The sequence below is a fragment of the Nicotiana tomentosiformis genome, chromosome 10 (assembly GCF_000390325.3).
Source record: "Nicotiana tomentosiformis chromosome 10, ASM39032v3, whole genome shotgun sequence".
In the NCBI taxonomy this organism is placed as follows: Eukaryota; Viridiplantae; Streptophyta; class Magnoliopsida; order Solanales; family Solanaceae; genus Nicotiana; species Nicotiana tomentosiformis.
Window position 1 is genome coordinate 76,471,427 of NC_090821.1, and position 61,714 is coordinate 76,533,140.

The following is a 61,714-nucleotide window of genomic DNA, read 5'->3' on the forward strand; positions in this document are numbered from 1 at the left end:
TCACGGTTGCGACGATGGGAATTCCGGGTCCTGACATAATTCCTTTGAAAGTACATGCTTTATTAGGCGTTATTTTCAGTGGAAAAAGAAGTAATTGATTAAGGTGCTTCGTAATGATAAAATTAAACAATTTAGTAGCTCCTTAATTTCTAGCCTAATGTTTTAGGGAAAAAATAACGTGTAGTTTGATAAGGACTACTTAAAATCTTTTGTTTTACTCGGATAACTCCTATTTTAATAGAACTCTTTATTCTATTGACAATTATGGCCTTTGCCAGTAGAAATAGACATTAATGAGTCAAGGATATTTTCGTATATTAACATTATTATTCGTGCTTTTATAATAACTAATCTCTATGTACGTGCCTCGCACTTAAATCTTTAGACAATTACCTTCATATGAAAAGGCAAAAATTAAAAAGTTTAGTTATATATGAAAGAACAAGGAATTAAATTTATTTAAAATTACATACAAGAAGGAAAAATTATTAAAAATCAATTGTCTTGGTAAAACTACAACAATCTTTTTAATGTTGAAAACCAACGATATTAGGAACATAATAGTTGAATTTAAAATGAACGGACATCCTAGCATGCTTTAAAAATCAATCATACCTTTTTTAGGAAAAAATGTATAAAAAACTATGCCAATCCCGACGATGCTCATTCGACTAAGGGTTTTATATATGAAAGGAAAAGAGTTTGGAATAGTTTTATCTTATATATTAATGTACTTACTAATTCACATATGATCGTAATCTGTAGTAATAGAATTTGTTGCTTTTTATTCTTTAATAAGTTCTCCCTATTTCTAAAGAAAGTCCAATTGCCGATAACACAAACTTTTTATTATTCACATTAATTATTTCTCCTTGTATATAATACGAATCCTATTTGAAGTTATCTTTAATAGAAGAATTTGAATCCTTGTGAGTATCCACCGTAAATTTTAAATATTACCTTTTTATCCAATATGGAATAATCTCTTTTAAAGAAATAATTAAATTTTAAGGGTGTAAAAGTCTATCAATATTTTAGGGATATTTTTGTTGTTCAATATTTAGCATGAAACATTCGTGTTTTTATAATAATATATATATATATATTTGATTTATATTTCATGTAATTAACAACTTATAATTGTAAGTTATACTTAACTAATATTATAAGCAGTCATAAATTCACCGTTTTTTCTCTGCCTTCTCTCTAAAACAGTAGAGAGAATAGCCGGAAGCTGCCCAATCAATCACAATACCCAATCAGTCAATCTCACATATCAACTCAAAGGAAAAGGAAACCACTCCGCTCACAAATGAGGAAATAGATCTCCTCACACGCAGCACGGATAAACCAAAAGAAGAGGATAAAGGCCATCTAGACCTACAGGTAAGTTACAGAGATACTGTCACACAAAACCAAACTTCTGCTTTTATGGATCTTGATTGTACACTGTTTGACAACATGACATTGGATGAGGAACAAGAAAATACAACAAACCACCCAAATTTTATACCCATTTCTGCCGCAGACAAAAATAGACTATACGAACCCCGGAAACAGTCAGTAATTATTAAATTATTGGGGAAATATATTGGCTATAACTTGTTACGCACCAAAATACAAAAAAAATATGAATGTAACGATTCGATCGATCGTTTTGCTTTTTAAATCCCTGTTTCTCTTATTAAGACTCCTCGTATGTGCTTTTACGGTTTTATGACTTGCGAGGATGGTTAGTTCGGGTTTGAAAGGGTTCGGGTTGAAATTGGAACACTTAGTTCCATAATAGTGGCTTAAAATGGTTAAGTTTGATTTGAGTCAACGTTTTGAGTAAACAACCTCGAAACCGAGATTTGATGGTCCCAATAGGTTCGTATGATGATTTTGGACTTGGGCGTATGTTCGGATCGAGTTTTGGATGACCCGGGAGCGTCTCGGCGCTTAATATTGAAAGTTGGCGCATCAAAGGTTTTCAAGTTCTTTAAGTTTGGTTTGGAGTAGGTTTTGGTGTTATCGAGTTCCGTTTGGGATTCCGAGCCTGGAAATATTTCCGTATGGTGATTTAAGACTTGCACGCAAAATTTGGTGTCATTCCGAGTAGTCTAAGTATGATTCGGCGTGTTCGGAGCAAGTTGAAAACTTGAAGTTCATAATTTGATTCAATTTGGTTTTGGGGTAGGGGTGCTTATCGGGCGGATAATTACGCTTAACGGTTCGGCTTATCGGTTATCGGATTATAAATGTAGTAATCCGCTAGCCATCCAATAAGACAACGGGTGGATTGGTATCGGATTAACGATTATCGGGCGGTTTATCGGCTGAGTCAAATAGAAATTTTTTGAACAATCATTCGATCAATACCAAACGGTTTCAAATCAATACCATCTGAGATCTACAAATTACTTCCAGTTCTGGCCATTATCATAGATCTCTTTCTCTAGTTCTATCTTGAGATGTTGTGTTGATGTCTTCTTTGGTTCTATCTTGGAATTGTGCTTGCACTGTCTCGATTTTCATGCATATTTTCTGGAAAATATTGATTAAACAATTGTATTATATAGCTGGTAAAATTCTGATATAAAAATAATAATTATATCACTACTGCACAGAATACAGATGCACTTCTAACTTCTTATTAGTTTCCACTTATTTTTAATTTGGTTATTACAAAGACATCTAAGTTACTTAGCCCAAATGCCATCTAAGGCAACATAGTCTGAATCTGCTGCAAGTACATAGTCTGAATCTGTTGGAACGTAACTTCTAAGGCATCTAAGTAGAACTAAGTAACTTAGATGACATTTTCGTTGCAGAAGGCATCTAAGTTACGTTGCAGAACTGCTGAAAGATTTTCTAAGCTCTGGTGACTGGCGACTTCTCAGTAGTACTTTATATACATAGGGGTAAAAATATAAATATAAAAAATTTTAACGGATTAACGGTTTACCCGATAAGAAAATTGAGTAATCCGCCCCCAAACCGTTAAGCCGTTAATTATAAAATCTCAATCCGTTCACCATCTATTACCCTGATAATCCGATACCAATAAGCCAATAAGCTATCGGTTCGGTTCGGTTAACAATTTCGGTTCGGTTTTGAACAGCCCTATTTTGGGGTGCGATTCTTAGTTTTGATATTGTTTTATGTATTTCGAGCATTCGAGCAGGTCCGTATTATGGTTATGAACTTATCGGTACATTTGGATGGGGTCCCGGGTGGCTCAGGTGAGTTTCGGACCGCCCGGAGCTAAGTCCTAAAAATCTGGTGTGATGGTTCTAGTTTACTTCTTTGCGATCGTGAGGGTTGTGTCGCGTTTGCGGAGAAGAAAATGTGAGAGGCTAAGATTTTTTGCCCTCGTTCGCGACCCCTTGCTCGCATTTGCGAAGGTCTGGGACTTGTGGCCTTCGTGTTCGCGTGAGGGGGCCCTCATTCGCATAGGGAGAAAGGCCTGGGGGAGAGGTGAGCTCGTTCCTCTTCGCGTTCGTGAGCTGGACCCCACGTTCGCATAGCTCAGTCTTGTCAGTGTGATGACCCAAAAGGTCATCTTATGTTTTAGAAATCGAAGCTGCGCTCTTAAGCCTTAAAAATCTCATTTTTACCCTTCTCAATTTGCGTGCGCAGTCCGGGCATGTTTCCGGAAAGTTTTAATGTTAAAAACTAATGAAAATAAGAATTTTTACCTTAAAAGTTAATTTTAGTTGATTTCAGTCAATATTTTTGGTAAACGGGCCCGGATCTGTGCTTTTACGGTCCCGGTAGGTCCGTATTGAATTATGGGACCGGACGTATGTCCGGAATCGAATTCGGAGGTCCCTAAAAATTATTTATTTTTAAGAATTGATTGATGTTTGGCATTGTTAGTACCGGATCCGTATTTTATTTTCGAAGCCCGGTACATATTCATTATGATATTTAAGACTTGTGTGTGAAATTTGATGAAAAACGAAGTTGATTTGACGTGATTCGGACCTTCGGTTGAGAAAATAGTAACTTTAAAGTGTTCTTGAGAATTTCATTTGATTTGGTACTAAATTTAGAGTTTTTGGTGTTATTTTGGCAATTTGATCGCGCGAACAGGTCCGTATGATATTTTTAGACTTGTGTGCATGGTTGGTTTGGAGTCCCGAGGGCTCGAATGAGTTTCGGACAGGCCACGGGATGTTTTGGACTTTGGAAATCTGGTTTTTTCTGCAAAGTCTGGGTTCTGCCATGTCCTTCTTCGCGTTCGCGAAGGTCCTCTCGCGAACGCGAAGAGTAAACTGATGAGGCAGGGATTTCTTCTTCACAAACGCGAAGGCTTGGTCGCGAACGCGAATCGATGGGTGTGTTACCCTTCGCGAACGCGACAAGCCCATCGCAAACGCGTAGTGTTAGGCACTAGGGAGGGGGAGTCAGCCAACACTGTCTCGTGAACGCGAAGACCAGGGAAGGGTAGCCTACTCGAACACGAGCAGTGCCTCGCGAACACGAAGGCTTGGCAGCCTATACTCTTCGCGAATGCAACAATGCTCTCGCGAACGCGATGAACACTGTCTCCCAGCACTTAACAGAATTCAAACACGGGATTTAGCCAAAAGTGTTGGTAAGTGATTCTAAACCATTTTCTTTCAATTACCCATTACATTTCTTGAATTTTCAACTTAAAATCTAGAGTTTTCATAGTAGAATTAAGGGTTAGAGTAGAAACTAGGGATTTCGGGAATTTGGTAAAAACCAATTATATATTCGGGCTCGGGGATGAATGGGTAAATGGATTTTGGTCTGAACCTCGGGTTTTGACCAAGCGGGCTCGGGGTCGATTTTTTGACTTTTTGGAGGAAAATTTGGAAAATTTAATTTATGTAATATAATTGATTTCTTTAGCAATATTTTATATTATTGAGTCATTTTTGAATAGATACGAGTAGTTTGGAGGTGAATTCCAAATGAAAAGTTGTGATTGAGAATTAAGTGGCCTTCGGAGCGAGGTACGTGTTGTGTCTAACTCTGACTTGAGGGAATTAGGAACCTTAGATTACTTGCTAAGTAAAATTTATGTGAGTGGCGTATATGTGAGGTGACGAGTACTTATGCATCGCCAATTTACATTGTCTCATTCCTATGCCTAATTGCTACGTGTTATACTAGTATTGTTTAATTTATCGTTCTTATCATGTTTACTGATTTTCTGGTGATAATTGAGTTTTTATTTCAAAGTTAAGATTGATATTATGGAACCAAATGTTGAAGTAAGATTTGTACTTGTTATTCTATCTCCCTGTTGTTATTTATGCATTGCATAATAGTAAGGGAGAGTGTTAATGCACGAAGGGTGATGCCGTGCCATATTGTGAGTGTTAATGCACGAAGGGTGATGCCGTGCCATATTTTGAGTGTTAATGCACGAAGGGTGATGTCGTGCCATATTGTGAGTGTTAATGCACGAAGGGTGAAGCCGTACCATGATATGAGAGTTAATGCACGAAGGGTGATGCTGTGCTGTTTCTATTAATTTTATGGTGAGATTGAGAGTAAAAGCACGAAGGGTGATGTCGTGCATTTTTCCTTACTGTATTCACTATTCCTGTTGATTCATGGTATATTGACTGCTCCGGCGATCATTCGGTTGTAGTTCTTTATCTTGTATTCCCCTCAGTATGTTTTCCCTCCCGACATTTCTTGTTTAGTTCTTCATTTCTGTTATTTGTATATACACTGTTAAATTGTACAGGTTGATTTGTAGGTGGCTTGCCTTAGCCTCGTCACTACTTCGTCGAGGTTAGGCTCGACACTTACCAATACATGGGGTCGGTTGTACTGATACTGCACTCTGCACTTTCTGTGCAGATTTTGATACCGGCTCGGGTTGATCGAGATTTTGCTATTAGTTCGATGTCCGAAGACTCAAGGTAGATCTGTCGGCGTTCACAGACCTTCAAGTCCCCGTCTATCTTTTCTGTTCTACTATTTCTTTCATTCAGACAGTTGTATTTCTTTCAGAATATTACTTGTAGTAAATTCTAGAATGCTCGTAAATTGTGACTCCAGATTCGGGTGATAGTAATTGATACAGTTTTTATATTATTTCACACTTATTATATTTCATCTTAGCTAATTATTGTTATTTACTGAATGAAAATAAGAATTTGGTTTAATGATTCTCTAACGGTGGCTTGCCTAGCAAGTGAAATGTTAGGCGCCATCACGATCCCGTCGGTGGAAAATTTCGGGTCGTGGCTGTCAGCCTTCGCGTTCGCGATGACCTCTTCCTGGGCTTGGGCAGCTTGCCTTCGCGATCGTGATGGCTTTTTCGCGATCGCGAATAAGAACTTTCGATCACCGTCCCGTGAGTTCTAACTAATAGGAAACCAATTTATCAACCTTCCTTGATATTTAAACAATTAAATACAGAAATTAGACGTTTCTTAACTATGAAGTACCTCCCAAAATTCGAACTACAAAGAAAAAAGAGAGGCGGTATAATGATACTTACATCGTAGGGATCGTTCTGATGTTATCGCTTCTCGATTTCGTACCCAGGATGCTAGTATTCTTTGAAAACCTATTAGAGAGCTTAAGGATAGTTTTTATGGTGTTCTATAGTCGGGTTCTATGTAAAGATGAAGAGAGAGATGAGTTAAGACCTATATATCAACATTTGAAAAGTCAAAGAGGTGCTAGCTTGGTACTTGTTGGTCGAATTTAGAGCTCTTTGAAGAGGGGTTTTAACCTAGCACTTTGATGTAAGTAATATCTATACAATATGAGTTTAAACCACGCATTATGGGTAGGTTTTAACATAGAAATTGTGAAAAATTTAGGAGATTATTGGAAAATCTAGGTTTTGATAAAAATGGGATTAAACCATGAAAATGATTTTAGAATTGGGTAGAAATTATATATTTGAGTTTGTGAGGTTATGGGTAATATTTATCTTCAAATATTTCCGGAATCCGGGCACGTGGGCCCGGGGGTAAATTTTAGAAATCTTCCAATTTGGGTTGGGTAATTACTATATTAGCTTAATTATGAACTTGTGAGTGTATATTGATTAATTTATATAATATTTGGCTAGCTTCGGATTGTTTGGCACCAAGTTGAGGATTTAGAGTGAATTTGTGGGCCGAAAAGTGAGCTTTGGAACGAGGTAAGTCTCTTTCCTAACCTTGTAAGAGAGAATTTACCCCATAGGTGTTTCAAATTACTATTTGCTTCTAATTGCGGGTGCTACGTGCGCACAAAGTGACGAGAGTCCGTGCGTAGCTACAAAGCATTCTTATGTCCGGGTATTTTTAGGACCCCATCATGAAATTACTTGTATTGTTTACACTCTACTTGTTAATTTAAGTAGGTGTTTCAAATTACTATTTGCTTCTAATTGCGGGTGCTACGTGCGCACAAAGTGACGAGAGTCCGTGCGTAGCTACAAAGCATTCTTATGTCCGGGTATTTTTAGGACCCCATCATGAAATTACTTGTATTGTTTACACTCTACTTGTTAATTTAAGTGCTTAAATTATAGTGAGATTTGATAAAGGATTCATAAAGACCGGACTTCACTTACTTTAAGCTTTGGCAAGTTACTTGACCATTGATAGAAATTGTGCCTCTTGTGTGTATTAGTCTTGTGATAACCGTTAAATCGAATGTTTGTAGAGTATTCTCTCTTCTTGTGGAGCAGGCCGAACGCCTCAGCAGTATAATAGATGCATCTATGGTTCGTGTCGGTCGACCCTCGACAGTGTACACATTATTCTGGATCGGGTCGTATGATCTCGACATAAATCATGCGTGATAATGCTCGGAGTCCGATTACACTTGATATTATTTTTATGACTTGAGAAATTATAATTTACTTGATGGCCCATGATTGTTGAAGTTAGTATGTGTCAGTAGAGATTTTAAATTAACTTTTAGTTAAAAGAATCACCCATTTACTCTTTGTTATTGTGTTATTATTATTACTGATGTATTCCATGCCTATTTAGACTTTTCGTATTTTATTTATTGGCTCATAGTAAGTGTCGATGTCGACCCCTCGTCACTGCTTTTTCGAGGTTAGACTGATACTTACTGGATACATGTTGTTTATGTACTCACGCTACACTTTCTGCACTAATAATGCAGGATCTGAGGCAGTGCATCTGGCAGTCATTCAAGCGCGCACCCCCGTTACCCCGAGACACAGTGGTGAGCTGCTCTCTGAGTCCGTTCTGTAGCACCCGCAGTCTCTCTTTAGTATTTACTTTCTATATATCTTATTTCAGACAGTAGCATAGGTGTTTTGTATATTCTACTAGTTGCTCATACACTTGTGACACCGGGTTTTGGGAACATTCTAGTAGACACCTTATGGTTTTGAGTATTTATTTCACTGTATTTTCTCTTTCATTAGTTTACGCTTTACTTTACCATAATTTTCCACTGCTCATCTACTTAATAAATAAAAATCAACTACTTTGAAATTATTAAAAAAAAAACAAATACATGTCTAGTTCACCGTTGTCTTGCCTAGCGGCAACGTTGGATCCCATCACGGCCTATAGGGAAATTTGGGTCATGACAACTTAGTATCAGAGCATTAGGTTCACGTAGGTCTCACAAGTCATGAGCATGCCCAATAGAGTCTTGCGTATCGGTGCAGAGATATCCGTGCTTATATTCGAGAGGCTATAGGGTATTAGGAAACTACTCTTTCTTCATCTCCTATCATGCAGTTGATGTTGTGATAAATATATTTCTCTTATTCTCTCAAAGATTGTGAGAACGCGTGCGGCAGATGTACCCGACTGTGGAGGAAATGCTCCTTCTGTTGATAGAGGTCGAGGTAGAGGCCGAGGGAGGGCTCCAGCTCGTTCTAGAGGACGAGAGCGTCCTAGAGTTGCTCCTGTTATTCCACCAGTGGATCCAGTGGAGGATCCTATTATTGAGGAGCAGGGCGAGGTGCCTACAGCGGAGCCGGCCCCAGCGGATTTCATGTTCGCACCAGAATTTTAGGAGGTCATGGGCCGTATGCTGCGGTTCATGGATTCTATGAGGCAAGCTGGTTTATTTCCAGCAGACCCAGCCACATCTTAGGCGGGAAGGGGAGCAAGACCCCTACCGCTCAGGCTCAGGGAATGCAGTTGTCGTATATCAGACCCCAGACGCACTACCCGTGGGCGAAGCTCAGCCAGTTACACCGGCTACACCAGAGCCCAGACCAGCCGCAGCCAACGATCCGCAAAAGTTATTGGATAGATAGACCAGGCTACATCCTCCTGCCTTCGGCGGTGAGCGACGTGATGACCCCCAGGACTTTATTGATCGTTGTGGGGACAGACTACACAACATGAGGATATTAGAGTCCCACGGGGTGGACTTTACCACCTTTCAGTTGGAGGGCAGGGCCTCTAGATGGTGGCAGTCCTATCTTCTCAGCATACCAGCAGGTTCTCCTCCCTTGACTTGGGACCAGTTCACACGTCTCTTTCTGGAGAGATATATCCCTCCCTCTTATAGAGAAGAATTACGGGGTCAGTTCGAGCGGCTCCAGCAGGGTCAAATGTCTGTGACCGACTATGAGGCGAGATTCTATGAGTTTTCTCGCCATGTACTTATGATACTCCCCACTGATGCAGAGAGAGTACGGAGGTTTATTGTGGGTTTGCACTATGGTATCCAGGTCACTATGGCCCGAGAGGTTGAGATGGGGACTCCTTACGAGCAGGTTGTGGAGATAGACCGGAGGATCGAGGGTATTCATCAGTAGGGCCGAGAGCACACGCCAACGGACAAGCAATTTTGATATTCTGGAGGGTTCAATGGCGCTCTGTCTAAGGGCAGCAGTCAGTTTGTGTGGGGTCAGTCTAGGAGGCCCACATATCCAGCATCGCCGCCTCCTCAGGGTGCTCCAGTGCAGCCCTATTTCAGCGCCATTCCAGAGAGCTCCTACCGTCCACCGGCTATTCAAGATTCCTCCAGTGGGAGTTTAGGTCCTCAGAGTCAGACTCAGGTTCAGTCATTTTCTGCACCGAGAGGTTCTTTCGAGTGCAGGGATCTTGGTCATGTGAGGAGATTCTGCCCCAGGCTTCGGGGCAAGGCAGTAAAGTAGGGTCATTAGCCTATGATTACCGCAGCAGGTGGGTAGGGTCCGTCCTAGAGGTGGAGGTCGGTCAGGTGGCGCTCTAGCTAGGTTCTATGCCTTTCCAGCCAGAGTAGATGCAATAGCCTCTGATGTCGTGATCACGGGTATTATTTCTGTCTGCGGTAGGGATGCTTCGATACTATTTGATCCAGGGTCTACATATTCATATGTTTTATCTTTGTTTGATCATTGTTTGGGTATTCCTCGCGAGTCCTTGGGTACTCTTGTATATGTGTCCACATCAGTGGGTGATTCTGTTATTATGGATCAGATTTACTGGTACTGTATCGTGACTTTCTGTGGTTTTGAGACTAGAGTGGATCTTCTGTTGCTCTATATGACCGACTATGAGGTCATTCTGGGCATGTATTGGTTGTCTCCATACCATGTCATCCTTGATTGCCATGCCAAGGTTCTTACCTTGGCGATACCAGAGTTGCCTAGATTGGAATAGAAGGGTTCATCTGTCAGTTCATCTAGTCGTGTTATCTCTTTCCTGAAGTCTTGACACATGGTCGAGAAGGGTTGTTTGGCTTATCTAGCTTATGTTCGGGATACTGCTGCAGAGACTCCGGCGATTGATTCAGTGCCTGTGGTCTGGGAGTTCTCCGATGTATTTCCTTCTGATCTACTAGGCATGCCACCAGATCGTGATATCATTGATTTGGCTCCAGGTACCCAGCTATCTCTATTCCATCGTACCGTATGGCTTCGAAAGAGTTGAAAGAACAGCTTGAGGAGTTGCTAGCAAAGGGGTTCGTCAGACCGAGTATGTCCCTTTGGGGGGAACCGGTGTTGTTCATGAAGAAGAAGGATGGGACTATGCTGATGTGTATTGATTACCACCAGTTGAACACAGTTACCATTAAGAACAAGTACCTATTGCATTGATGATTTGTTTGACCAGTTGCAAGGTGCTAGGGTGTTCTCTAAGATCGACTTGAGATCGGGGTATCATCAGTTGAAGATTCGTGATATAGATGTTCCAAAGACAACTTTCTGAACTAGATATGGCCATTATAAGTTTCTAGTGATGTCCTTCAGCTTGACCAACACCCCTATGGAATTTATGGATTTGATGAACAGGGTGTTCATGCCATATATTGACTCGTTTGTCATCGTCTTCATTGGTGACATATTGATCAACTCGTGCAGCATGGAGGAGTATGAGCATCATTTGAGAGTGGTGCTTCAGACAATGCGGGAACAGAAGCTATATGCTAAGTTCTCCAAAAGCGAGTTCTGGTTAGATTCTGTGGCATTCTTAGAGCATGTTGCATCGGGAGAGGGTATTAAGGTGGATCCCAGGAAGATAAAGGTACTTTAGAGTTGGCCTTGTCCTACCACAATGACCTAGATCAGGAGCTTCTTGGGGTTAGCATGTTATTATCGCCAGTTTGTGGAGGGCTTCTCATCTATTGAAGCACCTTTGACTAGATTGACCCAGAAGGGTGCTCCGTTCTGATGGTCCGATGATTGCGAGACGAGCTTTCAAAAGCTCAAGACCGCATGGACTATAACACCAGTGTTAGTGTTGCCTTCCGGTTCAGGGATGTATATTGTGTATTGTGACATTTCACGCTTTAGCCTGGGTTGTGTATTGATGCAGGAGGGGCGAGTTATTGCATATGCTTCACGTCAGCTGAAGCCCCACGAGAAGAATTACGCCGTACATGATTTGGATTTGGCCGCAATAGTTCATACTCTCAAGATCTGGAGGCATTATATTTATGGGGTGTCATGTGAGGTTTACATCGATTATCGCGACTTGCAGCATTTGTTCAAGCAGAGGGATCTCAATCTGAGGCAGCGCAGGTGGCTCGAGTTACTGAAGCACTATGATATTGCCATCCTTTATCATCCGAGCAAAGGGAATGTGGTTGCGGATGCCTTGAGATGAAAGGTTGAGAGTATATGTAGTTTGGCATTCATTTAAGCGGAGGAGAGGCAATTGGCTTTGGACATTCAGTCCTTGGCTAACAGACTTGTGAGGTTGGATATTTCAGAGCACAACCGAGTTCTTGCATGCATCGTCGCTCAGTCTTTATTATTCGAGCAGATTAAGGCTCGTCAGTTTGATGATCCGCACTTGCTGGTTCTTAGGGAGACGATACTACAGGGTGGTGCCAAGGAGGTTACTATCGGTGAGGATGGTGTTCTGCGAATCCAGGGTCATCTATTCATCCAGGTGCTACAAAGATGTATCGCGACCTGAGGCAGCATTATTGGTGGCAGAGGACGAAGAAGGACATAGTTGAGTTTGCCGTGAGGTGCCTAAATTTCCAGTAGGCCAGAGGCCAGTTTGCCTACTCCAGCAGATGGTTATACCTCAAAGGAAATAGGAGCGCATCACTATGGACTTCCTAGTTGGGTTGCCGCGGACCTTGAGGAAGTTTGATGCAATTTGGGTCGTTATAGATAGGTTGACCAAGTCGACACACTTTATTCCATTTGTGACTACGTATTCTTCAGAGAGATGGGCCCAGATTTATATTCACAAGATTGTTCGGTTGCATGGTGTGCCTGTTTTCATCATTTCAGATAGAGGCCCTCAATTCACTTTGCACTTTTGGAGAGCAGTTCAAAGCGAGTTGGGTACCCGAGTAGAGCTAAACACAGACTTTCATCGGTAGACCGACGGGCAGTCGAAGCGAACGGTTCAGATCTTGGAGGATATACTCAGGGCATGTGTGATTGACTTCGGAGGGCAGTGGGATCGATTCTTGCCTTTGGCCGAGTTTGCTTATAACAACAGTTATCAGTCAGCATTGAGATGGCTCCATTTGAGGCTTTGTATGGTCGGCGATGTCGTTCGCCTATCGGATAATAGCTTTGACCTAGTTCATCTCGGCCCGAAGCTGGTCAATCAAGTCTATCTTCTCTTGGACCTGCGAGGTTGCGTCGTTAGTCACTACGCATAACCTCTCATTTTTAACCTAAAAATCATAACCTTCTCGACCAGTTCGGCATGCTCCTGTTTCACGGACAAGGCCTCCTTCTGTGCTTTTTCCAGCTCGGCTCGGAGAATTAGAAGATCCTCGAGGGCCTCGTCTTTTTGTTCACTGAGAACCCTATACATGTCCTTCTATCGGACCTGCTCTTTGAGCTCAAACTCATGCTGGCTGACTTTCAGGGTTGAGCACCAAAGCCTTAAAAACAAAACGATAAGAACGTTAGAGCATGCTAAAGCTGAGCAAGATTCGCAAAGGGCACAAGGAATAGGAAACTTACTCGGTTCAGTGCCTGTTGTGCCTCGTTGAAAAAGCTCGATGTGCCTACCTCGTTCATCTTCGCCTGGTCATCTTCGATCACCAGGTAGCGAAGATAGTTGGCCACACCCACCGGAGCGGACAACATTCGGGTGTCCGCCGGGATATTGAGCATGACCGCTCTTTTATGGTCGGGATCCACACTCAGAGCAGGGAACGTCCTCACCAACTTCGGGATCGAGCTCGGCTCGCCTGCTCCCAATGGCACATCCTTTTTTGGAATCTCCAGGTGACCAAGCCCAGAAAATCCCTCCAACGCGCCCATGTTCATACCATCGAAAAATATGTTGAGGGCCTCATCTGCGCCCCATGTCATCTTATTTGATTTCTCTTTCTCGGCTTGAGCCTCGTCGAACATAGACTCTGTGTGAGACAGTGACTCTACAATGTTGATGATACTGGCTACTTCCTTCGGGGCAAGGGAGGTTTCTCGGGAGGTTGTGGCCTCTGATTCTCCTTATGGCTCCCGAGCTAAAGGGGGATCGGCCTCTCGGTCACCTTCCTTGGTTGTCGCATGTTCTCCTTAGTTGATGATTGACCCATGAGCGACAAACTCTAGATCATCATCCTCGGGGTATTCCCTGAGCCAGAAGAGGGAATCGGGGTCCGGTATCCTGGCTTTGGTACTCTTTTTCTTGCTTTTTCGGACCTGGAAAATTACCCTCTTCTTCTTGACCTCGGTGTCCAGGGAGCCAGAGGATTTCCTCTTTTTCCTTTTCTTCTCCTCCTGTGCAGCAGCCCCGGGCTGTCCCGAAGCGGAGGGTTCAGCAAGCGAGGACGGGGCCTCGTCCTCGTCCTCGTCCAATGGCTGGAGCTCAGTGATCATGGGCAAACCTTTAAAAGGAAAAACATTAGTAGAAACAAAGGTTAAGTATGAAAGTAGAATTGTTCGGGGGGAGGACTCACCATGGGAGCGGGCCTCCCACTGGCCCTTTGAAAGCTTGCACCATTCGCGATCAAAGTACGACATTTATTTGCAGATCGACTCGATCCACTCTTTGAAGTGGGAGACTGCATTGGGAACTTGGGCGACTGCTGCACAACGATAGGCACAAGCAATTAGAAAAAGAACAAAGAAAGTACCAAGTACTCAGAAAGGAACAAACACTTACGGGTTAAGTTCCACTTTTTAGGGAACGGTAAAAATTTGGGGGGAATGAGGTCTTTGAATTTCACTCGAACGAACCTCCCCTGCCAACCTCGATCTCGGTCTTCATTGATGCTCATGAACGGAGCTTTGCTTGCTGGATGGACGAGCTTGATCAGCCCCCCTCGAAAAACTCGGGAACTATAGAGACGAGCAGGTGGTCGAGGGTGAATCGAGGTACTTCGGTGTTGTTGACGAAGTGGCGGAGGAGGATTACTATCCTCCAAAAGGATGGATGAATCTGCCCAAGGCAGACCTTGTACCTTTTGCAGAAGTTAAGAATTATGGGTTCCATCGGGGCAAGCATGAAGGGGTAAGTGTAAACACTTAGATACCCCTCCACATAATGGTAATATCCTCATTGGGCCTAGGGACGACCACTTCCTTGCTCTCCCAGTGGCAGTCCTCCTGAACGGTAGGGAGTGTGTCCTCAGAGATGGAGCATATGTACCTCCATACCCCCTTGCCTCGGTCCTATTGACTAGAGGAGTTCTCAACTTTGAAGTCGTTTTTAATAGAGCAGCCCCCGGGAATGAAGCTCTTCAAGGGAGGTTCCGGGACCACCTCAGGAACGGCCACCTCGGCATCCGTGGCTGGATTAGAAGTTGAAGGAGTGGCCTATTAAGGCACAGATTTGGACGTTTTTGCCATCAAATTCTGGAAAATATGAAGGTCTGAAGGTAAGGATAAAAATTTGAAGATAATGATGAAATTATGAAGGTCAGATTCGAAGATTTGAAGATGAAAATATGAAGATCTAGAAAGTAATATATGAAGGTTGGAAGGAGTTAGGAATAAGTGAAGAATTCAAGGGTAAGTCAAGGAGCTCTGGAATCAGAAAGTAAAAAAGTGAAAAAGAGATCGAAGCTTTTATAGAGAAAGGATAATCAATGTGTGACGTTTCGCATTTGGGGACGGTCAACTGGCGGCTGACACATGTCCTTTGTCAGAATGACACGACTGATGGGACGTTTCGTTGACTCATCAACTAGGTTCTAGCGCACGGAAGAAGGAACCGAAGGTAATTCATCGCTTCATATCGCTTCAATAAATCTACTGTCCGAGAAATAAGGGGACTATCTGTGTGCGGGTAAAATTGGAAGCAGAGTCTTCTCCGATTCCCCAATGTGGAAATAGGGGGGAAGCATGGCTCGATGTAATTATGATCGAGGCCCCTCTTATCAAAACCCAGGGAAATGAACGATGTATCTGAGATCGGGCACGGTAAAATAACGGACTCAGACCAAGTATAGCTTCTGGACTTCGGAAAACGCGGAGAACAGTTACGCACGACGAGTAGGGGCATAATATTCGCTCTCAACCGGATATTACGGCGCGAATCCTGTTCAGTATCAACTATAGGTCGACATTTGCTGGAAAAATAAAATTTTTACCTTATTTAGACTTGTACTAGGGCTGAAATTCCCCTACTATATAAACGGGATGGTTTTCTTTATTCTGACACATTGTGATACGCAAATCAAAGCAATAAAAGTTTGTTTTTGTCTTCTAGCTATTGTTCAAAGCATTATTCGTTTGTTCTTTTCTTTATTCGCGACCGAGCTCGTATCGAAGGTCCAATGGAGGACGGATTTCACTGTTCAATCTTAGATCAAGCTTGGTCACCACATTGCGATTGGTTTGATCATTTATTTTATCTTTAACCCATTTACCTATTATTCTTAATTATTTGTATTGAATTAAATCACATATTCTTTAAAGTGTATAAATTTAATTGTTACTTATTTTTAGGGTAAACAGAAATAAATGTAATGGTTTTGGAATTGAACAAGTTCAAAGGTTCGAAACGCATTTGTTGAGTGATTTTATTAATACAATGATAAGACAAGTGATTTTATTACACAATTTCACTAAGCTGAATAACTTACTGACAAATTTATCCAAGATAAATATACATGGGAATTGAACCCCTAGCCTCATTTTTATAGGTTCATCCACTATCCATAGCACCAAAAGACTCTTTGAGTATGGGTGCGCATGCTCACACACATACACATACACATACAGACTTATGTATAGTATTGAGGGGGTTATTGGAAGACTCGCAAACTTCAGCAGAAATCTTGAGTTTGTGAGTGAGAATGAGGAAAAAAATAAAAATATCTGAGTCGATTTTCTAATATTTACCAGAAAAATAATAGAAATGTAAAAGTACGATATTTGTGGAATTTTCATAAACCATTATAGTTTAGAGCCTAGTAACTATAGTTTGCCAAATTACCATTCGTACCTACTATTCAATTGTATTTATTTGCGTGCCGAATACAACAAAGGCGAAATACAGAAACTAAAATGTTCTTGTTAAGAATCGAACTCAAGACCTCCACTAACTAAGCGGACGCTCTATTCAACTAAGCTATAAGAGCTTGTTGCTTTCTTGTTTTAGTTCAAAATAATTAATTTCTTATTTTACGAATTTGCTATAAAATTCAAACATAGCTACGAATAATAAATTTGCTAAATGTATAGCTACGAATGGTAAACACAGTATAAATGTTTGATGTGTCGCATAATTTTATCTATAATTATTGGGTCGGATGCTGATTTATATTGGGCCATTTATGTTTAACTCCAACAGGTTTGGGGGAAGTACATAAATAGCCATTTTCAGGGGTGCTATTAAGGGATTAGCCGGTACTTATTTTATCCTGAAAATTTAAACTAAAAATCTTAATTTCAAGACTTTGCGTCCTAAAAAATTAAACTGCAAAACTAAAATTCAGGACACATGCATTGGCTAATTCCTAATCTGGTGTCATTTCTAAAACGGGTTTAGATTTCAAGAAGATTCAACATCAATTTTCTTGAGAAAAACATTTTCCAAATTTCAAGATTATCAAATACTAAGAATTAACATTATTTTCCTTGAGGAGACCATTTTTCATGAAAATATTTTTCTTCGTACCAAAACACTGTCTTTTTTATTCTTGCTTAAAAAAATTTTCCTCTAATTTTATTTGTTTCAAGTCAACGTTTAAGGTTATGTGTTTAAGTATTAATAGTATAGAACCTTTTTTACTATAAGAAATTTAAAAAGACACTATAGGTGCCGTCTGAAATAAGTGTAAATTAATTAGTAATGAAAAGTAAAATAAATAACTTGCTACAATAAGTTAAAATATATTGATAATGTAATCAGATGCGGAGCCAAAATTTAAAGTTTATGGATTCGAGAATATAATTTATTTAAGTTATTGAGTTCTAAATTAATAAATTATACATATTCGATGAATTTCTTAAAACAAATACATTGTTTGGACAAAAACTACTCGGTTCGGCCGAACCCGTATATCGTGTTCTAGCTCCGCCCCTGAGTGTAACAATATTTTACAGAACCTCCTTCCGCCTCCCTAGCCACACCCCTAGTTTCAAGGTCGGGTTCTATGATCATCACTGAAAAATTTGGAGTATACTCGTCTTTCTTGGTAAGCTAATGTTCTCACACTTGAATTGTTGCAGTATTATCATTATCTGGTATTTATTTGTTAAATTTTTTCCCTTTAGTAAATGTTCAATTTGCCTATATCTCCAGTATAAATGATTGCCTAAGTCATGTGAATCCTGGAGAACGTACGTCTTGAAGCTTATTAATTATTGTAAGTACGATTATTGCTCTCTCCAATCCTCAAGCAGTCAAGCTTGTTATGATGATGTTGCATGGAAAATTTGTTTTGAGGGTGATGTTAGTTGAAGAAAGTGTTTAACAACAAAGAAATATTGGAATTAGACTGCAGATTACATCCTATCAAATGAATTAAGTTGCTCGTACTCGAGGGCGGGTTTTCGATACGAGTACGGATCGGGGTGTCGGATTCGGCAAAATTTAAATTTTGAGATTCGAAGGTGCGGATTCAAGTATGGATACGGGTACGGGGATTCGGCTAAAAACATTTCAAAATTATTCAAAAATAGAGCCATAAAGAGAAAAAGAAAACCATTCAAGGCCTTCCATCAATTCTCCATCTATATCGCTACTACTATCTACCAGAAGTCCGAACTCAGAACATGACCCCTTGAATTCTTGGTTTTTCTGATACACAAAATAATAAATATGAGACCAAAGTACTACAATATTAAAGGTATGCCATCTCCTATGTCTTAAATCCGTTTTATTTTTAATTTTGAGAAATCAAAATCTCAATTTCTCTCCAAATTTGTCGATGGACTCAGGTCAAAGTATCCGAAGTTAGTTGACCGAATCCGGGACGTATCCCGCTCCAGCACCGTGTCGAGACGGGTGCGGCACCAAAAACGAAGAGTCCGCACAACTTAGCAACTGGATCATTATGCAAATTTAGAGATACAGAAATCTTATTGTATATGGAATTTAATTTGAGTATAACTCCCGAAGAAAACTTTATAGTCATTGAAGTTTAGTTTTCAGCGATTAAAATGGTTCATCGTTTGGACGCTTCACTACAAAAAGTTAAGATCATTTTGCTAAAGGCGTTCAGTATAATAAAGAAGTGTGCGCGCTTACACCAGACATAAGCATCATTCTATTCAGAGTAAACATTACAACGAATAGAAAGCAGTATTAACTTGCTTGCTGTATCTCACACATATCACTATTGTCACGACCCGGAATTCTCACCTTCAGGATCGTGATTATGCCTAACATTTCACTTGCTAGACAAGCCAATGTTAGAGAACCGTTAAGTCAATTGTTATTTAGTTTAAACAAATAAAGTCAATTAAACCAAAATGAAACAAAACCGAGTGCGGAATAACATATATACCTATAATATCTACTACAATCCGGATTTGGAGTCACAACTCACGAGCTTCTAAGATTTTCTACAAACAGAGTCTAAAAGAAATACAACTATTTTGAACGAAAAGAAACAGTAAAATAGGAAAAATAGAAGGGGACTCCAAGGTCTGCAGATGCCAGCAGATCTACCTCAAGTCTCCAATGAGCAAATCCATGCTGCTACGCCTCACGAACAGCTAGGGTCGGTACCAAAGTCTGTACAAGAAATGCAGAGTGTAGTATGAGTACAACCGACCCCATGTACTCATAAGTGTCGAGCCTAACCTCGACAAAGTAGTGACGAGGCTATGACAAGACACCCACATAATAAACATATACAGATAACAGTATATGTATATGATAACAACAAATAAAAGCTAAACACGTACTATTGGGAGGGGGACATGCTAAAGGGACACAAGATATAAGAGATACAACAGAAATGATAACCAGAACAGTCAACATGCTTTTAACCAGTGAAAACAACTAAACACAATGAAGAAAATTGCACGGCATCACCCTTCATGCATTAACTCTCATAACATGGCAGGACATCACGCTTCGTGCATTAACACTCATAATATGGCACAGCATCACCCTTCGTGCAGTAACACTCACAATATGACACGGTATCACCCTTCGTGCATTAACACTCAGATACGGCACGACATCACCTTTCATGCATTAACACTCTCCCTTACCACATAACAATGAACAAGTAATAACAGGAAGATAGGATCAACAAGTACTAGCTTTACTTCAACAACGGTTCCACAATACCAATCTCAACTTGAAATCAATACTCAATTATCACAAAAGCCCATAAACACGATAAAAACGATCAATTTAACAAATAACTAGTCTAAGCATGGATAACATGATCAAAATAAGCAATAATTGCAAGGAACAAGTCCCACTTGTATGCTTTAACATGACAACAACACATAAGTACTTGTCACCTCACATATACGTTGTACCCAACATCTAACCATGTAGCAAATAGACAAATAAGTCCTAATCCCTCAAGTCAAGGTTAACCACGATACTTACCTCGCTCCAAAGGTCCATTCAAAGCTCAATCACAGCTTTGCCTTTCAAACCAGCCTCTGAACCAATAGAATCTAGCAAATTACCAACCAAACGACTCAAATTAAGCCTTAGGAACTACCCACGATTGCAAAGAATTCAATTTAGGTCATTATTGAAAAAGTCAACTCCCATGCCCGCTTGGTCCAAACCCGAAATTCAGACTAAAATTTGCTTACCCATTCACCCTCAAGCCCGGTTATATAATTTATTTCGAAATCTGACCTCAATTTGAGGTCTAAATTCCAATTTTACAAAAATCCTTAATTCTACCCAAACCCCCAATTTTTACCATAAAAATACTAGATTTTAGGTTGAAATCTTATGAAATGTAATGAAAGATTAAAGAAAATAGGTGAGAATCACTTACCAATGAATTGGGGAAGAAGGGTTCTTGGAAAAAACGCCTCTAGGTTTTTCTTGTTTTGAAAGTTTGAAGAATGAGAAAAAATCACGTCTAACTCATACGTGATCAGTCGCAATGCAAGCTTTTCTTCGCAAATGCGAAGTCTCATATTTTCTGCTATCATCGCAATTGCGATGATTTGTTCACAATTGTGAACAATGGCCATTCCGCAAATGCGACCATTTGATCGCAAATGCGATCACTGTCCCCCCCAGCCCCACTTCGCAATTATGAAGGATTGGTTGCAAATGTGAACCATGTGGTGCCCAACTACTCTTTGCAATTGCGAGGAAGCAGCTCGCAAATGCGAACCTGATAGAGTCGCAAATGCGAAGCCTGACCTCGCAATTGCGAGGTCTGAGGCCTGCACCAGGACTGAAGCACACGAGCACTTTCCTAAGTCAAAAACTCACTCCATAGCCTATCCGAAACTCACTCGAGCTCTCGGGGCTCAAAATCAAGCATGTACACAAATCTAAAAATATCATACGAACTTGCTCACATGATTAAATTGCTAAAATAATACCTAGAACTACGAATTGAGCATCAAATCAAAAGAAATTTTCAAGAAAACTCATGAACTTCTAATTTCACAACCGGACGTCCGAATCACGTCAAACCAACTCTGTTTCTTACCAATATTGACAGACAAGTCATAAATATAGTATTGGACCTATACTAGGTTTCGAAACCAAAATACGGACCTGATATCCAAAAAGTCAAACATTGGTCAAACATTTCAAAATCATTAAGTCTTTAACTTTCAAATTTCAACAAAGCGCGATAACTCGAGTTAGGGACTTCCGAATTCAATTCTAGGCATACGCCCAAGTCCCAAATCACGATACAGACCCACCGGGACTGTCAAAACACGAATCCGGGTCTGTTTGCTCAAAACGTTGACCGAAGTCAACTCAAATAGATTTTAAGGCAAAAATTTCATATTTTCTCAATTTTTATCATAAAAGCTTTCCGGAAAAATACCCAGACTGCGCACGCAAATCAAGTAAGGCTAGAATGAGGTATTTAAGGCTTCATAGCGCAGAATTAGGTTCTAAAATATAAGATGACCTATCGGGTCATCATATTCTCCACCTCTAAGCTGAAATCCTTGTCCAACCGGACAGAGCTAAAATCTAATACATGGGACGGATCACCGCGATACTTTCGGAGCATGGACACATAGAACACCGGATGAACTACTGATAAACCCGGTGGTAACGCAAGCCTGTTAGCCACCTCTCCCACTCTCTCAAGAATCTCAAAAGGCCCGATATACCTAGGGCTCAACTTGCCCTTCTTTACGAACCTCATCACACCCTTCATGGGTGAAACCCGGAGCAATACCCTCTCTCCGACCATGAATGCAACATCACGAACTCTACGGTCGGCATAATTCTTCTGCCTGGACTGAGCTGTGCGAAGTCGATCCTGAATAATCTTGACCTTATCCAAGGCATCCTGTACCAAATCCGTACCCAACAACCAAGCCTCCCCCGGCTCAAACCATCCAACTGGCGAACGATACCACCTATCGTATAATGCCTCATAAGGAGCTATCTGAATGCTCGACTGGTAGCTATTGTTGTAGGCAAACTCTGTAAGTGGCAAGAACTGATCCCAAGAACCTCCGAAGTCTATAACACAAGCGCGAAGCATATCCTCCAATATCTGAATAGTGCGCTCGGACTGTCCGTCCGTCTGAGGATGAAATGTTGTGCTCAACTCAACCTGCGTGCCCAACTCACGTTGTACTGCCCTCCAGAAGTGTAAGGTGAACTGCGTACCTCAATTAGAAATGATAGACACGGGCACACCGTGAAGACAAACAATCTGTCGAATGTAAATCTCAGCCAACCGCTTGGAAGAATAGGTAACTGCCACAGGAATGAAATGCGCTGACTTGGTTAGCCTGTCCACAATGACCCAAACTGCATCAAACTTCTTCTGAGTCTGTGGGAGTCCAACAACGAAATCCATAGTGATATGCTCCCACTTCCACTCAGGAATCTCTAACTTCTGAAGCAAATCATCAGGTTTATGATGCTCATACTTTACCTGCTGACAATGTAGACACTGAGCTACATATGCAATTATATCCTTCTTCATCCTCCTCCACCAATAATGCTGCCGCAAGTCCTGATACATCTTTGCAGCGCCCGGATGAATAGAATACTGAGAGTTGTGGGTCTTCTCAAGAATCAACTCACGAAGTCCATCCACATTAGGCACACAAATACAACCATGTATCCTCAAAACTCCATCATCTCCAACAGTAACCTGCTTGGCACCACCGTGTCGCACTGTGTCCCTAAGGACTAGCAAATGAGGGTCGTCATACTGTTGCACCCTGATGCGCTCAAACAAGGAAGACTGAGTGATTGTACAAGCTAGAACACGACTAGGCTCAGAAACATCCAATCTCACGAACTGATTGGCCAAGGTATGAACATCTAATGCAAGCGGTCTCTTACCGACTGGAATGTACGCAAGGCTACCCATACTCGCTGACTTTCTACTCAAGGCATCGGCCACCATATTGGTCTTCCCGGGATGATACAAGATGGTGATATCATAGTCTTTTAATAGCTCCATCCACCTCCCCTGCCTCAAATTGAGTTCCTTTTGTTTGAACAAATACTGCAAGCTTCGATGATCCGTGAATACCTCACACGACACGCCATAAAGATAGTGCCTCCAAATCTTCAGCGCATGAACAATGGCTACCAGATCTAAGTCATGAACAAGGTGCTTCTTCTCGTGAACCTTCAACTATCGAGATGCATATGCAATCACCCTGCCATCCTGCATCAATACCGCACCAAGTCCAATACGAGATGTATCACAATATACCATAGAAGATCCTGAACCTGTGGGCAACACTAACACTGGCGTCGTAGTTAAGGCAGTCTTGAGCTTCTGAAAGCTTACCTCACACTCATTTGACCATCTGAACAGGGTACCCTTCTGGGTCAACCTAGTCAATGGGGCTGCTATAGATGAGAACCCCTTCACAAACCGACGTTAATAGCCCACCAAACCCAAGAAACTCTGGATCTCCGCGACTGAAATGGGCCTAGGCCAATTCTAAACTGCCTCAATCTTCTTAGGATCCACATAAATGCCCTTTGCTGATACAACGTGCCCCAAGAAAGCGACTGAATCCAACCAAAACTCGCATTTTGAAAACTTAGCATATAACTGACTGTCTCTCAGAGTCTGAAGTACAATCCGAAGATGCTGCTCATGCTCCTTTCGACTGCTGAAGTAAATCAAGATATGATCAATGAATCTAACCACAAAAGAATCCAAATAGGGCTTGAACACCCGGTTCATCAAATCCATAAATGTTGTTGGGGCATTTGTCAGCCCAAATGACATCACTAGAAACTCATAATGCCCGTACCGAGTTCGAAACGTTGTCTTAGTGACATCGGATGTAATAATCCTCAACTGATGGTAGCCAGACCTCAAATCGATCTTTGAAAACACCTTGACACCCTGAAGTTGGTCAAATAAGTCATCAATCCTCGGCAATGGATACTTGTTCTTGATGGTGACCTTGTTCAACTGCCGATAATCTATGCATATCCTCATCGATCCATCCTTTTTCTTGATGAACAACACAGGCGCACCCTAGGGCGAGACACTAGATCTAATGAAGCCCTTATCAAGAAAATCTTGCAACTGCTCCTTCAACTCTTTCAACTCTGGCATGGCGGAATAGAAATGGGCTGAGTACCCGGAGCCAAATCAACACAGAAGTCAATATCCTTGTCGGGTGGCATCCCCGGCAGCTCCACAGGAAACACCTTTGGAAACTCACGGACAACTGGTACTAAATCCATGAAGGAACCTCTGCACTAGAATCGCAGACATAAGCCAAATAAGCTAGACACCCTTTCTCGACCATATGCCAAGCTTTCATGTAAGAGATAACCCTACTGGTAGAATGTCCAGGAGTCCTTCTCCACTCTAATCGAGGCAACCCCGGCAAGGCTAAGGTCACTGTCTTGGCGTGACAATCCAATATAACGTGATAAGGTGACAACCAATCCATACCCAAGATAACATCAAAATCTACCATATCGAGTAGTAGAAGATCTACACTAGTCTCAAGACTCCCAATGGTAACCACACACGAGCAATAAACACGATCTACAACAATAACATCTCCTACAGGTATGGACACATACACAGGAGCACTCAAAGAATCACGAGGCACAACTAAATATGAAGCAAAATAGGATGACACGTAGGAATAAGTAGAACCCGGATCAAATAGAACTGAAGCATCTCTACTGTAAACTGAAACAGTACATGTGATAGCAACGTCAAATGACACAGCCTCAGGCCTGGTTGGAAAAGCATAGCATCGGGGTTGGGGCCCACCACGCTAAACTACATCTCTAGGACGGGCCCTAGCTGACTGGCCTCCACCTCTAGGGGCCTGACCTCCAACTCTAATGGCCTGACTCCTACCTCTAGCTGGTTGAGCGGGCGGTGAAGCACCCGGTGCCAAAACAGTGGCACGAGAACCCTGATGCTGTGAGTTTCTCGATACACGAGGGCAAAATCTAGCAATGTGCCTCGGATCACCACAAGTATAACAGGACCTCGGCTGCTGTGACTGCTAACCCTGGAACTGACCCTGTTAACCTAAGTAACCACCTTGAAAACTCTGGAGCGGAGGTGCACTAATAGAAGCTGGTGGTGCATTGTAGACTAGCTGGTCGGAATAAGGCATACGAGGGCCACGGCCACCTGAAGCACTGTGGAATACCTGGAGTGCTGAATGAAATGGCCTGGAAGGATGGCCTCTACCAAAAGTACCCCTACCTCCAGACGAGGCACCGCTAAACCCACCGGAATGACGAGGCCTCTTGTCAGACCCCTGACCTCCCCCCTGTGCAAGAACCATCTTGACTCGCCTGGCGACATTGGCAGTCGTCTAAAAAGAAATCTCACTCCCGGTCTCCTTGGCCATCTGTAAATTGATAGGCTGAGCAAGTCTCTCAATAAACCTCCTCACCCCCTCTCTATCGGTAGGAAGCAGAAGAATAGCATGACAGGCCAGATCCACAAAACGAGTCTCATACTGAATGATAGACATACTGCCCTGCTGGAGACACTCGAACTGCCTGTGATAATCCTCTCTCAGTGTGACGGGAAGGAACTTCTCAAGAAATATCTGAGATAACTGGTCCTAAGTAAGAGCAGGCGACCCAGCTGGTCTGGTCAATACAAAATCCTTCCACCATCTTTTGGCGGAACCTATCATCTAAAACACAGTAAAATCGACCATATTGGTCTCAACTATCCCCATGTTCCGCAGAACCTCATGGCAGCGGTCAAGATAATCTTGTGGGTCCTCACAAGGTGCACCACTGAAGTGAACTGGAAAGATCTTGGTGAACTTGTCCAATCTCAATAAGCCCTCAGAAGACATAGCTGGCCCATCACCAGCATGTGCCACAACAACCGGCTGAACTACTCTGACTGGCTGAGCTGCTGGAGTCTGATACTGGGGAGCCATCTACTCCGGAGTGTGAGTAGCAGTAGTCTGTGCTCCTACTCTATCCTGAGAGACGGCTGGTGCCATGGAAAATGTAGCAGTCTGGGACACACTCTCCATAAGGCCCACTAAATAGACCAAAGCATCCTGAAGCACTGGGTGGCGATGAACCCCTCCGGGACCTGAGCAGGTCCAACATGCACAGTCTGGGCTGGAACCTCCTCATCAAACTCCACCTGAGGCTCCACTGCTAGTGCTACTGCTCGAGCTCTGGGCTGAGCTCTGCCCCTGCCTCGGCCTTTGGCACGACATCGGCCTCGACCTCTGCCCCTCGTAGGAGCTGCCACAGGGGACTCTGGTTGCTTCTCAGCTGAAGATGCAGTACATGTTCTCACCATCTGCGAGAGAATAAGAGTAGAAGGGTTTAATTAGCAATGAGAAAAAAAAATCCCACGATAGAGAAGAATAGAAGTGAAATTTGTTCCTAAATTTCATAGCCTCTGGAAGATAAGTACAGATGTCTCCGTACCGATCCTCCAGACTCTACTAAGCATGCTCGTGAATTGTGAGACCTAGGCAACCTAGTGCTCTAATACCAACTAGTCACGACCCAGAATTTCTACCTCCGGGACCATGATGGCACCTAATATTTCACTTGCTAGGCAAGCCAACGTTAGAGAACCGTTATGTCAATTGTTATTCAGTTTCAACAAATAAAGTCAATTAAGCCAAAATGAAACAAAACTGAGTGCGGAATAACACATATGCCCATAATATCTACTACAATCCGGATCTGGAGTCACAACTCACGAGCTTCTAAGATTTTCTACAAACAGAGTCTGAAAGAAATACAACTGTTTTGAACGAAAAGAAACAGTAAAATAGGGAAAATATAAGGGGACTCCAAGGTCTGCAGATACCAGCAGATCTACCTCAAGTCTCCAATGAGCAAATCCAAGCTGCTACGCCTCACGGACAGCTAGGGTCGGTACCAAAGTCTGTACAAGATGTACAGAGTGTAGTATGAGTACAACCGACCCCATGTACTCGTAAGTGTCGAGCCTAACCTCGACGAAGTAGTGACGAGGCTATGACAAGACACCCACATAATAAATATGTACAGATAATAGTATATGCGCAAGATAACAACAAATAAAAGCTAAACACGTACTATTGGGAGGGGGACATGCTAAAGGGGCACAAGATATAAGAGATATAGCGAAAATGATAACCAGAACAGTCAACATGCTTTTAACCAGTGAAAACAACTAAACACAATGAAGAAAATTGCACGACATCACCCTTCGTGCTTTTACTCTCACAATATGGCACGGCATCACCCTTCGTGCATTAACTCTCATAACATGGCACGACATCACCCTCCGTGCATTAACACTCACAATATGGCACGGCATCACCCTTCGTGCATTAACACTCACAATATGGAACGGCATGGCCCTTCGTGCATTAACACTCATAATATGGCACGGCATGACCCTTCGTGCTTTAACACTCACATACGGCACGGCATCACCCTTCGCGCATTAACACTCTCCCTTACCACATAACAATGAACAAGTAATAATAGGGAGATAGGATCAACAAGTACTAGCTTTACTTCAACAACGGTTCCACAATACCAATCTCAACTTGAAATCAATACTCAATTATCACAAAAGCCCATAAACACGATAAGAACGATCAATTTAACAAATAACTAGTCTAAGCATGGATAACATGATCAAAGTAAGCAATAATTGCAAGGAACAAGTCCCACTTGTATGCTTTAACACGACAACAACACATAAGTACTTGTCACCTCACATATACGTTGTACCCAACATCTAACCATGTAGAAAATAGACAAATAAGTCTTAATCCCTCAAGTCAAGGTTAACCACGATACTTACCTCGCTCCGAAGGTCCACTCAAAGCTCAATCATAGCTTTGCCTTTCAAACCAGCCTCTGAACCAATAGAATCTAGCAAATTACTAGCCAAACGACTCAAATTAAGCCTTAGGAACTACTCACGATTGCAAAGAATTCAATTTAGGTCATTATTGAAAAAGTCAACAAAAGTCAATTCCCGGGCCCGCTTGGTCAAAACCCGAAATTCAGATCAAAATCCGATTACCCATTCACCCCCGAGCCCGGTTGTGTAATTTGTTTCAAAATTCGACCTCAATTTGAGGTCTAAATTCTAATTTTATTAAAATCCCTAATTCTACCTAAACCCCCAATTTTCACCATGAAATACCAGATTTTAGGTTGAAATCTTATGAAATGTAATGAAAGATTGAAAGAAAATAGGTTAGAATCACTTACCAATGAATTGGGGAAGAAGGGTTCTTGAAAAAATCGCCTCTAGGTTTTTCTTGTTTTGAAAATTTGAAGAATGAGAGAAAATCCCGTCTAACTCATACTTGACCAGTCGCAGATTTCGCAATTGTGACCTAGGGTTCATAATTGGAAACCCCGCAAATGCGAGCTTTTCTTTGCAAATGCGAAGTCCCACATTTTCTGCTATCATCGCAATTGCGATGATTTGTTCGCAATTGCGAACAGTGGCCATTCCACAAATGCGATCATTTGATCGCAAATGCGATCACTGTCCCCCCAGTCCCACTTTGCAATTGCGAAGGATTGGTTGCAAATGCGAACCATGTGGTGCCCAGCTACTCTTCACAATTGCGAGGAAGCAGCTCGCAAATGCGAACCTGACATAGGTCGCAAATGCGAAGCCTGACCTTGCAATTGCGAGGTCCGAGGCCTGAACTAGAACTAAAGCACACCATCACTTTCCTAAGTCCAAAACCCACTCTGTAACCTATCTGAAACTCACCCGAGCCCTCGGGGCTCCAAACCAAATATGCACACAAGTCTAAAAACATCATACAAACTTGCTTGCACGATCAAATTGCCAAAACAACACCTAGAACTACGAATTGAGCATCAAATCAAAGGAAATTTTCAAGAAAACTCATGAACTTTTAATTTCACAACCGGACGTCTGAATCACGTCAAACTAACCCCTTTTCTCACCAAATTTGATAGACAAGTCATAAATATAGTATTGGACCTATACCGGATTTCAGAACCAAAATACGGACCCGATATCCAAAAAGTCAAATATTGGTCAAATATTTTAAAATCATTAAGCCTTTAACTTTCAAATTTCAATAAAGCGCGATAACTCGGGCTAGGGACTTCCGAATTCGATTTCGGGCATACGCCCAAGTTCCAAATAATGATATGGGCCTACGGGATCGTCAAAATATGAATTCGAGTTTGTTTTCTCAAAACATTGACCGAAGTCAACTCAAATAGATTTTAAGGCAAAAATTTTATATTTTCTCAGTTTTTATCATAAAAGCTTTCCGGAAAAACATCCGGACTACGCACACAAATCGAGAAAAGCTAGAATGAGATATTTAAGACTTCATAGCACAGAATTAGATTCTAAAATATAAGATGACCTATCGGGTCATCATAAGTATTAACTTGCTATAGTATAGGAAGCAGTATTAGCTGGCTATCTCTCACACACATAAGTATTAACTTGCTATTATATAAGAAGCAGTATTAACTTGCTGTTTCTCACACACATTAGTGTTAACTTATTATCTCAGTACACATATTCTGTTTAGAGTAAACATTACAAGGATATAGGAATTTAAGTAGTATTAACTTGCTTGTCTCACACATAGAAAATTACAGACTCCTGATGTATCGGCGGACTGGTTCACGAACTGCAAGATTATGAGGCAAATTTTCTCCATTTACACGGACTTTATCCAGAAAATTCACTTGGACAGACTTGAAGTTGTATCTCTATGGTAAAAGAGAGTAACAAGTATCAATTAGGAGGGAAAAAAAGTTTGGTCTATATCATAGGACATAGTTCTACAGAAATTGAGTAAAAACTCAAAATGGAACTTTGGAGTCGCAAAGAATGCAAAATAATACAAATATATTATTGATGGCAGTTTACCTTGACTTCCCACTAAAAATCAACAAAGGTGCAGTGTGGGGCCAATATTGTAACCTGATTTTCTTGTTTCATCTATTAAATCATAACTTGTAATGTTGATGTTAGGTAGGAAATGAAGCAACTGAACAAAAACAACATTCTATGGTAAGTTGACGGTAAACATAATTGTGTGCATTAATATAGTAAAGAATAGCAGAAGAAAAGTATTATTGGAGACATTTTGACAGCCCAAGATCGTTAACTAAAATAGAAAGATTCAACTAAAGAAGAAGAAGCTTGAAAGGAGAAGAGAGAATTTAGTTAGGAGAACTTGTTTAGGAAATAGAGCTTTCTTGATTTTGTCTTAGTTTCAAATGCCTAAGGCTACCCCTATTTATACTTCTCTAAGGATGGTTCTAGATAATATTCTAGAACATGTACAATGATGTTCTTCATAAAAACCTTTTCCCGAATAAAGTGATGTTCTACCTCAATGTGTTTAGTTCTTGCATGGAATACTAGATTGTTTGCAAGCTTGATGGTACTTTGATTATCTCCAAAGATCACAGCTGGCTTTGATATAGGTAGATGCAAGTCTTTGTAGTCATACACATTCTTGAGCAGTAAGAGTGGCTGCTTTATACTCTGCCTTCGTGGTTGACAAGGAAACTGATTCTTGCTTCTGGCTACACCAAGAAACACTTGTTCCACCACAGAGAAAAATATAGCCCGATGTAGATCTTCGATCATTCGAATCACCACCAAAATCAGCATCTGTATAACCAGCTAACACCAAATCATTCTTCTTCTGGAAGAACAAGCTCATATCTGATGTTGAGTTGATATATTTTAGAATCCTATTTGCAGCTTCTAAGTGAGGCTTTCTTGGCCTTTGCATAAATTTGTTGACATATCCCACCGAGAAGGCAATGCCTGGCCTTGTAATAGTCAAATACATGAGACTTCTAATAAGAGCTCGAAAAGGTTTGGGATCTGTAAGAAGTGAGCATTTGTCCCGCCTTAACCTTGTACTTATCTCAAGAGGAATAGAACATGTTTTGCTTTGCTTCAATCCAAACCTGTCAACAAGTTTTTTGGCATATCCTTCTTGAGTGACAAAGATCCCTTTGTTCATATTTGTAATCTCTAAGCTAAGCAAATAATGTAGCTCTCCCAACTTTTTGATGTCAAATCTTATGGAAAGCTCATCTTGAAGCCTAGCAACGTTATCTTCATTGTTTCCTATTATTATCATATCACCCAGGTACAAAAGAACAACCAATGCAAGTCTCCTTGTTTTTTAACAAATAATCTAGTATCTGAATGTGATGCATCATAGCCACAAAAATATAGATACTGAGCAATTTTTTCATATCATGCTCGTGGAGCTTGCTTGAGGCCATAAGGGGCCTTCTTAAGTTTGCAAACATAATCAGGATGTAAGTTAGAGACATACCCGGGTGGTTGCTCCATATAAATATCTTTGTCAAGCTCTCCATATAAGAAAGCATTCTTTACGTCAAGTTTCCATAACTTCCAACTATGCGAGGCTGCCAAGGCTAGCACAACTCGGACTGAGATCATCTTAGCCACTGGACTAAAGGTTTCTTCATAATCTTCGCCATAATTTTGAGAAAACCCTCGAGCAACCAACCTTTCTTTATATCTATCTATGATTCCATCTGCTCTTCTTTTGATTTGTAAACCCATTTACAAGAAATGGGTTGTATACCTTTCGGCATTGGTACAAGGCTCCAAGTTTGATTTTTTATCAGAGCCTCTATTTTATCATCCATAGAAATATCCCACTCTTTGACTCCTTAAGCTTATTCAAATGAGGAAGGTTTTTCATCATCAATTGGTCTTGCAAAGAAACTGGAATACGCACTGACAAAATTTTCATCTCTGAAGCGAGCTGGCTTGATAATAGTTCTTTTTGGCCTTCCCAAACCACATGAATCATCTTCTTGTTGTGTTTCATGTTGTTGAGGTCCAGGGCTCCCCCTTTCTCTTAACTCCTCGGCAGCTGCATCGTCTAGAGAAGCACCTGCAATATACAAGCTTGAAGATCCATTATTCAAGGTTTTTGAACTCGTTTCATCCAACGTAGCTCCATAATACAAAGACACTTCGTCGAATATGACATCCCTTGAGACAACAAAGAGATTAGTTTTAGGATCCATGCACTTCCATCCCTTTTTTCTTTCATCATATTCGACAAAGCTTCATTTCTTTGCCTTGGCATCCAACTTGCTCCATTGAAATTTGAAATGTGAACATAACAAATAGAGCCAAAAACCCTGAGGTGTTTAACGTTAGGCTTTTCTCCAAACATTAATTCATAGGGTAGACTTCATATTGTTAGGAGAAAACGGCATCATGTTAATCACATACACTGCACATTTCAAACCTTCAGCCCACAATGCTCTAGGTAAATTCTTTACATGAATCCAACTCCTACATGTCTCAGTTAAGTGTCAGATATTCCTTTCTGCCAATCCATTTTGTTGTGGCGTATCAGCACATGTGAGCTCTCTTTTAATGCCATGCTGATGACAAAATGAAAGAAATTCATTTGAAGTGAACTCACCGCCATTATCAGTTTGCAGCCGCCTTATTCTAGAAACTAGTTCGCCTTCAACTGTTTATTTGAACTCCACAAACTTATTGAAAACTTCTTACTAGTGCTTCACAAAATAAACCCAAGTGAATCTAGTAAAATCATCAATGAAAATTAGCATATAATAATAGCCTGAGAATGAAAGAGTTCTTGTTGACCCCATCAAGTCACTGTGAATAAGTTCTAGTGGGGCATTGCACTTTGAGAGGGATCTGTCAAATGGAAGAGGATGTGCCTTTCCATATTGACATCCTTCACAAACCTCGCCTCCACCAAAATTTATTAAGTTAGGTAATCTTTTTACTAGATTCAATTTTACCATGGCTTTTAATTTATCCATGCTAAGATGTCCAAGTCTAGCATGCCAAAGATGTGTGTTATCATTGCTACTCATCTTCTCAATATATGAATTAGAGGCAGATAAGACATATAAATTGTTAACTCTCTTACCTGAGTGAATGATATCTGCCTTGAGCACCTTGATAATTCGGAGGAGCTTCACATCACGTGAGCCAAATAGCAAATAGTTTCCGGCATCTATAGCATTTGCAACTGAAAATAGATTTTTCTTCATACCTGGAACATGAAAGATATTGTTGAGGGTGATAGCGTCTTTTTGCTTCTCGTTGATTACAACAATGCCTTCCTTCTCCACATTATGGACTGTATTATCTGCTGTAACAATGACATCGTATCCATTGTATTCACAAAATATGGAGAATTTGGATTGATCTCCAATGAGATGGTGCCCATATCCTGAATCCACTATCCAGTCTCTTTCAACATTTATGGAAGCAATGGCATTTGTTGCTCGAGTCTCTGCTGCGAAATACTTTCCCCAGTTTTCTTCTTTTTCTTCTTCTTCAGCAACTTTCTTGGTTTGAGCCATATTTCTCTCTTTGGCTTGATAATATCTTTTTATGTATCCAACTTTACCACAACGGTAACATTTTATTTGCTTCTTACCGTTATAGGACTCCCCGTTCTTTCCTGGCGAGCTTGAACCACTTGAAGATCGAGAGTTCAGGCTATCTCTTGATTTCTCTTTAAAATTCCTCTTATCGACAGCAAGAGCATTTCCTTCCCCTTCTTTGACAGATACACCAGCCATCTGTTTGGCTAGTAGCTCCTGTGATGACAATAGATTCTCAAATTCTTCCAAGGATGATTGTTGAACCCATTCTTGGATCGATGCAACGAAGGGAATATATTCTTACTTTAAGCCACGAATAATAATTCTTCTTATTCGTGCTTCAGAGATAGCCTCGTCCGGATTCAATAGAGAAATTTCGGAACATAGATTTTTAATCTTCAAGAAATACTCGGCGATAGAGAGATTACCTTGAGTGGTGTTAGACAATACATTCTCCAAAATTTGTAGCCATGTGCCATCCTTCTTGTTGAATAGTCGATCGAAGGTCCTCCATATTTCATAAGTTTATTTACACCTTATAATATGATCAAATAAATTAGGAGAGATACACCTCTTCAGGATAAACTCTGTCTTAGCATTAATCTGCTTCCACTTCTTGCGCGCATTGCTATTTTTTGGTGCATCGGCATGAGGACTTGTGTTACTCCCATTGACAACTTCCCACAAATCCTCACCAATAAGGTATGACTCCATTCAAGTCTTACATACCTTGTAGTTGGAATGGTTCAATAAATCCATCCCAGTCCATTAGCGCAACCACCCAAATCCATTTAGAGAACCAGTTGAATCAACCACGAACCCGACCTTGTAATTATATCTAGAATCCAACTATGGCTCTAATACCATGTAAAGAATAGCAGAATAAAGGTATTATTAGAGACCTTCTGCCAGCCCAAGATCGTTAACTAAAATTAGAAGATTCAACTAAAGAAGAGGAATCGTGAAAGGAGAAGAGAGAATTTAGTTAGGAGAACTTGTTTAGGAAATAAAGGCTTTCTTGATTTTGGCTTAGTTACAAATGCCTAAGGCCACCCCTATTTATACTTCTCTAAGGATGATTCTAGATAATATTCTAGAACATGTACGAGAAAAATCTAGTTAACCTTATCTTACATACAATACTCTAGAATATCTAGATGTGTCTAATAGATAACCTTATCTTCCCACAACATTCTAGAACATCTAGATGTGTCTACTAGATAAATATCAAGGATACTACACTAGGAAATTCTAGAAGTATCTTTGATATTTATCTAGAAGTATCCTTGACACAACTTTACACTAGGACATCAAGGATACTACACTAGGACGTATAATAATCAAGACCAAATTATCAATTGAGATCTACAAGAAAAATATGCCAAGAGACACTAGAAGTAGAGCATTAAAACTATACTTACTGCTTCACTTCATATCCCATGCAGTGTAACTACGAAGCACTTCTCATCAGAATCAAAGATTGCATAGCATCTGAGATAAGAGTAAAAGCTGAGCAAAAAGTATGGTAGCATAAAGTGGGCTAAGTTAACCAATGAAATTTCAAATTCCAAGGAAATGATAACAATGAGTGATGAAGGTTAAGTCTTTTAGCTCTTCTAAGGCGAAATAACTTACAAAGGGAACTTCACTGAGTACATAACTTTTCCTATGATTGCAACTTCCTTGTTAAAACTCTCAGATAAGAGATCCAAGTCCATTCTTTCTTATGAAGGTTTCACTGCATGAAAGCAATTTAGCTCAATTCATGAATAAATAGCTAATAACTTTCAACTAAATAACTATAATGAATGTACATCCATACAATTGACATCCATGAGTGATGATGTGGGGGAAGGCAACCTCGTTCCTCCACTCTTGCGCTTACTCATTTCCTTACTCTTGCCCTGAAAAACGAAATCAAATAATTCAGCTGCATCTTTTAATGATGCCATTAGAATCTAAATATTAATTCTTCTAGATTAATAACCTACTTGAAACCAAATGTCAATGTAGCTTGATTAATTAGCAGATGTAACAATTCAAAAGTGAAAAATCAGTTAATAGCCTTACTAAGGCATAGTCGTATATCAGATCAGGGTATATCTCCATTTCTTCATCTCGTATCTGAAATAGGATAGAAAATTACTGAAGTAGAAGTTGACGCAGAAACAAGCTGATAACGGTAGATGTGTTAATTAGAAAGTTGAAACTCAATGCTAGCTCGTATGCATTTAATGAGGCTTGAAGTTTAGTCAGATCCCATTCTCCATTATGAGAAAATGCAACAAACCCGGCACGTCCTAGAATATCCATAAAGAGGATTACATTGGTTTAGTTTGCATTTATATAGTGAGTAAAGTAGTAATACTAAACTATAGATCCCATGATCTCTTACACTAGGAAAATCCATCAAAGTCCTCCAGTTCGATAGCTTTTTAGCATGGTTTAAGCTTTCCTCAATATGTTCTATTGGACTTTGAGAATCTACAAAAAAGGTATAATAAGATGATTAGTACAGTAGCAACATCCACTCAGTAGAACTATACATTTTTGAAGCTCTCGTCTAAGATTCAAGATTCAAAAATGGATAAGAGCTCATGAATTACAATTGAATAAGAGGCTAGAGTATTAGGACAGAAATATATGAGCTCATGAATTACAACTGAATAAGAGGCTAGAGTATTAGGATAGAAACAACAAACTCCTTGTCACGCCCCGAACCTGGGCCTGGACATGACACGACACCCGGTGCCTGACTACATGTGACCGAGCGAATCAACTGGCTGGCTGAATCAACATTTATTATCATAACATACTGAATATGGAAGATAAACTAATACATGCTGATATACTAAAAGTCCGAATGATATTAATCGAAGTTCGAAAACATTAATATAAGTCTGAAATATATTTGTAGTCAACATTGCTTAACATAAAAAGCATGCGACGCTATCTAACTATTACTCTAGTTTATGAAGTCTGTAATGAAGTACTGAAAATATTGACTGTTTGTAAATACTGAAAGACTGTAAAGTAATGGTAATGCCCCGAAAGAACTGGGGCTCACCTGATAGCTGGTACGAGAATCCTAGCACTATAGATCGTCAACATGTAAATCATTACCTGTATTGTGAGATGCAGGCCCCGGACAAAATGAACGTCAGTACATTTGAATTACACTGGTATGTAAAGCAACTAAAAAAAAAGAACTATAAAATCTGAAACTGAAACTGAACTGATAACCGAACTGATAACTGATAACTGATAACTGAACTGAATAAAGGAAGTAAGAATATGAATACTCTCTTTTTTGAATGATGAACCACCTGTTTATTTGAATAAATAAATTGCAGCCTCGGGCCCAAAGATGCATAAAGCATAAACTGCGGCCTTAGGTCCAAACATGCATAAAGCATAAACTGTAGCCTCATGCCCAAATACAGGTATTCAACATTTAAGAATTTAAATTCAGGAACTAAAAATCATACTGCAATACGTGATGCTGAAATACTGAATCATACTGAGTTACATGATACTGGAATGCTGAATAGGACTAGATTGAGACATGTATTCATGAACTGATTATGAAAACTAAAACTTCAACTGTTTATGACGTGTTGAGTAATCTAGACTGAGATTCATGGGCATCAAACTCAAGTCTATATTGATTACGGACTGAGCTCACAATGTTCAGAATGAAAGTCATGAACGAGTTATGAAGCTAGAGAATAGAAGTTCTGCAACTATTCAAGAAACTAGGCTTAACTATATTTCTGAGGCAATTAGTAACGCTGTAAAAGAAACATAGTATAGGAAGAATCATTAACATTCCCAAACATAAAGAGTTAGCCTCACATACCTTAACTTCCTGCTCTTGAGCGTAATACAACGTTCGCCAACCCTTTCAACTATCAATACAAGTCAAAGGGATTCCATATTAGCAATAATACTCATGTTTTGGTCACTTAGGTATTTTATCAAACACCTTATGGGCGTAAAGTCTCATAGCCCTCATTAATGGTGTTTCTACTCCCAACAATCCATTCTCTTGCTCTTAGATAATTTAAAATCTCAAATTGCTATAATCAATATCATTCTTCCTCACCCATAAGATAAACAACACCCTTAACTAATAATCAACAACCCAAACCTATAACCGTTTATGATTTTTTATCAAACCCATCAACTCATATCTCATGAAATTAGAGTCTATAATCATTAATCCAATACTATAATAAATTAGAGGGTGAAGATATTACCTTTTGATGTTGAATCCACTTGAATTCGAGTTCTAAGGTTTATTTTCTCAACAATGATGTCCCAATCGAATATCTAATAATTTGGAGGGTTTACCCGTGTTAATAAGGTGTTACAGAATTGACATTAAGGCCAGGATGAATTTGAAAGAATACTATAGGCGAAGTGAGTTGTACTTGACATACTTGAACAATAAGATTCAGAAGCCTAAGGCCAGTTATACGTTTACTTTGGATGAGAGAAGAGAGATTTATGATTGGGTTAATAATTTGAGTATGCCTGATGGATATGCGTCAAGCTTATCTAGGTGTGTTGACATGAAAGAAGGGAAGTTGACGTCTATGAAAAGCCACAATTGTCACATTTTCATGAAATCTTTGATATCTATTGCATTCAATGATTTGCCTAATAGAATATGGAAGCCCATCATAGAGATATGCTTATATTTCAAGGAGTTGTGCTCTAGCACATTGAGGGCATAGAACCTAGCTTATATGGACAGTAACATTCACTTAACTTTAAACAAGTTGGCAAAAAATTTCCCGCTTGATTTTTTCGATGTCATGGAACATCTTCCAATTCACCTTGCGCAAGAAGCACGACTAGGAGGGCCAGTTCAATGTAGATGGATGTATCCCTTCGAGAGGTAATTATCTTTAATCGATTATCCTTACTTGTTTTAGTTAAATATTATTTTATCTTAAAATTATGATATGCAGGATGATTGACAAATGTAAGCGTATCGTGAAAAATAGATCAAGGATTGAGAGATCGATATGTGAGGCATATCTGGCTAGAGAAACTTCTTATTTCTGTTCATATTATTTTGAACATGATGTGCCATATTTAAGAAATAGACGTGATCAGCATGATGATAGAGGCAATACCGATCCATTGGCACCATTTTTTTCATATTCAATCAACCTGGAAAAGGCAGACCAAAACATAGTCCAACATGATTTTTGACTAATATGGAGCTAAAGTCAGCTACAACACATGTTCTATAAATATTTTTCGAGGTTCAACCTTATTATACGTAAGTGTACATTTATATTGTTGACTTACATTCAAGATCAATTATCAATCATTTTAACTAATAAAAGTTTCAAATCTGTCGGACAATTGATTTGTGGGTACATATGGGCATGAGCATGTTTATTCTAGGTTTGCATAATGGTTTAAACACTTTGTAAGTATTAGCGAAGTTTGTTTCAATGCAAATTATTATTAGTTGTACGTACCTTATAAATTCTAACTGTTATTAGGTTCGCTCTAGGTTCATAATCCAGATAATGCCATAAATGATCCATTTTCACGTGACATTGCTTGGGGACCTAACCCTAAAGTCAGAATGATGTCTAAGTACTCCGTCAATAAGTACAAGTTTCATATAGAAGAATGGTCCAAGGGTAAAAAACTAATAATAGTGGCATGTGTGTGAAAGGTGATAGTGATATTGATTATTATGGTGTGCTTCAAGAAATATTAGAACTCGAGTATAGTGTTGGTTGGCCGAAGAAAAAGTTAGTACTATTTCAGTGTCAGTGGTATGATCCAACACCTACTAGAGGTACAAAGGTACATCCTCTGTATAAAATAGTTGAAATAAAGCATACGTGGAGGTATAGACTCTATGACCCATTTATCATTGCACAAAATGTGAAACAAGTATATTACGCACCTTATCATTTATGCAAGAAGAAGGTTGTATGGCGGGTAGTGATAAAGTATGTGGGTAGAGTTGAGGTCGAGGACGCATTAGATGTAGCATACCAGAATGACATTTCAAGTGTTGAAGTAATGGTGGATGATGAACTAGCATGTGAATTGCATGATAGTGAAGGCCTTTATGAAGAATTTGATCCTTCAATCCTTAGATCAAATCAAAGTGAGTATGAGTAAGGAACGTCCATGGCAAACGAGGACGGAGATTCAAGTGATAAATATGAAGCAAGCGAGGATGAAGGATTATATAATGAAAATAAAAAAAAAGCGATGAGGATTGAGTTGTTTGTGTGTTTATGACTTATTTGATTTATTATGTTATTCCTTATGTTATTGTTTTGTTTTTGGTGTTTTTGTATGTTCTTCCTTAAATCGTATTAATATATAGAAGAATTGCTTTATATTATTATATGTTAATTTTTATTAATATATTTGTTTTACTTAAATAGCACAAATGTCTTCTACGGGTAAAGAACCAAAACAATCTAAGAAAAAAATACCTTGCCATCTACAAGTGACCACATTCCTTCACATATGCCTAGTATTAGTCCTCCTCCTAGTTTTCCTCGTCCTTCTCGGTCGAATTCAATACCACCTGAGTTTTTCAGAGCCCTCCCACCCCCTCCCGTCTAGCACATGACAATATTATTTCATGCTGACCAATGTTAATTCAGCCTCCACTACCATTAATTTTATGCCCACACCTTCTTTGCCACCTTTGAGTCATTGTGCCCCTGCTAGTCAGCATGATGGTTCGTCTTTTGTACCTCCATCATCGTCCACTCCATTATCATCTACTCCTAGTGTATCTAGACTGGATATTGGAGGCTTTCAGATAGCTGCATTCCCATCTACTAGTACTTCTTCGGTTGCTCCTTTATGAAGATAGTATACTGGTGGGACTGTAGAGTATGATCATTTGCATCGGTTGATTATCGTACCCCACCTGGACGGGTAAGTAATTTTTTATTTTTAATTGTTAGAATAAAGATCTACATAGATTTAACGAGTGTTTATTTTACATATAATGCAGATTTTTGCCATCCTTTCAGGCCACACATATGTTTGTGGAATCTATGAAGCCATGTTTCATAAGCCGTGGAATTCCTGGATATTGGAGGCTTTCACATAGTTGCATCCCCATATACTAGTACTTCTTCAGTTGCTCCTTTACGAAGACAGTATGCTGGTGGGACTGTAGAGTATGATCATTTGCATCGGTTGATTATCGTACCCCATGGGGACGGGTAAGTAATTTTTTATTTTTAATTGTTAGAATAAAGATCTACATAGATTTAACGAATATTTATTTTACATATAATGCAGATTTTTGCCATCCTTTCAGGCCACACATATGGTTGTGGAATCTATGAAGCCATTTTTCATGAGCCGTGAAATTCCTGGAGAGAGATACCATACCAGATCAAAGTAAATACAATATGGCTTCAATTTAAGGTACAGATAAATATAATTTATATAATATTTATTGCCGTTCGTCTAACTTTTATTTTAATTGCAGACTAAGTGTGTATGGCAGCCTCAGCATGAAATTAAGGTGAATGCTAATTTCGAGAAGAGAACTTAGAAAAGGATTAAAGATACTCATTTTGTTGCTTGAAAAGGTGGAGCAAGCCCGAATGGTTACGTCAAGATGTTTGGCTTCAACTATTGGAGAAGTAGAACACCAACGAATGAAAGCAAAAGAGTGAAAAATCTAAGGCAAACAGAGCATCCAGTAAGGGTGGATCGTTGCACACCGGAGGTTCAATTAATTTTGCGGCCCATCGATTGAGATTGGTAATTTATTTATAAAATTTTAATTAACTTTACTTATATGAGATTCAAGTAATAAACTCATATTTTTAATTTTGACACGAAAAGGCACATAGGGGAAACTGTCTTTGAGGAGACATATAATAATAATAATAATAATGATGATGATGATGATGATGAGGAGGATGAGGAGGAGGAGGAGGAGGAGCAGAAGAAGAAGAAGAAGGAGAAGCAGGAGAAGAAGAAGGAGTAGGAGAAGGAGAAGGAGAAGGAGAAGGAGAAGGAGAAGTTAAGATTAATTTATTTATATGATGTTTATCATCTATATTTCAGGAAGGGTATCAAAGAAGAATGGAGAAATGGCAACAACTTAGCCCGATTCTCAACCGACGCCTGAAGATATGACTTCGATATGGCCGGTGGAGTAAATAGAGGTATAGAATTTTTTTAGTAATATTCGTTTTAATATTATTTTGCACAAGTTGTATGTTTATTCCCTTGCTCATTTAACTGTATTTTTTTTTTATTTCTCATGAAAATAAATAAAGGTAGAGTCTACGAACATGGAACGCAGCCGTCGTCTAGTCATCCAGCCACATTATTTAGTGATGCTTCTACTTCACCGAAGAAATTGAGACTATGCGGACGCAAATCAATGAATTATCGCAACAATGGAACAATGCTCAAGAAATAATAAGTATGATACGGACATTCATGGAAAAACATGAAAACCAATGTACAATGAAAGAATCTAACAATAAGGAGACTGAAACCGATGAGGATCGGTAACAATTTAAAATGTGTAATAGGATATTTGGACTTGATTGGTTTTTACTTTGTTCGTTTTAGACTTGGTTGCATGTCATTTTGGTGGAAAGCTTCACATTTTGATGTGGTTTAATATAATTTACACTTGTTAAATGGTTTTGTTATGTTTAAATTAGTTTGATACTTGATGTTTTTGGCTCAATTGGTTGAGCATTTGTGATATTGGCTATTGTATATTGGTTGTTTGATTTGGCAGGGGGTGTAGCTTAAAATACAGCAGAATTCTGTTGTATTTTACCAAAATTTGTGATTGATTTCCTACCACTTTGGTCGGTAACTGGACTTGAAAATTCTTAGTTTTGCGACTGAAGTGGTCACAATATTTAATTATTTTTTAATTTCCGACCGATTCGGTCGAAACATTTGAATAAAATAATTATTAATTACTTAAAGTACCGATCAAATTGGTCGGAACATTATTTATTTATTTAATTTTTATTGTTAACTATGCGACAGAATCAATCGCAAAATTACCGACCAAAACGGTCGCAAACCTTAATTTTATTCGGTCAACTGCACATTTCCTTGTTGCGACCAAAACGGTCGGAAGGTTTCGACCGATTCAGTCGCAAATGTTTTACGACCATCTTTTTTCGACCGATTTAATAGTAAAAAATTTGACATTTTCTAGTAGTGTCACCTCAAGCTTAAATTACGGTACCTAAACCTCAACTACAATCATTCGAGATAGTATTACGTTAATCTAACAAATATATAGAATAACCCAAATTAATTTTTGCCGTAGAACACAAGGTTCAATAAAGACAACCCCAATATCAACTATTAGTGTATTTTAATGTCTACAATTGCTACAAGGGAAGAATGTTCATAATCCACCAACGGAAAAGAAAATTTAAGTACCAATGAAAAATTCCTTGGAATATCTTAGATATGTATCGTCTGGAGTACATAAAAAAAAAAATATGTAACAAGCTGAATAAGGACATAAGAATAAACTTATAGCAAGGATCGATTTTCACTGGAAAAAAGAGCGAAAATACAGAAAATTGAAGATAAAAGAGCTTAAGAGGAAAAGAGATAAGCGGAGTCTTCAAAAGTGGAGAAATTCTTCTTTTAGGTTTTTTATGAGGGTAATTTTGAATTAATAAAAGTTATAAGGGACAAATAAGTAATTTTGTTGGGCAAAACAAAATGGCTTTTAAGCTAAAAAAATGGAGAAGTTAGGGTCAGGGGTTTTGTTTATTTTTTAAAGCACTTTTTAACTTTTTAAGTAGCTTTTTCTTTTGCCAAACACTCCAAAAAGTGCTTAAAAGTCAATCCAAATGGGCTCAGCATTACTCATTACTGGTTGATCAAATTTGATAGATTCGCACTCGGAAATAAGTAAGTTCTGGTCCAGAAGGAATAATATCAACCATTTGACGTCCATTAGGCGCATCAGTCATGGTTATCTCCTATTTGTACAAATAGATTAGAAATGGTAAATGAGCTTCTATGATCATCTACTATAGAATTAAAAATGAAGATTTAATCCTTATCAACTTGATCTTGTTGCTTCTGGCAACAAATATGCACGAACCATTTCACGAAGTATGTGTCCAGACTAGGGGTGGCAAGTGGGTCGGGCCCTAAACGGGCTTAGTGGGCTGCGGTTCCGGGCAAATTTCGGGCCTTAAATAAATAGGCTAAACGGTCTTTTTATAGGAACCGGATCGGGATCGGGCCCACGAACTCATGGTCCTGGGCTAAGTGGGCCTAATGGCTAAGTAGTGATTTTTTTCAAAAAAATAAATAGAAATTAGAGACAAAAAGATCTTAAAATAATATCTAAGGCAATACCTTGTAACTTTATTATAGAATTGTGACCTATTTTTTTAATTCAAATTTAAAAATAATAATATTATAAAAAGACATTCAAAGCAATGCCTTGTAATTTCATTATAGCAATAAAAAATATGGCAATATCTTTCTTAGTCTTCCTCCTCCTATGGAATGAGCTAAACAAGGTGCTAATACCACCAACTTCATAATTTTTTCACAAATTGCAACAACCTCAATATTTTTTGACTATTTTTTGGAATAAAGTAAGCAATAATAGTAAGTATAGAAGAAAATTAGAGAGAGATTGTGATAGATTGATATTGATTTTGTAAGAAAATGAAAGAATGAGTGGGTATTTATAGTTGAAAATAGGAAAAAATATAATTATAAAAAGTTTGGGATTAAAACTAAGTTAGTGGGGTTAAATGGCTATTTTTTAAATAGCCAACGATTATTTTTTAAACCCCTAACATCTCTTTTTTTCAAAAGCCAAACGACTATTTTTTTTTAAAAATATCCGTTGGCCCCTTTTGGCCCGTCAAGGGACTGGTCCGGTCTCGGTCTCTTGGTGGGCCAAACGGACCCAATCCTAACGGTTCCTAGCACACTTAGTACGCGGGCCCGGGCCGGTTACGAGCCTGGACCGATCCACTTGCCATAGTCCACACAAATGTTTAGGCCAGAATTTAAATTTAATCGAGTTCGAATTATCCGTTCTTGTTTTATTATTTATTTTAACGATTATATCATCTATGAGAGTATTGTTTTTAATTACTACTAGACTAAAATGACTTTTATATATAATTATTTATTATAAGTCTAATTTGGTAACTTAATTTTTTGACAAAAAAAATTCAAAACGTTTATACTCATTTGGTAACTAAATGAGTATTAACTTAACAAAATTAAGTGTAAAAATATACTGATGAGATAAATCAATACACCTAGCTTTCGGTAGTCCAACTTTCGCTTCCTTTTTCGTCGAGCAGAATCGCCGGAGATGAGCATTTCGACCGGAAAAGTCGCCGGAGAGGATTTATTCGCCAAGGCAACTGCAGCTGCCGATGAGCTTTACAGCTTTCGCGACAACTATTTCCCCTTAAGTCCGGAGGAGAGAGTCTCCAAATTGCAAATCCAATCTGATCTCGCTCTTCAAATCCTCGATACTATCCCTATAGGTAACTAACTAACTGGCTAATTGTATTGTTTGAGCTACTTTTCGGTGAATTATTACCAAATGCGTTGAACTTATTGTGATTTGTGGTTAAATTTGTGCAGAAAAGAGGAAATTGCCACTTCAACGTGCAACTTATGAGTATTTAAGAGGCAAAGTACTTGATGTAGTTCCAGTATATAAGAAAGAAGCAGAGGATCATTTGTCCAAAGCAGTGAGTAAATAAGATAAATTTAGAATGTTAATTTGATGCCCTAATATGCTCTGCCATTTAGGCTCCTAGGGTTTTGGTTTAGTGGTAAGAGTGCGACTTGTGATGCTGTGTGGGTTAGTCCATTTCGTTCTGGCTAGCGCTCATCTCCAGCTCTGTTTCCAACCTTTCATTTAATATATCATTCCCGCGCACGTCACATGTTCGAACCCTGCCACATCCAAAAGCCCGTATGGGTAGAGGGGTGGACTCGTTATTCACCGAGTTTTAAACCATGTGCCAGTGGCCCTCGGGGATTTTTCGGCTATGAAAAACTTGAAATATATAGTATATGTGCTAAAATGCAAGAGATTTGGAGATGTAACAATGGCAGAAGTTGAGAGAGAGAGTCGGCTGAAGAAGAAATGAATCACTGTTTTTTTTATTGAAGATGATAGTCGGTACATTTATACACGTAAGCTATCCAACTAACTTTAAATTAAGCAACTAACTATTGGACAACTCACTAACAGCTGTCACCTAACAGAAAAGACACGTGACTAATTAATAAATGCGCTATTCTATATCCCTCAAGCTGGAGGGTGTAGAATGTTAAGCACTCCAAGCTTGTCAAGTAGATGCACATGTTGAGCAGTTCCTAAGCCTTTGGTTAGCAAATCAGCCTGCTGCTCCTTTGTGTTCACATGTACTACTTGAACTACCCCTTCTTTGATCTTGTCTCTAATGAAATGACAATCGATTTCTATGTGTTTTGTCCGTTCATGTAGTATGGGATTTGCTGCAATCTGAATAGCAGACTTACTATCACTAACGATTGTCACTGGTTGTGTAATCTTCACACCCAACTCTTTAAACAAACCAAGTAACCATATGATCTCAGCAGTTGCAGCAGCCATGCTTCTGTACTCAGCTTCAGCTGAGCTTTTTGACACAATTTGTTGTGTTCTTTGATTTCCAAGACACCAAGGAACTTCCAAACTTTATCACATAACCAGTAACTGACCTTCTTGTGTTGGGACATGCTGCCCAGTCTGAATCACACCAGCATGTTAACTACCCTGTGTGATTAGAAACCATTAAGATTCCCTGTCCTGGTGCACCCTTACAACTCTAACTGCAGCATCCCAATGAGACTTCTTGAGCCTTTGCATGAACTGACTCAAGGTTTGCATAGCATCATTGATGCCAGGTCTTGTAATGGTGACATATAGCATCTTTCCAACTAGCCTTTGATAGGCACTGATGTCCTGCAATAGGGAATCATCCTTGACTCCATTTGCCTGATTATATTCCACTGAAGTGAATTTTGCATTAGCCTCCAAGGGTGTGCAAGCAGGCTTAGCCCCACTTAACCCCATCTCTGAGATGAGTTGCAGTATATATTTCCTCTGGTTCAACAAAATGCCAGCCTTGGATCTTAGTACTTCAATTCCCAGGAAGTACTTAAGTTCTCCTAAGTCCTTGACTTTGAACTTCTGGTGTAGGATATCCTTGGCCTGTTTAATCAGGATTGCACTGCTTCCTGTGATAATAAGATCATCCACATAGACTAGGACAATCACTACCTCTTCTTGGCTCCTCAGAGTAAATATGGAATAGTCATTATTGCTTTGAACAAAGCCTGCACTTAAGAGTGCTTCTGTTAGTTTGATGTTCCACTGTCTTGAGGCTTGTTTAAGCCCATATAAGGACTTCATTAACTTGCAAACTTTCGTGTCACCTTGTTGTCTAAATCCCTCAGTCAATTCCATATGAACTTCCTCATACAAATCACCTTGCAAGAAGGCATTGTATACATCCATTCGGAACAGGTTCCACCCCTTTGAAGCAGCAAGTGCTATGATTAACCTCACAGTGACCATCTTTGCCACTGGAGAGAAAGTGTCATGATAGTCCAATCTTCTCTTTGACTATACCCCTTAGCCACTAGCCTTGCCTTATATCTCTCAATGTCCCTATCTACTTTATACTTAATCTTATATACCCATTTTGAGCCTATTGTATTTTTACCCTCTGGCAAATCAACTATGCACCATGTTTTGTTATCTTCCAAAGGTTTTATCTCCTGCTTCATAGCCTTAATCCATCTACTGTCCTTGACAGCTTCTTTGAAGGACTGTGGCTCAACCTGTTGAGAGAACTTGGCCAAATAACACTGATAACTGGAGGATCTTTTGTCATAAGGCAAATAGTTTGAAATTGGATAATTGCAGGTAGCAGCCTTCTTTGTAGTGATGTAATCTTTCATCCACAGTGGCTCCTTGGTCTGTCTTGAAGATTTCCTGCCTGTGTTTGGTGGTACATTTTCATTTTCTTCTTCAAGTGATTGCTGCATTTCAGGGTGCAACTCATTCTGAGCCTCTGCATCCTGGAATGCTGCATTAGAACCATCAGAACTTGCCCCCTCAAATTCATGTTGTGTATCATCTTCTGCATCTATGTGATCTACACCTGCTGTTGTTTCTGGTAAGTTTGACCCACAAGGAGTACTACTGTAATCTGATATCTTCTTATGTAGAGGAGAAGACATAGACAATTCAGATTCCTTTCTCATATTAGTGCTTCCTTTGGCAAAAGGAAACTCAGATTCCCAGAAAACAACATCTCTGCTAGTAAAGAAGTGTCTAGTTTGTAAATCCAGAAGTATATATCCCTTCTGTTTCAGAGTATCCCATCAAAACTGCTTCCTTGGCTCTCTCAGCAAATTTGTCTCCCTTGGGCAGATTTGTTGCATAACATAGACAACCTATAACCCTTAGATGAAGGAGAGAAGCCTTCCTACAATGTAGTAACTCAAAAGGTACCTTGCCCCCCTAGAATGCTGGATGGTAACCTATTTATCAAATACACTGCAGCCTTCACACACATGCTCCAATACTTCATAGGAATGGACCCCTGAAATTTCAAGGCCCTAGCAGTATCAAGAATATGCCTATGCTTCCTTTCTACTATACCATTCTGTTGAGGAGAATAAGGACAACTATTCTGATGAATTATGCCAAGATTACTCAACAAAGTTGTACGTTGTGAGTTAAAGAATTCAGTCCTATTATGTGATCTCAGTACTTTAATCATGACTCCAAATTGATTTTGAACCATGTTTAGAAACTGTTTTATTGCTACTATCACTTCAGACTTTAATTGCAAAAAATGTACCCATGTGTATCTAGAGTGATCATCCACAATAGTTAGGAAGTAATACTTGTTATCGAATGTAGGAACCTTATAAGGGCCCCAAAGATCCATGTGTACAAGATGAAGCAATCCATCAGCTCTAGAATCACTAAGTGGGAATTTCAACCTAGTCTGTTTTGCTAAGGGGCAAACAAAGCAATTATTCTTTGCTATACTACTAACATAACTATGTAACTCCTTTATATTCTTCATAGTTGACAATGAAGGATGTCCCAGTCTCATGTGCCATAGGCTGCTGGTTCCTCCACATAGTCTATTCATTGCACAAATGGCCTTCAGCTTGTTAGTGAATCTTCCATCTCTAAGCACATATAATCCACCTCTCTCTCTACCAATCCCCTTCACCCTGCCATTGCAGAGGTCCTGAAATACATATAAATCAGGAAAGAAGTTGACATTGCAAGACAATGCTCTTGTGAGCTTTGAGACTGATAATAGGTTAAACCTAAAATCAGGTACATAAAGGACATTTTTCACAGTTTCTTTATCCAACAAACATTGCACTACCAGTATGTGTGATATCAGCCCTTCCCCCTATAGGTAGATGTACTCTATCATTGTTAGACTTGTCTGTAGCTCTAGTGTTAGTTAACAGCTCTAATTTAGAAGCAATATGATGAGTTGCTCCTGAGTCAACAATCCACTCCTCTTCTTTCTGGTTGGAATTAGACATCAAGCAAGTAACATTACCTGCCATGTTAGCCTGGTGGTCACCAGAATCTTTGTTTAGTAAATTCAGAATTTGATTGTACTGTGCATCAGTGAAGTAGTATCCCCTGTTCTCAGCTGTTGTCTGTCCATGTCCATCTACTTGAGAGCATGATCCAACATCTGCTTGATTCACAGCTGCAAGGGGTTCTCTCCTCCAATTATCTGGCCTTCCTCCAGCATGATTTTGATTCCCATTACCAGTATTTCTCCAGTTGTGTTCCCTGTACCCTTCTTCTTCTTTGGAACAAAATCTGATGGATAGCCAATGATTTTGTAACAATTCTCCTTGGTGTGACCCTTCATCCGGCCGTGCTCACATTGCAGAAATTGCTTTTTGCCTCGAAATCCTTGTCCCCTGCCTGTTGCTTGCATAGCCAAAGAAAGATCACCTCTGTCAGTCACAACATTAGCACCCACGCTCTGCTGACTTTCATCCTGTACAATCATTGCATAGGCCTGATTTAGCGTAGGTGCAGTTGTCTTCATGAGAATTTGTCTTCTCACCTGATCAGGACTCATTCAATCCGCTGAGGAATTGCATAACTCGTTGTTGATGTAGTTGTTCCATATTTTCCTTAGACTTAGGGCATCCACAATTAGAGAAAGGGAATAACACATCATACTCATGCCAAAGTTCCTTTAATTTTGTGAAATAGACTGAAACTGAGCTAGTTCCCTGTGAGAGAGTGCAATTTCACGATGCAATTGAAAAATTCTTACTCGATTGACCTTATCGAATCTCTCCCGTAGATCCTCCCAAACGGGATGAGCATCTGATGCATACACAATGCCACCAAGAAGCTCCTCACACACATTGTTCATGATCCATGACAAAACAATAGCATTACAGGTCTCCCATTGCTCATGTAAATCAGCTGTCTTGTAGGATTCCTTTTTGCATGTGCCGGTCACAAACCCTAGCTTCCTCGTCCCCAAAAGTGCAATCCTCATCGACCTACTCCATAACCCATAATTTTCCGACCCAGTGAGCTTTACCGGAATCGATACAGAGCTCGGAGTGTCTGAAGGACCCAAAAACAGGGGATGTGTGTGGTCAATTGTGTTCTCTCCCATTATCGTGTCAATAGTAGTAATTGATCAAACGAAATTGAGAGATCTAGGCCAGCAACCAGTTTGAGAGTGTCACAACGTGAGATTCCAGTATCTCCCGCTCTGATACCATGCTAAAATGCAAGAGATTTGGAGGTGTAACAATGGCAGAAGTTGAGAGAGAGAGAGTCGGCTGAAGAAGAAATGAATCACTGTTTTTTTTATTGAAGATGATAGTCGGTACATTTATACACCTAAGCTATCCAACTAACTATTGGACAGCTCACTATGAGCTGTCACCTAACAGAAAAGACACGTGACAAATTAATACATGTGCTATTCTATATCACAATAATATGCTTTGCCAGTTAGCTTGTAGCATTCTTATTTGAGATGTTTTTGATTTGTTGCCTTTTAGGTTAAGTTGAATCCGTCTCTTGTTGATGCTTGGCTGTGCCTAGGTAACTGCATTTGGAAGAAAGGAGATTTAAATGCAGCAAAAAACTGCTTTACATTTGCCCTTAGCAAGGTCATTTATGCTGCTATTGCTTTGGTTATAATGATTTCAATAGTAAAGTCTTTTATAAAAGGTCTACATTTTTTGATAGATATCTTCAATTTGTTATGTTTTCAGGGTCCAAGTAAGAATATTCTATGTCAACTATCAATGCTCGAAAGAAAACTGGCTCAAGGTGAATATTGATATATGCTATGTTCTTTTTTTGTGCCTAATGAGCATCATACGTACATATATATGCCAGTACTGAATAATAGATAGGAGGAAATGTAACCATATTAAGGCTTTCTTTAACTGAGTGATCCAATCTAATGAAGTTGGGTACAACCATGAAAAACTTTAAACTGAATGACCTACATTGCATTATTTAGCCTTAAACAAATGGTAGACTAGAATTCTCCCTTTCCAAAGATGGTGACATGTCATTGTACTAGGAACATTAAACTCAAAGTAGAAAACTAGAAACTCAAGCTAGTGTTGTCGGACTCGTGTAATTTGCCGGGAAACCCACAAATATCACTCACCTGATGACTATAGAATTGAGGCATCCAAGATAATGACGATGTCTTTCAAGCCTTAAATTTGAGTCCTCTATTTGCACTTTATGGGGTTGTTTTATGGAGGCAAATGGAAACTTGTAAAATTAATTTGTTGACAAAGTCAAATTGAGAGTAGGTGATGTCAGAAATGTCAGTTTGTGGTTTTATAAGTGGCTGGATAATGGAAAATCTAAACAGAAATTTCCAGTTTATTCAATATACTGGTCAGTAAAGACATTACTTTGCAGAATGCTATAATGGAGCTGGTTGAAATGTTGAATCTAGAAAAACTTTAATGATTGGGAGATCTTATTTTCAATGTAGCTTATTATATAAAACCCTGTGCGTTCTTCCTTGTATCCTAGATGTTCGTGAATGGCTGTCACAGTAATAGTGAAATCAAGTGCCTCTTCATTTAATTGAGGGATGTCTGAAAGAATGATCACAAACAAGGTTTCCCCTTTCATTACAATGTAAACATTTTCTCTAATTTCAAATGTTATTTGAGTATTTAAAACTCACCAAACAATTGTTTAGACGTTTACAAATCTTAAATCGCCTGTTATGAAAGGGAAGGAAACTATATGGAAACTATGCCTGTTTTTAACTGTTAGTTCACTCCTTTATTTTCCCCCTTTAGACAAGTAGCTCTACTGATGATTTGCAGCCATTGCAAAAAGTTTGGTTCTGAAGGACCAGAAGGGAAACTTATGTTGTCCTTTCTGATGCATCTTATTCAAGACAAAGATGCTTACTGATTTGTTCATGGCAACATGGATTGGTCAGATACACTGTGTGCAAAGGGAAAGTATTGTGTTCTGGTACAAGTAACAGTCTACTTCATGAATCCTACCTTTTAGAGTATTATCTTAATTTTGAAGAATGTATATTTAAGTTTTCTTTTCTCTATTTAAATTATTCGCTTATGAAGAAAAGTTCACATCTCTCCTGACATTCTTTTTCCTGAGAGGCTGATTCTACTCTGCTCTTCTGATTTTATGTTTACTTTGCAGATGCTGAAAATCCAGAAGAAGTTGTTGATGAAAGTATTAAACATGCCAGGGAAGCGATCACTTTGGATGTCAAGGATGGATATTCTTGGTGTAAGATTGCGGATGGACTCTAGTTAAAGGAGACACTTCCTCAATTACTTAGCTCTGACATCCCTTGATATGTTGTTATGAACATTCTTTACTTAATCTCTATTTGCTTCTTTATTATCCTTTTACCTAGTACTTGTCAATGAAATTGAGTCGATGTTTGTCTTTATCTAAAGCATGCTTTAATTTAGAAGTAAAAGATAATTTCTGTAAGCACTCAATGATCAAGGCATAGCAACTAAATAAATTTAGTACTTGTACTTTTTTTTTTTTTTTTTTTTTTTTTTTTAGTGCATGCTACGCTTCACTTTTCACCTGTGCTGCTAAGTTCTGCTATACTCATATCCATCTATCTCCTGATAGATGGACCATAACCCACACTTTATGCATCCAAATTCAAATTTCTTCAATGAGTTCTTGTCTTCCTTTTCTTTTTTGACTAGTATAGCTCCCATCTTTTTTGACAGATAACCTAGGAAATGCATTTCTCACTTCTTTTTTTGTGACTGGAGCATGGGATCACAATAAGCTTCTACAGTCATTAAAAGCGTACCAGAATGCTGTAAGTATGCATTTGTCAATTTGACTTCTGTATAAAGCTTCTCTTAAAATGCGTCTTTTGGAGTCTGCACCTGCCCTCTTATCATCTTTCTCATGACCTTCAGATTTATCAGCAGTGTGTTGATTCTTCTAAGCCTGTTATGTTCCATGTTTTCTTTATAAACTCGGAACCTCTTCTAATTCTGGGACCCTTTTCAGGAAAGAGATGAAAAAATGAAGTCAAACCCTGATCTGTATTACAACTGCGCCACTGTAAGGCTTATAACCAATCCTCCCTTCAGATTTATTCCGTGATATAATAATTTAGTATGGGAGCTTTTGAAGCAGTTGAGCTAAACTTCGTAAAGTTGCAAAATAGTCTTTTGTGTCTAGTTTCTTTTTGGTGTACCTATGAGGTTCCTTTTTCTATTGGATGAATTAGTGTCCTTCGTTGAGAACCATATCTTGGTGGAGGTTCTCCCTTTTTGGTATACAGCTTGTATACGGGGTTCTCCCCTTCTTTTAATGAAATTATTTACCTTACCAAAAAACTTAGTATGAGATTCTTTGAGAACATCTCAGAAACATTATAGCAAAAATGGCCTTTCTTGACTCACTTGTTTTCTGTTAGAAGTTTGGTTGTGGTTGCCACTGATTGCCTCATGTTTATAATTATATTGCTATTATCATTACTATAACTGGTTCACCAAGAAAAGGAAAACTAAAGAATAAGAAAATTAGATGGGGAAAGTGTCCCTTGATGAGATTGTACAAGTTGAGAAACCTGTATCACTTGGTCAGCTTCAGTCTGCAGAAAATAAGGGATATAATTTCATCTCTCTTTTCTAGATTTTTCTTCATTTTTAATTCTGCTTCTTCCACCTATCAGAAGTACCCCCTTGATTCATTCTAATGGTGGCATCAATGCCTCTCTATGACCATGGTTCTATTTGCATTTGAGATTTATCAGTAGAATGTATACTGAACTGGTTAGGAGAAAAGGAGAAAAAAAGAAAGAAAAGAAAGGGCGTATATTGAATCTCAAAATCCAAGGAATGAAATGTTCATTTGGGAGAAGTGTGCGGGAAACTTTACAATAAAGACAGAAGTTGGTTGATGCAGGAACTTCATGAGCAAAGAGAATTGTCGATTTACAGAACACACTAGAGCTTTGGAGTGAAGAATAGTAAAAGTTATCTGATGAGCAAAAGTGAATGTGATTTCACCTCATTAATCCCTTCTTTTTTTCCTTCTTGAAATCCTATCATCTTTTTCACTGTAGGAATCATGTCGGCATCTTAAAGAGAGAATATTTTTAAAAATCCCTTTAAATGATTTTCTCAATATACGCAAATATCAATGGGTGTGTAATTGATGTAGTTTCAAGATAATCCATCAGAAAGCATAAGTCTGCAACTTCAAATGCTTACTTTGGTAATTAAAAAAAAGTGTCAAACATTGAACTAGTCCCTTTTCCTACTGAATTGGTGGCTATTAACTCTCTCTTCATGTTTTTTCTTCTTCTCTTTGTGGTTAGAATATGATTTGTTAAGATCTACCACCTATACAAAGCTTTTCCTGTCCGTATACTCATCCTATCTTCTTCTTCTTTTCGCTTGAGCATTGTATGCAAGATATGGAGCCTATCTAAAGAAATTTACCTTTCTTCTTTTTTAAATCTAAAGTCTGCATACACAATGATGTATTAAATGTTGTCTTCATTTGCCTCTCCATATTTTTTACAATAAATGCTTGGATGGATCTTATTTGATTCTTAAAGGTGAACAAATATCTGGAGAATTACGAGAGGGCCCTTACTGGATTTGAAGCTGCTGCATTAATGGATCCTGGTCTTAATGCTGTGGAGGATGCAAGAATGATGGTTCTGCTCCTTGATAAATTAGACTATTTGCTTCGGGTAAGATTAATTTGGTTCTAGATTACTTGAAGCATTTGCAAGTGGTTTTATTTTGGCTAGCATTTAGGAAATCATGGCTGGCAGAATTAGAGTAGAGTCTTAACGAAATTCTTCATTATTTTGATTCAGAAATGCATTGTTCCAGGCATAAAATGTGTCAGAGTCGTAGTTCCTCATCTGATTTTTCTTGTCTGACCTGTGACGTGTGGAGTTTGATACAGAAGGGAATTTGATAAATTTATGCATTTAGACATATCATATGTTCTCGATATGGAACACATGGGTGAGGCTTTTTGCAGCTTATGACACCTGACTTGCTTATTACGAAAACGTCCCTTTTCTGAGGCAATAAAATGTTTGATATGGAAGTCTTTTAGATGCTTCTGACTTCCACTCGACGTCTAACAAAAGTATTCCGGCTAATGGTAGCAAGGGGAGACAAATGTGTCATGTGAAATTTGTATGACAAGAAGGCTCCAAAAGGTTGCCCTTCTTTTCAAACATTGTGGATTCGTTAAATGCTTGGGAGAACTGGGAAACTAGTTGATGCTAGGAAACTGATTATACACAGCTGAGTTATGCAGAAGCAAGAGTTGTTTGAAAGGGAAATTGGCAGTGGGTATTTTTATTTTTTTTAGGTAAGTAGTTTGCAACAACAACAACAACAACATACCCAGTATATTCTCACAGTAGTTCGCAGTGGGTATCTTAATCTAGTGTCAGTGTTGGTTTCAGTATGCTACAGAGGTCAATATAGAAACCTTAATAAGGTTGCACCAAATTCAGTGAAAATTTTCTGCAATTCAAATTATTTTGAGTCTTTTTTAGTTAGATGATTAGGTGAAAGCAGTTCAGGAAAAAGGGAAACTTACTAACAAATAACAGTTAGTTAGAGAAGGCATAAGGCTTGATGATATGCTAGTGTCGAGATGAAGTTTAAGCATTCAGGGTACTACAAGTTGCTAAGTAAAATCAACCGAGAATTGGCCTTATCTTTCTTATGTTTGACCTACTGATCTATCCAGTTTACCCACTTAATGGATTGAGCAAGTCTCCATTTTTACTGATTGTACTGGCAGGTATTCATCAAAAATTAGTTGTTTCTTCTTCATCTCTTGCATGTTTTCAAGCTATTGTAGAACCGTTAAGGTATTACTCTTACAAGAGGAAAAAACAAGTGTACAATTCCGAATCTGTTTGTGTCAAGCACTTCTATTGGTTGTGTAGAACATCTATCATGCATGATGTTTGAAGAATGTCGAATGATTTGGTCCTCTCTCTCAGGGTCAGAGTAAGGCTAAGCGGCTTTCTTCCCTATCATCATCACTTGCTACAGTTGATTGTAAGGATTTTTATTCATCTTCTTAGTTAACAAAAGAGTTCGATAGTTGATCATCCTCATTATGGATGAAGGTCTTAACAGAGGAACTTCTTGCAGTGAGCCCTTCATACAAAAGAGCAACCATGGATCTCCTATCTGAAGGTCTTAATAAAGGATATGCAATCATAGGAAAAGTTCTGTTCTTCGCTAAGAATGAGAGTTTAGCTCCATTGTAAGTTACCTTGATTTCTACTACCTAGAATAGCTCATCTTTTATCACTTTGCTCATTATTTGTTCCCCTTGCAAATGATGGCATTATAAACTGATTTTTGAACTTGTACTTGTATTCCACAGGTACTACGTGCTATCTGATTCCAATCACACGTTTTATGTAATTTCGGTGTATGGTATTCGCAGTGATGCTGTAAGTCATCCTTCTAGAGTTGTTTAATGTCTTTTCATACAGTTCTTTGTTTGTGTTACTCAGTTCATGAGAAAGGGGATCTTGTTTCGTAATTGAAGAAACATAGGCAAGTTAAGCAACCAACATTTTTTGATATTCATGTCCTTTTTTTTTTATTAAGTAATAAATTTCATTAAAACAAAAGGCAAAAGATGGCCATATACAAGAAGCATACCAAAAATAGAAAACCTTACAAAAAGACATGGTTTCTACGAATGCCACCCATTCATCTATATAGAACCCTGTGGGTACACCAAAAAACTATAATCTAAAAGAGGTTAATATTCATGTCCTCGTTTGTGCTTAACAGCAGCGGTAGCAATATGCCTGATAATTAATACTCCCTCCGTTCCAATTTATGTGAACCTATTTGACTGGGCACGGAGTTTAAAGAAAGAGAGAAGACTTTTGAACTTGTGGTGTAAAATGAGTCACATATATTTTGTGTGGCTATAAATCATTGCATAAAGGTAAATTGTTTCCAAATAAGGAAAGAGGCCATTCTTTTTGGTATGGACTAATGAGGAAATAGGTTCACATAAATTGAAACGGAGAGTATAATTTTTTTCTCATTTCACTTTTCCTTCTTGGAAGAAGAATTAGTTGAAGTGTAGGTATCGTACTTCAGAAATACCTTGGTCTCTCTTAACATAGAAGAAGAAAATGTTATATAGCTGGATTAACCATGAGCCTGAACAGTATTTCATTGACCTCCAATAGTATTACTGTAATGTTGAACACCGCCATTTAAGTTTTCATTTTCTGCTTCAGACATCTTCAAGAAGAAATTTTTTGCCCAGGCTTGTTCTTTGCATTAATGTAAAAAGTGAATGTATCATTCAAGATCTGATTTTGATCCACACTTCAGTCTGACCCTAGATTCGATAAAGTGAATACATTCATTAAGTGTTTCTTACTTCAAGATTGTGAATTTATCGCCTCCTCTATCCTGCATTGACTCAAAATAAACAGATTAAATTAATCAAAATATAACACGTAGAGCCCATAATAGATTAATTTTTGAGAGGGAGAATTGGTCAATTTGGAACTAACCATGACTATTCTATTTTACCTGAACTTAAGGAAGTAACTAGACACTTTTGGGTTGCTTTGATCCTTTCCCCCAAGCTTCCCTTAAATTATCACTTAATTCAATTATAATTTACTCCTACTGACAGATTAAAGAAGGAGATCAGGTCACCTTAATGGAGCCTTTCTACCGTTTTGTAGATTTTTCTTGGAAAGGAAAGGTAATTATTTATGTTATTATGCAGTAATTGCAGTTTAGTCTATTTATTTTGGAAATGTCAGAAGTTCTTCTCTATCAAAAGCTTCTTGGTCCTGGCCATCCGTTGGTTGCGGCCAATATTCTGGCTTTGTCCATTGACAGTTTAATGGTTCGATCTGGTTTTATTCATAATCGCATCTGCAAGTCATATCCTGTGGGTTTTAGCGGTATCTTCCCTAGTAGAGTGGTGTCTTTTTATAAAAAAGAACTTTCTCAATGGAACTAAAAAAGAAGAGTTTGAGCTCTTTTTTTCCGAAATTTACTTTTAGCCACCTGTGGCGGCTATGTGCATGTGTTCCAAGAGGTATATATTTTGGTAATGGTTATACTTATACTAGAGAGGAAATCCTTGAAACTCGACCTCCCCTTACTCCACACAGCTGGTTTGATATACAATGCACGTGCCAAAATCAGGTGTCTGTTCCACTTTAAAACATGTATGTTGTTTTCTGTTTTTTTCTTTCTGTGAACACCTCCGGACACCCCTTTATAATCATTAAAAGATGGTACTAGCCTGCGAAAATCATTGCATTTATCATGAATTTCACTTTATCTACAGAATAAGCAAACTCATTTTGTAGACTTTGACCATGGCCCAGGTAAAATTGCCGTGTTTGTTATATGGTGATAAAATGCCATCTGTTTTTTCTAGTAGGTTTGGTACTCTTGTTTACTGTTCATGTTGAATTCAAAATCCTACTTACCCACTGAACTCTAGCCAGGCATCCACACTATTCCAAACCCAGTTCAACACACACCTGACCCGCTTGCTCCCTGTTCTCACCCTCTGCTGCTATGGCTAGATCGTGGAAATTTGTAGCATAGGATACAGTTAAAAGCAAAAAATTCTGATCCAGCAGTGGATAACATTAATTCTAATCACCTCTTCCAATTGCCAGAAGTAGATAGAAAAAATGAAAGCAAGAAAGGATTACTGAGTTCGTTGTCTTTCTTTGAGCTCCTAGTATAGTGATCCTTCTCCAACTAGGGTATAATATTGCCAACATTTCCACCAATTACAAGTGAGAAAACCCATAGGAACGTCATTCTGTCTTTATGAATATCTTTATAGAAGCTGTCTTTAAATAGAGGGAATGTGAACCATGTAATTTAGCAATTTTTGAAGTTGAACAACAATGAACTAGTTTCTTACGGATTCTGGAATGAAGATTGCCACTTTTGGCATGTGAATGGTATTGCACAAGATGGTTTAGGCTGGAATAATTTTATGGCGTATGTACTAACCAGTTGCCTTTTACATGTGTTTTCACAATAGTTTGTTCAAATTCTCATCCTCAACAAGTTAATTTTGAATACAGCGGTACCAATTCAAATCAGTACGAGTGGATTTTGTGGAACAAGTTCTTGTAAATGGAAAATGTTTGTTTCCTCATCATGCAGCTCGTACATCAATCTATGCGCAACTCAAGGCATGAAGAATCGATAAATACTGATCTTGGCAATTTTCTTGTAAATTTTGGCAATTTTTTGCTGTGAATTGATTTTCATGTAAATACTGATCTAGGCAAAATAGCTGGTTAAAGTTCAAGGAGTGCTTGTTAAATTGCCCGTCAAGCAAAATGGACTGGGCTTTTTGGTCTTCCATGTATCTCTTTCTTCTTCATCTCAAAACTTATACACTTTCTCAGGTGTTGAAAATTGATATGCGAGAAGCTCTTTTGCTTTCTTATTTTAGTCTAATGTCAACTAACCAATTCGTTTCCTTAAGCATGATTTTGGGATGATATGTTTTCTAAGTAGATTATTGACTTCTTAAGCAAATGCATCATCTAATAGCATCAACAGCCATCTGATTTGCTCATCCTAAGCTTGAAGCGGACTTGATCTGATGATGTAAGTTGATTGACTGTACAAAGTTGAAAAGGGTTGGATTCACGGAGAAGGAATTTCCCGTGTGTTAGTATAACTTATCTTTCGAACACTAGTTCATCACTTGAACTGGAAGAAGAAAAAAAAAAAAAAACTACTTTTGATATTCGTTTCGGGTTCATAAGAATATTATGCACGGTCACATAAGACATGAATTAATGATTATGTCCATTTTTTCGTGGACCGGACTTCGATTGGCCTATAAATTAGTGGAACCATCGGATACTACCTTGTGAGCAATACTCATCGTGACTAGCGTCCTTGTTTGGCATCTCGGGGGTCATAAGAGTACTATGCACGATGACATGGAACCTACCTATGTTATGCATGGCTAATTGGATCCTATCGGTGCTCAAAAAGTTGATGGACATGAATTAACCTGATCCATCGGAAATGACTTGTGATTAATCTCGCCATGCTTCGCCATGACTAACATCTATTTTTAGCATTTTGGGATCATGAAACATGATTTAATGATTATGTTCATGTTTTTATGTATACAACAACAACAATCCATTATAATCCCACTAGTGGGGTCTGGGGAGGGTAGTATGTACGCAGACCTTACCCCTACCCTAGGGTAGAGAGGCTGTTTCCGATAGACCCTCGGCTCCCTCCCTCCAAGAACTCCCCACCTTGCGCTCTTGGGGTGACTCGAACTCACAACCTCTTGGTTGGAAGTGGAGGGTGCTCACCACTAGAGCAACCCACTCTTATCTCATTTTTTTATGTATGATGATGATTATACATGATGATTTTCTTGAATTTGGTGACGGGCTCCGATTGGCCTTAAAATTGGTGGATCCAACTAATACGGTCTTGTGAGTAATACTCATCATGACTATTGTCGTTTTTTGGTGTTTTGGGATCAAAAAATAGGAATTAATAATTATGATAATTTGTTCGTGTAGTCACGGAGAAGTAATGACTATTGTTTATTAGGTCATTTCTGACGGGCCCACAAAATTTATGCGATTCGGGGTCGGTCGCTCGAATTCATGAAGATGGCATGGACATTAACACACGAATAACCGAAAATCGTATTGAATTCCTGTTTTATGGCCTTAAAACGCCAAAAACAAGGAACGATCATGGATAAGCAATGACTATTGTTTATTAAGTCGTTCTGATGGGCCCACAAAATTTTAGGCCCAAATTTAAGAAGATGGTGTAGACATTAGCACAGGAATAATCAAAAATCATGTTGAATTCCTGTTTTGTAGCACTAAAACGCCAACAGAAAATGAGGAATGGTCATGGGAAAATAATGACTATTGTTCATTAGGTTGTTTCAGATGGGCTCATGAAATTTTAGGCGATTCAGGGAGATTGGGGATCGGCTCAAACACTCGAAGATGCACATTGGTCTCGACCTTGTTGAGCTCTCCCTGATCAAAAGGTCCTATTTTGATGCCTCTTCGATCGTCTCTAACTCCCTAAAAACCTAGGTTTATCTGAATTTCTGTTTTATGGCCCTAAAACGCCAACAAAATAGGAACAAATCATGGAGAAGCAATGACTATTGTTCATTAGGTAGTCTTTGATGGGCCCACAAAATTTTAGGCATTTCGGGGCTGGTCGCATAAATTCATGAAGATGACGTGGACATTAGCACACGAAAAATT

The 61,714-nt window shown here is 39.0% G+C and overlaps 2 protein-coding genes and 1 long non-coding RNA gene across 4 annotated transcripts; 2 read left to right on the forward strand and 1 right to left on the reverse strand.

Moving 5' to 3' along the window:
• Positions 1–1,197: 1,197 nt before the first annotated feature.
• LOC138900614 (uncharacterized) lies at positions 1,198–6,077 on the forward strand. The gene is made up of 2 exons (XR_011411731.1): positions 1,198–1,386; positions 5,827–6,077. It is a non-coding gene; the product is annotated as an uncharacterized lncRNA (long non-coding RNA).
• Positions 6,078–26,430: 20,353 nt separating this feature from the next.
• LOC138900420 (uncharacterized mitochondrial protein AtMg00810-like) lies at positions 26,431–31,528 on the reverse strand. Its single transcript, XM_070187165.1, has 2 exons — positions 30,884–31,528; positions 26,431–26,700 (listed from the first exon to the last, which is right to left on the reverse strand). The coding sequence occupies exons 1-2, from the start codon at positions 31,526–31,528 to the stop codon at positions 26,431–26,433; spliced, it is 915 nt and encodes a 304-aa protein (XP_070043266.1).
• A 13,553-nt stretch (positions 31,529–45,081) lies between these two features.
• LOC104095239 (uncharacterized) lies at positions 45,082–59,925 on the forward strand. Of its 2 annotated transcripts, XM_009601320.4 has the most exons (13): positions 45,083–45,349; positions 45,450–45,559; positions 50,931–51,041; positions 51,147–51,204; positions 52,582–52,671; positions 53,136–53,230; positions 53,428–53,481; positions 54,989–55,126; positions 56,411–56,468; positions 56,565–56,679; positions 56,803–56,872; positions 58,090–58,161; positions 59,519–59,925. In XM_009601320.4, the coding sequence occupies exons 1-13, from the start codon at positions 45,172–45,174 to the stop codon at positions 59,633–59,635; spliced, it is 1,266 nt and encodes a 421-aa protein (XP_009599615.1). In that variant the 5' UTR covers positions 45,083–45,171; the 3' UTR covers positions 59,636–59,925. The 2 variants fall into 2 exon arrangements, with proteins under 2 accessions (XP_009599616.1, XP_009599615.1); XM_009601321.4 differs by lacking the exon at positions 53,428–53,481 and having other exon boundaries at positions 45,082–45,349.
• The last annotated feature ends 1,789 nt before the right edge of the window (positions 59,926–61,714 follow it).

Bases quoted from the DNA above. Each gene is read 5' to 3' on its own strand.
- LOC138900420 (XM_070187165.1), bottom strand. From the start codon at position 31,528: ATGATAATAATAGGAAACAATGAAGATAACGTTGCTAGGCTTCAAGAT. The intron at 26,701-30,883 runs GTATGACTACAA...ATTCTCTCGCAG, and splicing joins CTCTTACTGCTCAAGAATGT to ATGGTGAGAACATGTACTGC.
- LOC104095239 (XM_009601320.4), top strand. From the start codon at position 45,172: ATGAGCATTTCGACCGGAAAAGTCGCCGGAGAGGATTTATTCGCCAAG. The intron at 53,231-53,427 runs GTAAGTATGCAT...GACCCTTTTCAG, and splicing joins TAAAAGCGTACCAGAATGCT to GAAAGAGATGAAAAAATGAA. The intron at 55,127-56,410 runs GTAAGATTAATT...CCTCTCTCTCAG, and splicing joins AATTAGACTATTTGCTTCGG to GGTCAGAGTAAGGCTAAGCG.